At 46.6% G+C, this 71,529-nt stretch overlaps 3 protein-coding genes, 2 long non-coding RNA genes and 1 pseudogene across 6 annotated transcripts; 2 read left to right on the top strand and 4 right to left on the bottom strand.

Annotated features, from left to right (window-relative positions):
* Window positions 1-9,322: 9,322 nt before the first annotated feature.
* LOC123090425 (uncharacterized) lies at window positions 9,323-10,825 on the bottom strand. Its single transcript, XR_006442439.1, has 2 exons — window positions 10,368-10,825; window positions 9,323-9,787 (listed from the first exon to the last, which is right to left on the bottom strand). It is a non-coding gene; the product is annotated as an uncharacterized lncRNA (long non-coding RNA).
* Window positions 10,826-21,270: 10,445 nt separating this feature from the next.
* LOC123189366 (uncharacterized) lies at window positions 21,271-23,108 on the top strand. The gene is made up of 3 exons (XM_044601765.1): window positions 21,271-21,656; window positions 21,854-21,975; window positions 22,589-23,108. Exons 1-3 carry the CDS (start codon window positions 21,371-21,373, stop codon window positions 22,751-22,753), a joined length of 573 nt encoding a protein of 190 aa, XP_044457700.1. The 5' UTR covers window positions 21,271-21,370; the 3' UTR covers window positions 22,754-23,108.
* Window positions 23,109-24,575: 1,467 nt separating this feature from the next.
* LOC123189351 (tetraspanin-6) lies at window positions 24,576-27,021 on the bottom strand. Of its 2 annotated transcripts, none has more exons than XM_044601749.1 (3): window positions 26,161-27,021; window positions 25,359-25,678; window positions 24,576-24,979 (listed from the first exon to the last, which is right to left on the bottom strand). In XM_044601749.1, exons 1-3 carry the CDS (start codon window positions 26,671-26,673, stop codon window positions 24,940-24,942), a joined length of 873 nt encoding a protein of 290 aa, XP_044457684.1. In that variant the 5' UTR covers window positions 26,674-27,021; the 3' UTR covers window positions 24,576-24,939. The 2 variants fall into 2 exon arrangements, with proteins under 2 accessions (XP_044457684.1, XP_044457691.1); XM_044601756.1 differs by having other exon boundaries at window positions 25,403-25,678; window positions 26,161-27,006.
* Window positions 27,022-28,243: 1,222 nt separating this feature from the next.
* Window positions 28,244-33,382, bottom strand: LOC123189342 (protein Rf1, mitochondrial-like; annotated as a pseudogene).
* Window positions 33,383-37,401: 4,019 nt separating this feature from the next.
* Window positions 37,402-41,241, bottom strand: LOC123189331 (protein Rf1, mitochondrial). Its single transcript, XM_044601730.1, has one exon. The coding sequence runs from the start codon at window positions 40,989-40,991 to the stop codon at window positions 38,550-38,552; it is 2,442 nt and encodes an 813-aa protein (XP_044457665.1). The 5' UTR covers window positions 40,992-41,241; the 3' UTR covers window positions 37,402-38,549.
* A 954-nt stretch (window positions 41,242-42,195) lies between these two features.
* Window positions 42,196-43,132, top strand: LOC123090355 (uncharacterized). The gene is made up of 3 exons (XR_006442437.1): window positions 42,196-42,313; window positions 42,734-42,815; window positions 42,897-43,132. It is a non-coding gene; the product is annotated as an uncharacterized lncRNA (long non-coding RNA).
* The last annotated feature ends 28,397 nt before the right edge of the window (window positions 43,133-71,529 follow it).

The raw sequence follows: 71,529 nt of genomic DNA, 5'->3' as shown, positions 1-71,529 counted from the left end.
TGCCCCGTCTCGAGGACTTGCGGCAAGGGCTAGGAATGCCCGGCCACGACTCGTAATTATCTCGCGGGCACCTTCTAGGTCCGCCCGACTCCACATCACTCTCAATTAAGCTCGCGCGGGTACCCCTCAGGGTCGACCCGTCTTTCCAAGTAACAGTGGTAAAGTCCAAGTATCCGTGTGTCCAAACATCAAGGGGAAACCCGAGGAAGCACCCCCGATGAATTCCACTAGATGTAATCATCAAGGTGAACGTAAGAGGAATCACCCCCGAGGTTCACACTTGAGGTGTTGCATGACAGAGTCGTAATGGAAGTGGTTAAGGAGGAAATCACCCTCGATGACCACGACCGAATGACTACACTACAGGGTTAACATCAGAAGTGCTGAAGAGGTTTCACCCTCGGCACTTGATAGTAACCCAGTAGTGTCGAGCAACTAAGGGGAAAGTGATGTGCGGTGTCGGGGCCTGGTCTTCGATCACGTTGATCGAGTCATCGAACATAAAGCGAGGCAACTGGGACAAGGTGGGGGTCACTGATGGATCACTAACCAACCTATACTAAGCAGTTTAGGATAAGCAGGTAAGGTAAGAAAGCAGGTAACAAAACAGGCTATGTATCAGAGTAGGATCATACAGAAAGCAGTAGCAGTTCTAATGCAAGCATGAGAGGGAAAGAAATGGGCGATATCAGAATGCTCGAGGAGGGTTTGCTTGCCTGGTTGCCCAGACAAGAAGGAGGGGTCGTCGGTGACGTAGTCAATCACAACAACATCATCGGCCTCGGGGTTTACCGGAGAGAAGAGGGGGAAGGAACAGTAAATACAGAGCAAACAATGCATCACAAGGCATAACATGACAAAAGGCAGAGCTAGGGTTGTCCTAACGAAGTACTACACGTTGCAGACTGAGGGGATAAACATCCGAGGATGAATTCCCGGCGTTAGACGAATTCCGGACAGATGAAAGAGAGGGGACGGTTCCATGTTCAGCATGCTGGGGGCATGTGACAAGTGAATGGACCGCGCATTCGGATTCGTGGGATTTTTCTGAGCAACTTTCATATAGAAAACATTTTCATCCGAGCTACGGTTTAATTACTATGAATTTCTAAAGTTTAAAGCATATTCTGAAATTATTTATAAAGACAGAAAAGGAAATTATGATGTCATCACGGCATCATTACTGCATCAGCAGTCAACACACTAGCTGACCAGTCAAGGGGCCCACGGGGGACCCACTGGCAGTGACTGGGCGATGCCCAGTCAGCCGTTGACTGGGTCAACCAGGCCAGTCGGGCCACTGGGCAGTGACCTAAGGGGGTGGCCCCGGTCGGCCACGTCGGCACCAGCGCCGGTGGAGCTGCGGCGAGCGCTCCTGCGGCGGAGATGCGCTGGATCTCGCCGGAATCCAGCTCCGGGCGGCCGTTCGGGGTGTGGCCGGTTGTTTTCGAACGGCCACTTCGCCGTGGGCCTGATGGTGGCGACAGAACGAGCGGAGGGGGCCGGCAAGGACGCCGGCGATGACCCATGGCGGCAGCCGCGTTCGGACCAGGCAAAGGCGCGGCTATGAGGTGTTTGCGAGCGCGTTTAGAAGGGGGACGGGCCCTGCAGCACACCGCGAACACGCAAGGGCGGCCGGGAGGGGCAGCAGCGGCTTGGGAGCGTGGGGCGGGTAGCAACGGCGGCAACCAGAGTGCAGCACAGGCGGCAGGGGTTCATCCTTCAGACAAAACGAGGCGGGAGCGGGTCAGGGGGCGAGCTAGGGGTGGCGCTCGGCGCTATGGGAGCTCAGGAGCGCGCCCACCGCACGCGTTGGAGCTGGAGAGCTCGAGCGGCTCGCATAGCGCGGCCATATCTATGGCCGGAGCACGAGGGCGGGTCCGGCTAGCTAGATAGCACGCGAGGGCAGGGGGAGAGAGGGGAGTCTATGGGGAGCTCACCGGGCCCTGCAGGTGTGCAAACGTGGGCTCGGGGGAGGCTCGGCGGAGCGAATCGACGGTGGCGAGCTCGGGCGTCCGAAGGTCGAAGACGACCTCGAAGCCGGCGGGGCAGGGGCTCCGTGCACGGGGAGGTTGCCGCAACCGGCGTAGGCAGGGACGAGGAAGCTCCCGGACACGGGCGGATGGAGGACGGCGGCCGGTGGCCACGGGCACGGCGAGGCCGCGGCGATGGCTTCGCTCGGGCGGCGCGGTGCGGTGAATCTGAGGAGGGGATGGGAGAGGGCAAAGTGAGTGGGAGTGGCAGGGGGGACTCGAGGAGCCGGAGGGGGAGGCGGCCTTATCCCCTCGCCGAGGCGTCGCCGACGAGGTGGCTCGGTGGCGACGGGCGCTCTGCCTCGCCCGGTCGGAGGAACAGGAGGGAGGCGCGCTTCGGGGAGCCGGGCCGGCCAGGATGGGTGAGGTGGGCCGGCCAACTGGGGTGGGCCGAAGCCCAAGGGGAGGCCAGGGGCCCTCTCTCTCCCCTCTGCTTTCCTTTTTCTTTTCCTTTTTTTGCTTTCTGTTTTAGTTATTTTACGCCACCTACACATTTTGCAAAAATGTTGGTTCACCACCAATATTACCAGAAGAATACTTTCCACATGATGAACATTTTAGTTTTCATGTTTGAGCATTTTGAATTTCACACAAACTTTGAATTTGAATTCAACTAGAATTCTTTGAGAGAGGAAACAAAGATGATCAAGCACTTGTTTAGCAAAATGATTAGCTTAACCCCAATGGTTACTGTAGCATCATTACACCGGGGTGTTACATGGCCCCCCTAACGTATTTCTTCCGCCTATATATCTCCATATACCCTAAAAATGTCTGGGAGCACAATAGATCGGGAGTTCCGCCGCCAGAAGCCTCCATAGCCACCGAAAGCCAATCTAGACCCGTTCCGGCACCCTGTCGGAGGGGGGAATCCTTCTCCGGTGGCCATCTTCATCATCCCGGTACTCTCCATGACGAGGAGGGAGTAGTTCTCCCTCGGGGCTGAGGGTATGCACCAGTAGCTATGTGTTTGATCTCTCTCTCTCGTGTTCTTGATTTGGCACGATCTTGATGTATCGCGAGCTTTGCCATTATAGTTGGATCTTATGTTTCTCCTCCCCCTCTACTCTCTTGTAATGAATTGAGTTTCCCATTTGAAGTTATCTTATCGGATTGAGTCTTTAAAGATTTGAGAACACTTGATGTATGTCTTGCCGTGCGTATCTGTGGTGACAATGGGATACCACGTGATTCACTTGATGTATGTTTTGACGATCAACTTGCGGGTTCCGCCCATGAACCTATGCATAGGGGTTGGCACACGTTCTCGTCGTGATTCTCTGGTAGGAACTTTGGGGCACTCTTTGAGGTCCTTTGTGTTGGTTGAATAGATGAATCTGAGATTGTGTGATGCATATCGTATAATCATACCCACGGATACTTGAGGTGACAGTGGAGTATCTAGGTGACATTAGGGTTTTGGTTGATTTGTGTCTTAAGGTGTTATTCTAGTACGAACTCTAGGGCTGTTTGTGACACTTATAGGAATAGCCCAACGGATTGATTGGAAAGAATAACTTTGAGGTGGTTTCGTACCCACCATAATCTCTTCGTTCGTTCTCCGCTATTAGTGACTTTGGAGTGACTCTTTGTTGCATGTTGAGGGATAGTTATGTGATCCAATTATGATATTATTGTTGAGAGGACTTGCACTAGTGAAATTATGAACCCTGGGCCTTGTTTCAACGCATTGCAATACCGTTTACGCTCACTTTTATCTTTAGTTACCTTGCTGTTTTTATATTTTCAGATTACAAAAACATTTATCTACCATCCATATTGCACTTGTATCACCATCTCTCCGCCGAACTAGTGCACCTATACAATTTACCATTGTATCGGGTGTGTTGGGGACACAAGAGACTCTTTGTTATTTGGTTGCAGGGTTGCTTGAGAGAGACGATCTTCATCCTACGCCTCCTACGGATTGATAAACCTTAGGTCATCCACTTGAGGGAAATTTGCTACTGTCCTACAAACCTCTGCACTTGGAGGCCCAACAACATCTACAAGAAGAAGGTTGTGTAGTAGACATCAATGTCACAATTAAACTTGCCAATAGATATACTATTTCACCAATGGGAATTGTTAGAGATGTTGAAGTCTTGTGTGGGAAAACTAAATATCCTGCTGATTTTCTTGTTCTTGGTCCCCACAAGATAGTTTTTGTCCCATTATATTTGGTAGACCTTTCCTGAACACTGTTAATGCTACCATAGATTGCAAAAGGGATGTTGTTACTATCGGTTTTAGATGATATGACTCATGAATTTAACTTTTCTAAATTTACTAGACAACACCGTGAAGAAGAATTACCTAGTAAGGATGAAATTATTGGTCTTGCCTCTATTGCCGTACCTCCTAGTGATCCTTTAGAACAATATTTGTAGACCATGAAAATAATATGTTTATGAATGAAAGAAGGAAAATAGACGAAGTATTGTTTAAACAGGAACCTATTCTGAAAAACAATTTGCCTGTTGAAATCCTAGGGGATCCTCCTCCACCCAAGGGTGATCCCGTGTTTGAGCTTAAACAGTTACCTGATACTCTTAAATATGCTTATCTTGATGAGAAAAAGATATATCTTGTTATTATTAGTGCTAACCTTTCAGAGCATGAGGAAGAGAGATTATTGAAAACTCTGAAGAAGCACCATGCTGCTATTGGGTATACTCTTGATGATTTTAAGGGCATTAGTCCCACTCTATGTCAACATAAAATTAATTTGGAAGAAGATGCTAAACCAGTTCGTGACCATCAACGACGGCTCAATCCTAAAATGAAAGAAGTGGTAAGAAAGGAAATACTAAAGCTCCTTGAGGCAGGTATAATTTATCCCGTTGCTGATAGTCAGTGGGTAAGTCCTGTCCATTGTGTCCCTAAGAAGGGAGGTATTACTGTTGTTCCTAATGATAAAGATGAATTGATTTCTCAAAGAATTATTACAGGTTATAGGATGGTAATTGATTTCCGCAAATTAAATAAGGCAACTAAAAAGGATTATTACCCCTTAGCTTTTATTGACCAAATGCTAGAAACATTATCCAAACATACACATTTTTGCTTTCTAGATGGTTATTCTCGTTTCTCTCAAATACCCGTGTCAGCCAAAGATCAATTGAAGACTACTTTTACTTGCCCTTTTGGTAGTTTTGCTTATAGACGTATGCCTTTTGGTTTATGTAATGCACCTGCTACCTTTCAAAGATGCATGATGGCTATATTCTCTGACTTCTGTGAAAAGATTTGTGAGGTTTTCATGGACGATTTCTCTGTCTATGGATCTTTTTTTGATGATTGCTTGAGCAACCTTGATCGAGTTTTGCAGAGATGTGAAGAAACTAATCTTGTCTTGAATTGGGAAAAGTGCCACTTTATGGTTAATGAAGGTATTGTCTTGGGGCATAAAGTTTCTGAAAGAGGTATTGAAGTTGAGAAAGCCAAGGTTGATGCTATTGAAAAGATGCCATGTCCCAAGGACATCAAAGGTATAAGAAGTTTCCTTGGTCACGCCGATTTTTATAGGAGGTTCATTAAGGACTTCTCGAAAATTTCTCGGCCTCTCACTAATTTATTACAAAAAGATATACCATTTGTTTTTGATGATGATTGTCTAGAAGCATTTGAAATACTTAAGAAAGCATTGATTTCTGCACCTATTGTTCAGCCACCTGATTGGAATTTACCCTTTGAAATTATGTGTGATGCTAGTGATTATGCTGTAGGTGCTGTTCTAGGACAAAGAGTTGATAAGAAATTAAATTTTATTCAATATGCTAGTAAAACCCTAGACAATGCTCAAAAAAATATGCTACTACTGAAAAAGAATTCTTAGTGGTTGTATTTGCTTGTGATAAGTTCAGACCTTATATTGTTGATTCTAAAGTAACTATTCACACTGATCATGCTGCTATTAAATATCTTATGGAAAAGAAAGATGTTAAACCTAGACTTATTAGATGGGTTCTCTTGCTACAAGAATTTGATTTGCATACTATTGATAGAAAGGGAGCTGAGAACCCCGTATCAGACAACTTGTCTAGGTTAGAAAATGTGCTTGATGACCCACTTCCTATTGATGATAGCTTTCCTGATGAGCAATTAAATGTTGTAAATGCTTCTCATACTGCTCCATGGTATGTTGATTATGCTAATTACATTGTTGCTAAGTTTATACCACCTAGTTTCACATACTAGCAAAAGAAAAAGTTCTTCTATGATTTGAGGCATTACTTTTGGGATGACCCACATCTTTATAAAGAAGGAGTAGATGGTGTTATTAGACATTGTGTACCTAAGCATGAACAGGAACATATCCTACGCAAGTGTCACTCCGAAGCTTATGAAGGACACCATGCTGGAGATAGAACTGCACATAAGGTATTGCAATCTGGTTTTTATTGGCCTACTCTCTTTAAGGACGCCCGTAAGTTTTTCCTATCTTGTGATGAATGTCAAAGAATTGGTAATATTAGTAGACATCAAGAAATGCCCATGAACTATTCGCTCGTTATTGAACCATTTGATGTTTGGGGCTTTGACTATATGGGACCCTTTCCTTCCTCTAATGGTTATACACATGTTCTAGTTGCTGTTGATTACGTTACTAAGTGGGTAGAAGCTATTCCAACTAGTAGTGCTGATCATAACACTTCTATTAAAATGCTTAAAGAAGTTATTTTTCCAAGGTTTGGAGTCCCTAGATATTTATTGACTGATGGTGGATCACATTTCATTCATGGTGCTTTCCGTAAAATGCTTGCTAAATATGATGTTAATCATAGAATTGCATCCCCTTATCACCCTCAGTCTAGTGGTCAAGTAGAATTGAGTAATAGAGAACTCAAATTAATTTTGCAAAAGACTGTTAATAGGTCTAAAAAGAATTGGTCCAAGAAACTTGATGATGCATTATGGGCCTATAGAATTGCATATAAAAATCCTATGGGTATGTCTCCGTATAAAATGGTTTATGGAAAAGCATGTCACTTACCTCTCGAACTAGAACACAAGGCATATTGGGCTATTAAAGAGCTTAATTATGGTTTTAAACTTGCCGGCGAGAAGAGGTTATCTGATATTAGCTCACTCGATGAATGGAGAACCCAAGCCTACGAAAATGCCAAGTTGTTTAAAGAAAAAGTTAAAAAATGGCATGATAAAAGGATACAAAAGCGTGAGTTTAATGTAGGTGATTATGTATTTCTATACAACTCTCGTTTAAAATTTTTTGCAGGAAAACTTATCTCTAAATGGGAAGGTCCTTACGTTATCGAGGAGGTCTATCGTTCCGGTGCCATAAAAATCAACAACTTCGAAGGCACAAATCCGAAGGTGGTGAACGGTCAAAGAATCAAACATTCTATCTCATGTAATCTCATAAATGTTGAAACCAATATTATTGAAACTGTAACCCCGAAGGAATACATAAGGGACACTTTTCGGAACGTTTCAGACTCCGAAAAGGAATAGGTATGTGGTACGGTAAGTAAACGACTCCAAAACAATTTTTAAGGCAATATTTCTCCGTTTTGGAATATTCAGAAAAATAGAAAAATAAGAAGCAGTCCGGGAAGGACACGAGGGCTCCACGAGGGTGGAGGGCGCGCCCTACCCCCCTGGGCGCCCCCCTACCTCGTGGGCACCTCGTGTGCTCTCCGGACTCCATTTTCGTACACAACATGTATTTTGGTCTGTAACAATTCATTATATAATCTTCCGGGGGTTTTGACCACCGTATCACGCAATTATCCTCTGCTTATGTTTCGAGCTATTGCTGCTACAGATTAGAGCAAGATGTCTTCACAAGAGTCAGTCGGGGAGAGCCGGGTGTCTCATCCGGCACCGAGATCAACGACAAACAACCACGTTAACCCCTTTGGGCCAGCAACGGAGGACGAGATGGAGGCTGATTTGAAGAGGAGAGATGCCATGGAAGAGGATCAAGAAGTCACTTTCCGCCTCCAAGCTGGATTCACAATGGGAGAACTGCAGAGCTCGGCTATTCCAAACTCGGTTATCCCTTTCAATGTTAGATTTCTTTCTTATGAGAATATGAAAAAGAGTGTCACTGGTTCTCCCGCGGCTATGCAGCACCCTTGGGTGCAGGGAGCTTTGACTATTACAGGAAAACTCCGAAAGGAAATAATGGACCTCAAGCAGCAAGTCAACAAGTTTGAGGAGGAGAATCGTATCTTAAGGGGCATCATCGCCAAGAACATCACATCACCATCCCCGAAAAGAGAGACATAATCACATGGGTATAGGCACTCCCCCTTGGCAACTGCCGAGCTTGGGGGAGTGCACGGGTATCGTATCACCATCATTTTTATCTTTACCGTTTTTCTTAGTTCGATCCTTTTGATAATATCTTGATCTAGTAGAATAAAAGCTTTTATGGCATGATCTAGTTTTGAGTTTTGCTTTATGATCCCTCTATGTAATCGAGTCCGTGAGCTATATATAATAAAGATTAGTGTTGAGTTAAGGGCTTGATTATTTTGCCATGATCCTAAGTGAATAAAAGAAAAGAAAAAGAATAAAAAGAAACAAAGAGATCATGTGAATCTTATGGAGAGTAATGAGCTCACATAGAAAAGGTATGATGAATAAAAATTGTTGAGGGTTGACAAACATAGTTTTGGTCATCGTTGCAATTAATAGGAAGTAATAAAGAAAGATAGGTCTTCACATATAAATATACTATCTTGGACATCTTTTATGATTGTGAGCACTCATAAAAATATGACATGCTAAAGAGTTGACATTGGACAAGGTAGACAACGTAATGGGTTATGTTTTCTTACATCCGAGATAAATTATATTGTCTTGGATACCCCAACATGTTGAGCTTGCCTTTCCCCCTCATACTAGCCAAATTCATTGCACCAAGGAGAAATACTACTTGTGATTCCAAATACCCTTAAACCAGTTTTGCCATAAGAGTCCATCATACCTACCTATGAATTGAGTAAGATCCTCCAAGTAAGTTGTCATCGGTGCAAGCAATAAAAATTGCTCTCTAAATATATATAACTTATTAGTGTAGGAGAAAATAAGCTTTATACGACCGTGTTATATGGAAGAAATAAAAGAAACAGATTACATAATAAAAGTCCATATCACAAATGGCAATATAAAGTGGCGTTATTTCGCACTAAGATTGTAAAAACCGTAAATAAATTAGATAACGATAATTTTAACGGCATTGCCAAAACATTAATTAAAATAATAGAAACAACTACATTTATTATTACAGCAAGTAGCATTTAGTCATGCAAAACAAATTCTTCTCCAAACCTTCATATATTTTATAGACCCTTGTCTCATTTATTTCACATAAAGTAAATGCCAACTAATGGCCAGCCAAGCAAATTACACCTGTCCATGGTACAGCCCACAAAAGACACAAGTGGAGGCATGCATGCAAGACTAACCACGCATGCATGCCAGATGTAATGTGTCTTCAAACCGACATAGCTATTCACCCCACTATAAATAGGAGCCATCCCTTTCACTGGACCATTCTACTACCTCACACACACATACGCTGGAGTACCCCCACCACTTGCCTTTTCACCTTCTGCCACACTGTTGTCCTTCACTGCGGTGAAGATCTTTGGGTTGCATGCGCCACCAGGTACTAATCAAGTACCTTGTTATGTTAGCCCTTTTTGCTTGATTTCTTATCTATCTTCACCTCAGTTTGAATCAGTCCATGAGCATCTATTCACCTTGATCTCTTTACCTTACTGTAAAAAAACAAAATGTTTGCGTAAACATCCAAGTTAATCAAAACTAATTAGATCAATTGCAAAAGCCTGTAAAAGTGTCTGTGAATGACATCCGTGGCTTGTACTAGATATAACATGCCAAGAATCAAATCCTAGGTAGTAGTAACTTGCTAAGACATGTATGTATGTATCCAAAAGATCAACCTTCCTGTGTATACTACCTTGTCCTAATTATTAATCCCTGCCAATCTGTAGCAAACACTGACAGATTGATGTTTATAATCTACTCACAAGTAATTATTTTTGGAGTTTCACTGCCACTGTTTACTTCTATATGGTGTTCAAGGATGAGTAGCACTAGTTAGGAACAGCATTTAGATCTAATTAGTAGCAATACCATGACCACACCATAGATTAAATCTTGATTAATTTCTTGGCCTTGAGATAAACAAAGAGAAAGAAGGCAATATGGCTGAGTGGGGAATAGTAGGGCCTGGGATAAAATGAACAACATATGCACACCCACGTTCTCATATAGCAGGCACTTGTTGTGAAATTTGGAGCACTTCATGGAGAAGGAATCAGGATTAGCACTTACCAGTAGTAGTAGTAGGATGTGGCTAGTCCACACCGTTAGCAGCAGAGCCATGGCGACCGAGCAGCGCCGGTGAAGCCGCACGCGCCCGACGCCCGTGGCTGCACGCCTCGTGCGTGTGGCTGCGCTGGGGGAGGATGTAGGCATGGAGACGTCGTTGCCGCTGCAGCCGGTGGCAAGCCCACCGGACCTGGATCAAGCGGCGCTAGGATTGAGTGGTGGCGGCGATTTTGGCGGCGGCGGATCAAATAAATGGGGGATATGGTAGAGGGAGTCGAGGGGACTTCGTGGGTGTCCGCGGTGTCGCCGGAGATGGCCGGAAGTGGCAGATCGAGCCGGCGGCGGCCTGCTCTGTAGTTAGGGAGAGAGAGATGAGTTGGTTCTGTTCGGCTGAGCATACCAGTGACAGTGAGAGAGAGGAAGAGAGCTGGGGAAGATGACTAGTTGGATAAAAAAATGATATTTCTGCCGGGGTTGGGTTCAACCAGCTAAACACGTTTTTCCTTTTGAGCTTGCTTGCTTGCTCTTTGTGATGTGCACGTGCGTACTACTTCTTGACCTGCTGTATGCATTTTGCTTCTAATTACACACTAGCACGTATCATTACCTCTTTAATTAAAATGGATTGCATCGTATGGAAGTGTTGCTTGATGCTTGGATCTTGATTAGAGAAAATATAAACTTCTTTGTGAAATAATTATCAGGAGTCGATCTCGAACCCATAGGACCCACTACTGGTGGTTCTGAGTTGGTCGAAGCGCTACCCGGCAAGTCGTCATCTCCTTGACCATGTCTTGATAAATGTTTTCCGGGCTATGGGTCATTTCTAAAATTTTGCATACGAATTAAAAATAAAAAAATTTCATAAATGAAATGAGATTTGGATCATGTGGATCCACTAATTTGGCAATTGGACCAGATGAGGTGAAGTATCTGTATTAAGTAGTTGTGACCTGGGCAGGGCTACATTATAAATAAATATTTGGTGGGTAGGGGAGCTTATGTTGAAAGGCAACCCGGGTAGGGTTGGCTTGGATGGCGGGCTCCTCTACATAGGGTATCACATTAGGACACACACAACTGGCGCTTACTTCAAAAGCGGCGCAAATCGTAGTGACCATAGACCTGGAATGGGACGTGCTGAACCGACTACCCATGCCAAGTAGCTGCCTCTGCATGGGTGAGAAGGTGGCTGTAGTTGGGTAGGTACAGTCGCCCTAGGGCGGGACCGCCGGTCAGGGGTCTCGACCCGCGGGCCTTTAGTAAGGCAAGGTGGAAAAGCAGAGGTAGTGTACGGGCTGGTTAAAGGTTCTGGTTCCTTGGTCTAGTCGTGCGCACGGGTAGCGCATGGACGATTTGTACCAAGTGATGCCATGGGCAAAGTAGTACACCTCTGATCAGAGTAAATGTGATATCACTCCCAGCTTCCGGGATTGGAAGTGCGTCGTGTGGGTTTTCCTCTAACACAGAATGTAAGATCCCACGTCGCTCTGTCGCCAGTAGTTTTTATGAATTAAAAAAAATTGGTTTTCAACAAAATGGAGTAAGGAAAAATATTTTTACCTACATAGTATTTTGAGATAATGGCTCGGTGGTGGTAGCCATGGCCGATAAAGTTTTTCCTTATAAAAAAAACTCATGCATCCACTTTTTCCGGTGACTTGCGGAGTACGTATTTTATACGTACTCAGCTGCACTTATGTTGTTTTTCAGAGCAAGTGAGTTATGAGAACTCCGAGGCGATAGAGAATGGTACTTATGATGAGTATGGTCATCTTGACGACTTTGGTTATTCTGAATTGGAGTATGATTATGAGGAAGTCGACAATCAAGGCTATGAAGAGTAGATGCCCTCCATGGTTGGTCTAAAAGGCTCGTACTAGAGGCGGGTGACGATCTATCGTCATGGCCGCTTAGGCTTAGTCAACACTTGAGGTGTCTATGTAATAAAAGCTTGCCTACTTATGGCAGCTGCTTCGTCTTGTACATGATACTGTTCTCCTTAACTGATCCTGGCGCAACTCTGAAGTGACGGCTTCCGTTACGCCTGACTCTGTTAGATGTAACGGGGCGTCACAAAGATTTTGTGCATCCAACCATAAAAGTGCATGACGACCTCTGCTTCCCACTGCGAAGGGCTTATCTTTTACTTTCACTTCCTACCTTGCATAAGAGTCATGGTGATCTTCACCCTTCCTTTTAACACTTTATCCTTTGGCAAGCACTGTATGTTGGAAAGATCCTGGTATATATGGCTAATTGGATGTGAGTTTTCATGAACTATTATTGTTGACATTACCCTAAAGGTAAAATGTTGGGAGGCAAAACTATAAGCCCCTATCTTTCTCTGTGTCCGATTAAAACTCCATACCCATAAGTATTGCGTGAGTGTCAGCAATTGTGAAAGACTATATGATAGTTGAGTATGTGGACTTCCTGAAAAGCTCTTATACATTGACTATTTCCTATATTATGATAAATTGCAATTACTCCAATGACTGAGATTATAGTTTGTTAGTTTTCAATGAAGTTTACTATTCATACTTGAAAATGTGATTGAATTATTACTCTAGCATAAGAAATTATATGACAAGAATTATGTAAGTTGTTGTTTTAAGAATGATCATGATGCCCTCATGTCCGTATTTTATTTTTATCGACACCTCTGTCTCCAAACATGTGGACATATTTTTCGATTTCGGCTTTCGCTTGAGGACAAGCGAGGTCTAAGCTTGGGGGAGTTGATACGTCCATTTTGCATCATGCTTTTATATCGATATTTATTACATTATGGGCTGTTATTACACATTATGTCACAATACTTATGCCTATTCTCTTTTATTTTATAAGGTTTATATGAAGAGGGAGAATGCCGGCAGCTGGAATTTTGGGCTGGAAAAGGAGCAAATATTAGAGACCTATTCTGCACAGCTCCAAAAGTCCTGAAACTCCACGGAAGATGTTTCCAGAATATATAAAAAATACTCAGCGGAAGAGACTCACCAGGGAGGCCACACCCTGCCCACGACGGTGGGGCGCGCCCTACCCCCCTGGGCGCGCCCCCTACCTCATGGGCCCCCTGGTGGCCCTCCGGTGGCCATCTTCTGCTATATGAAGTCTTTCGATGGGACAAAAATAATAAGCCATCTTCTCGGACGAAACTCCGCCGCCACGAGGGGGAACCTTGGCGGAACCAATTTAGGGCTCTGGCGGAGCTGTTCTGCCGGAGGAACTTCCCTCCCGGAGGGGGAAATCATCGCCATCGTCATCACCAACGCTCCTCTCATCGGGAGATGGCAATCTCCATCAACATCTTCATCAGCACCATCCCCTCTCAAAACCCTAGTTCATCTCTTGTATCCAATTCTTATCTCCAAGTCCGGGATTGGTGCTAGTAGGTTGCTAGTAGTGTTAATCACTCCTTGTAGTTGATGCTAGTTGGTTTATTTGGTGGAAGATCATATGTTCAGATCCTATATGCATATTAATACCCCTCTGATTATGAACATGTTTATGCTTTGTGAGTAGTTACGTTTGTTCCTGAGGACATGGGAGAAGTCTTGCTATTAGTAGTCATGTGAATTTGGTATTCGTTCGATATTTTGATGAGATGTATGTTGTCTCTCCTCTAGTGGTGTTATGTGAACGTCGACTACATGAAACTTCACCATTATTTGGGCCTAGAGGAAGGCATTGGAAAGTAATAAGTAGATGATTGGTTGCTAGAGTGACAGAAGCTTAAACCCTAGTTTATGCGTTGTTTCGTAAGGGGCTGATTTGGATCCATATGTTTCATGCTATGGTTAGGTTTACCTTAATACTTTTGTTGTAGTTGCGGATGCTTGCAATAGAGGTTAATCATAAGTGGGATGCTTGTCCAAGTAAGGGCAGTACCCAAGCACAGGTCCACCCACATACCAAATTATCAAAGTACCGAACGCGAATCATATGAGCGTGATGAAAACTAGCTTGACGATATTCCCATGTGTCCTCAGGAGCGCTTTTCTCTATATAAGAGTTTGTCCAGGCTTGTCCTTTGCTACAAAAAGGATTGGGCCACCTTGCTGCACTTTATTTACTTTTGTTACTTGTTGCTCGATACACATTATCCTATCACAAAACTATCTGTTACCACTTATTTCAGTACTTGCAGAGAATACCTTGCTGGAAACCGCTTATCATTTCCTTCTGCTCCTCGTTGCGTTCGACACTCTTACTTATCAAAAGGACTACGATAGATCCCCTATACTTGTGGGTCATCACCCCTGAAGCCTCGGCCTCGGGAGCCGCATGTCGCACCTCATCAACGACTGGCGCCTCAGGAGAGGTGTTGCAAGCTCCCGAGGACGACGCCCCTGGATCACTGCTCGGCACATGCTCCTCAGCACCTGAGCAGCCGGCCCCCGTCGCGGCTCGCTCCCCCGCACCATCACCTGGGGCGAGCTCGTCACCGACGGCGAAGAATGGGACCACGATGACGGGATTCTCGCGTGGTCCCTCCAAGCCAATTGGGCGCAGCCCCCACTCATCAAAGGAAGGCATGGTCGCGACGAAGGTAACATTGTTCTCGTTGCGGTACGACGTGCAACTCTTCCTAGGCATCTCATTCGGCAGAGGGACATCGGATAGCACCGTGAGCACAGTTTGCCGAGCAGCAAGAGTAAGCCCCTCCTCCTGAAACCTCATGTTGTCCTGACTGCTGAGCAAGTCCCACATCGGGCGAGAATGACGCCGAAGCGGGGCAACTCGACGCCTGACAAACTCCCTCACCACCATGTGCACAGTCACACCAAGGTCCTTCAACCACCGCAGCCTGGCCCAGACGGGGGCAAGGCAGGGGCTTGTGAGCCTCTGGTGACCCCAACCGGAGTTTGGAATGGAAGGCCCTACCGGAGCCTGGAGCAGAGGGTTGAGCACGCCGGCATCAACAAACACCCATCATGTGCGGAATTTGCTCGCGGATGAAGGAAGCTCGAAGTCGATCCCCATGACTGCCGTCGCTGCCACGGCCTGAAAGCCCACGCACCCTGAGCTCTGTCGGGCACCAATGAGATGTAGCGAGAAGAAGTGGCGGAGGAGCGCCACGGAGGGGGTAATGCCCACCATGGCCTCACACGCGAAGGCAAATACGGCAAGAAGGGTCACAGATTGAGGGATGAGATGAAGCATATGGATCTGATAGTGCTCGAGCACCACGTTGAAGAAGGCGGAGAAGGGAGGAAGCAGGCCAGCCCAGAGGGCGTCAATGAAGATCGGGATCTTGGTGACTGCCCGAGCCATGCTGGAGCGAGACGCAGGCCATGCCGGCGTCTCTCCCCACTCATTGAAGCTGGAGGCGAGCATAGGACGCACCTTGCCTATGGCCTCGTCGTTGAGCACCCGAGGCCGGCTGAGCGCCGACTCGGAGGATGGAGGCGCAGTTGGCGAGGACATAGGTTTCTTCCCCTTGTCGGCTTGTTTCGGCGCCATGGCGGCAAAGCGGGCGAAACACTGGTTGGACTGGGAAGGCGGAACAGGGCGTCGAGGAAGCAGGGAGATTGGAAGATTGGAAAGCCAGGCGCGGAGGGGGAGGAATAACTATGCAAGAAGCGGGGCCGCATAGCCAGGCGGATTCAAAGGCAGCGTGGGGAAGCGGAGACGCCCACGTCCAATCAACCGCCACGCGTCAACCGAGGCCACAGGCTTCTGGGGCCCGCGGCGCTTCGAGCTTGACCCTTGGCTTCGCCGCGAAGCCAAGCCCGCGCGCACCTTGGGCCCGGGGGCTACTATCGGCGTTCTGGGAACGGGGGTCCCCAGACTTGCCTGCCTGCGGCCCGTGGCGTGGCTGAGCCAGCAGGCCGTACGGCCCATCTTCACCAACAAAGCGCCCCAAGACCCTCGCGAGGGGCCAAGCCTCGCGAGGCGGACAACGCAAGACCTCCTCTGGAGTGGCTTAGCTAGGCAGGCTCATGAGGAGCGGAGATATCAAGGTGAGGCGAACCTCACAAGGCTCTCGTGACGTGAGCCGTGACGATCGACACCAGGCGGGCGCCAGCGCGCACAACGTCCTTGTTTCCTCTTTGGTGCAAAGGGGGCAAGCGCAGCCGCAGAGTACCGATGCATCAGGCAAAGGTTGCCATTTCGGTGCAATAAGACCAAGACCAAGGACTGCAATATGGAGGTCATCGTGGAGCCCAGAACAGCGTCACCACCAGAACTTTGTGCAGGCGAAGACTACTTTTGTCAGGATAGCTTGTACTAGCTGTCCCCCTTCAAATTAGCCCGCCATTGTTGGCTCCCTTCCCGCTCGATATTTGGGAAGAGGACCAGGGCCTCTATAAATAGGACTAGCCACCACAGTAGAGGGGACGAGCGGATCTTAGTTAGAGAGGGGACGAACTCATCTCATCTTGAGAGAGACCACCCCCACACACAAGCTCACCGAGCTCAAGAACGCCTCAACCTCAGGAGTCCATTCTTCCCTTGTATTGTTCATCATCAGCCCGAGAGGCAATCCACCACCACCACACTGGAGTAGGGTATTACACCACAACGGTGGCCCGAACCAGTATAAACCTTGTGTCCATCTGTGTTGTGAGTTCGTCGAGTTCGTCCGCGAGATCCTAGCAAGCTAGAGCGTAGATCGATTGAAGGGAAAGACTTCGCGTGCACCCCAGTGTTCGAACCTTAAGGGTTGCCGGGACCCCATACCCCGACAAGGTTTGACCGATAAAGATCTTCATAGAATATGTAGAAACCAATATGAGCATCCAGGTTCCACTATTGGTTATTGACCAGAGATGAGTCTCGGTCATGTATACATAGTTCTCGAACCCGTAGGGTCCGCACGCTTAACGTTCGATGACGATTGGTATTACGAGTTTATGTGATTTGATGTACCGAAGGTTGTTTGGAGTCCCAGATGTGATCACGAACATGACGAGGAGTCTCAAAATGGCCGAGACATGAAGATTGATATATTGGAAGGCTATGTTTGGACATCGGAAAGGTTCCGGATTAGTTCGGGCATTTTTTGGAGTACCGGGGGGTTACCAGAACCCCCCGGGGGCTTAATGGGCCTACATGGGCTTTAGTGGAAGAGAAGAGGAGGCGGCCAAGAGGTGGGGCATGCCCGCCCCAGGCCCAATCCGAATTGGGAGGGCCCCCCTTTCCTTTCTCTTCCTCTTCCCTTCCTTCCCCCTCCTAGTTGGACTAGGAAAGGGGGGAACCTACTCCTAGTAGGAGTAGGATTCACCCCTTGGGGCGCGCCATAGGAGGCCGGCCGGCCCCTTCCTCCGCTCCTTTATATACGGGGGAGGGGGGCACCCCATAGACACACAAGTTGATAATTGTTTTAGCCATGTGAGGTGCCCTCTCCACAGAAACACACCTCGATCATATTGTCGTAGTGCTTAGGCGAAGCCCTGCGTCGGTAACTTCATCATCACCGTCACCACGCCGTTGTGCTGGCAAAACTCTCCCTCGACCTCAGCTGGATCTAGAGTTCGAGGGACGTCACCGAGCTAAACGTGTGCAGATCGCGGACGTGTCGTGCGTTCGATACTTGATTAGTTGGATCGCGAAGACGTTCGACTACATCAACCGCGTTACTTAAACGCTTCCGTTTTCGGTCTACGAGGATACGTAGACACACTCTCCCCTCTTGTTGCTATGCATCTTCTAGATAGATCTTGCGTGATCATAGGATTTTTTTTGAAATACTACATTTCTCAAATAAAGTTGAGACACTTATTTTGAGACGGAGGGAGGGAGTACTATGCTAGCAGATCACTAAAATATACTTTCGAAAATTATAAGTTTTTACTCCTAAAACACAATCGTTTAGACAAAATTTAGCGAGCAGCATGCCTTCTTAGTAAAAATAAGCGAGCCGTTCGACTCTTACCCGACCGCACCGCAGTCGTTGGAACCCGCACTGCCGGCCATTTGCCACCTAGGTGATCGAGAAAATGAAACCTCCCATCACCCCACACCTCCAGTGACCCTCGCTGACGTCGGAATCCTGCGTTTTGGACTAGACGGAATTTCATCGTGACGGTGCCTATAGTCACATCCTCCTCCTTCACGGCGTTGTTGCTCCTAGCGCGGGCAAGGGCCATGTTCAGGGTCCCAGCTTCCGTCGGCGTCGGTGCCACCGGCCGAGCCACCCTTGTCCTCACCATTGATTTCCCGGGTTGGTCGAGCTCATCCACGATGGCACCTCCAACCGCCTCGCCAAGCGAGCTGGTCAACCTAGTGTGATCAACGAGCGCCAGGATGCAACCCTACCGGAGCTAAAACTGGCGTCAACCGGGAAGAGCGTGTGCACGCTGCAGGCGTCGTCTAGGGTGAGCTCCACCTTGCGGGAGATGGCTCAATATTTTGACACTTTCACATGAGTATTTATTTGGTTGTTCGAAGGGTTTTTATGGTTCTCACCCTTTTTAATGATAATCTATGAAGAACAAATAGACCTTATTTTCCTACTTGATGTGTATGACCAAACACTTTTCCAAGGAAGTCAGCCAATACCCTTGTCATTGAAGCAATTTGGAGCAACTTCCCTTTTAAGTAAACTGTCATTTGGCGCACCAGAGAAGAAGACAACATCTTGTATGAGCATGACGTACAAGCGATTGTACAAGCCATCATCGCTCCCCTTATCTATCCAAATAACTTTTGTGAAAAGGAGAGGACGATCAGAGGCCATTTAGCTGGTTATTCAGAGATTGAGATCGATGATCATTCATACTATTGTGATACTTTGCGATATTATCGATATGATTCCTCCCCGTTTAATGTACGTGCATGTTTATTGGTTATTCCCCTATCACGCGTAAATAATTCCACATAGGCGTGAGAGATGTGGGGAATAAGTGAGATTCATTTGTGCCCATTCTTTATGTCCTTATTTGTGAAACTACTCCTATGATTGATTATTTAGTTGTATATATGTAGTGAGCACAATGTGTGTTGTCCAATTTAAGGGCTCAGACAACATGATCCAAAGACCTACACAAATTTTTTGAGAGGTAAACTAAACTTTGTTACTCAATTGTAAGGTTTATAGAAATCACAAAAGGGCCATGAGGTATGCCCATCCACATGTGGCAACCCGCATCTAAAGAAGACAAAAATTTGGCTAAGTTGTGAGCTTCATAGTTCATGGCTCGACCTTCAAATATAAACTAGCAGCTAGTGAATTCTCTTGCCCGAGTAATGACTTCTCTAATAACCGTGTCATATCTTCCATCGGTTCCATTCGTTATCTCCGAAACAACTAGTTTGCAATCAAATGCATTAAAAACTTGATCCAAAGATAATTCAAGTGCAAGGGCTAGGGCTTCTCGGCAGGCGAGTGCTTCTAGAGTAAAAGGATTTATAATGTCGGAAAAGACCGACACAGGTAACACATATCGTTCAAGCCAGCCTCCCCCCCTCTTTCTACTGGGTCATGGCCATGAGCGCTTGGTATTATATGTCACTTGTGCGCCACTTTGTGGGAGCAACTAATTAAGGGGTGCCACTTCGGGGGAACCCAGCGAACACTTTTGGTGGGCTAGGAGTGCCTTAATTAGTTGCTCCCTCAAAGCGACGTGCAAGTTTCCAGCCGCCGCCATGTGCCGCACGCTGGGTGCACCTTGTAGGAGCATGCCTTTTTCTCTTTTCTGCACACATTTTTTTGGGTTTTGACTCCTAGCCCACCAAAAGTGTCTGTTGGGTTCCCCCGAAGCGATACCCTTAATAGTTGTTTCCTCAAAGTGGACACAAGCTCCCAGCCGCCAGCATGTGTCGTGCGCTGGGCGCACCCTACAGGAGCATGACTTTTTCTCTTTTCTGCACACATTTTGGGGGGTTTTGAATTATGCTTGGTTTTTCTATGTTGTTGTTGGAAAAAAATGGTAAGCTAAAAGGAAAAACATAGTTGTTCTTGCGAGGCACAACTGTGCTTCCTGAGAAGAAAAAACAGAAGTACGCTTCCTAAAAAATGAGAAAAGCATAACCTATGCTTCCACACTGAGCACAATTGTGCTTCTCGAAAAAGGAAAAAACACAACTTGTGCTTCTATGAGATGCACAGATACACTTTCTGAAAAGCGAAAAGTGCGGTTGTGTTTCCAAAAGATTGAAAAAGCACAACTCTGCTTCTAGGTTTTGTTTTTTTTTCAGTTTTGGTTTCCCCCCTTTTTGTCTTTTTATTTTTTGTTTTTATTTCGGTTTCTGACTTTTTTGATTCCTTTTTTTTTGTAAAAAAAACTTCATCGAAACCTATTACCATGGGATCTAGATTTAAAGTCTCGATGCGCGAAATTCAACGGCTCGTGATTTGGACACACAGTTCAAGAGATAATTTTTTTGAAAAAATAAATCTATGAAAAAAGGAAAAGCTTCGAGGTTACGACAATTGGCATGCACGCAGTACGTCACTTGTTCCCAGCAGAGAATGTAAGAGGGACTTTTGCAAGGGGTATCCTTAATCAGTGACTTTGGTGCTTTGCTGTCTGGAGCCTGCATATTGTTTAGTTTAGATGTGCCCGTTGCACTGTTCAGCTCGATTGACCTTCTATTTCGAGTTGTTCTATGGCTAGCCCGATTTCTCCAACCCTCCGAACCAATGATAATCCATCAAGACTGTGAGGGGCACCTTGAGTGAATAGGTTGTCTTTAAAAGATTGGCACGATGAGAGCGATTGCGGTCTCCCTTTTTCTTACCTTTTTAAATCTCCGGCGGGTGGCTTACGATCGACAGAAATACGGCCGATATGATTTTTGGCGTTTTTTTTTTTTGCTGGTCGTTTTGTGCCATGTTGTCTTTCCGTTGAATACTACGTAGACCCCCTCTGATTACGCCTTTTACTTTTAGACAATCTCCTCCTAATTACGTAATTCCCGAAGGGCGCCTTCAACTATGCTACACCAGCTGGGCTCTCTCAGCGCTGGACAGCGCACGCCGCGCAGCTCGCCTTCCCCCTCAGCTAAAACCCTAGCCCGACGCCCCGCAGCAACCTTCTAGAACCTTCTCCACGATGGCGTTCCTCCGAGCCCTCCGGCGAGCCCTCCCGCCGCTCTACTCGCCGGCGGCGCCTCTTTCCCGGCGCGCACCAGGTCCTCCTCCGCTCCCTTCCCGCCCTCTCCGGCTCCTGGATCCGATCGGGTTCCGGCCGTTCTCCGCCGCGGTCGCCACCGCCACCGCCGTCGCGCGGGTGCCGGAAATGGGGGCCAGCCTCTTCAGAGGGCTCACGGAGACCAGGTTCCCCAAGCGGCGCCCGGGGTTCGTGTCCCGGCGCAAGAGGGCCAGCCTGCGACCCAAAGGTACGGGTGATCTCTGCCGTTCCGCGTTCCTTAGTAGTCTAAAGATAGCGACGATCTGCACAATTCGTTTTGGATCATCATCATTTTAATTGTGCGTCGCTGCTGTGCCGATTTATGCGATTCATTCGAACTGCCTGCGCCGCGCTTGCAGTTTCAGTCTGGTTAATACTGCTGATGCTGCTGTTATTGGTTGGCAGGTCCGCACTACTGGGTGAGGTGCACGCCGGGGGAGCCTATCCCTTCGAGCCAGCCGAATAAGGGCAGCGTGCAGGGGAGGAAGGAGAAGAAGCGGATCAAGCAGCGCAAGGACTTCATCATGGTCTGCATTTGTTCAGTTCCCTGCAATGCTTGTTTTAATTGTGTGATGGTTGTATGCAAGGTTATCAAAATCTGTATGTGTCTCTGTAGTGGAAAAAATGAGAGACTGATGAAATCCTGAGAACGTAGGTAGTTTTAACAGACTGATGAAATCCTGAGAACATAGGTAGTTTTAACAGGGGGGGGGGGGTTGAAATCCTGAGAATAGAAGTAATTTTTTCATGCTACTGAGCAGTGCTAAATATCATGTTAGAATTGGAACTAGCTAATCATAGTTTAGACGAGTAGTCGAGTGCGCATTTTAAAAGTATTGTGCTAATACAAACACCTACATTTTTTCTAACCCACTGTTCTTTATTCTTTCTTGCTTTTTTCCTTTTTATGTTCTTCTCATGGGCTTGAAGCTATAAGTTTGAAGTGCGTCAATACTTACTATCATGCAGCTTACTTTCGTGCTTCATATAGATTCAAAAACTTGTCTTGTTATAATGTAGTTCTATACCAAACTTTTGTTATGCTGTTCACTTATGCTCTGTCCATATGTCTAATAATTACCCACACCTGAATTTTATATCTATAATTATTTCTTACATTCATTCATCTTGGTTCGGCAGGCTGAGAAGAGGAAGCGCAAAGCACAGTATTCTGTTGCTGTGAAGAGGAAGGAGGCAGAACGGACAGAAAGAAAGATGGCTGCAGTGGCAAGAGACCGGGCATGGGTGGAAAGGTTGGCAGAGCTAAAGCAGATAGAGGCAGAAAAGAAAGCTGCAATGGCTTGAGGAGCTCCTCTGGAAACGGCAAGGCGTCTAACTCGTTTCTGCTGCTCCGTTTCGTCTCTTTTTTTCTGTGCTACAGTTGCCAACAATGCCACAACCCTTCTCGGTGAAACTTTGGCTGTACCCCTCCTCTCAACAGCCATCCCAAAATGGCAGATTTTGTTTTGATATGATGTTCTCAAATTTGTCTTAAATGTAATGAAATATTGATTCTGTGTTGTATTTAGAATAAACCAAATGATCTTAGTTGTGTGCTGGTAATCAGAAATGACAAATGAGTGCAACCTTCTGTCACATTTATGGCAGAGAAGTTTGTACGGAGTCAGTATTGGAACTACAAGTGATTGTTATTGATCTACTGCTCATGTTCCTTGCCTCCCTTTGCATTCCACCCCATCAGTTCTGATGTCTTGGAGGAGCAGTTTATGTTGTTATGTTGCAGAATAGTGGATAAAAGTCACAGTCACAGTTCTAGAGAAGCATCTATAAATTAGATGCAGGTTGTTCTTTCATTGCTTCCAGTCTGCCATGATCTTTTATCGGACATCTACTCCAGCCCTGCTCTTCCTGATGGCCCATGCCCCCTGTCCTGAGCACTCTGACCCCATTTCTCCAGATTTAGTTGCCTGGCAATTGTGGTTCAAGCATGCAAATTGCAGTGGATGCACAATGATCCCTGTCCGTTGCAGGGTTTAACCTCCTCTGCTGCAGGAATGCTCCTTGCAGAAACAACTGCTGCTATTATACTTCCCATATGACGAGAGTCCATGAATCCTTGGCAGAATTTTTTTTTTTGGGGGGGGGGGGGGGGGGTACTCAGATTACCTGTTCTGGAGCTACATGAGTTGCAAGGTGAGTCCATTTCAAGCTGTCTTTGTTGTTGTAGTTGCTTGTGTTATGTTCTAGAATTTGCATTGAATCAGCATCTTGTTAGACAGTCATAGCTGACACGGGACGCTAGATGCTTTGCTTCCTAGAGACAGATTGTCCCAAACCTCAGAACACCTGCAATCCAGTAATCACTTGGCACCTTTTGAGATTCCGTCTAGTATTATTCTTATCGGGGAAGTTGCTGGGCCGTCTATCGGGCATCAAGTTTTCTGTGAAAAAGGTCGATGAGAATATATTCTATTCTGACCAATGCTAATCATACATGGTCACTGCACATTGCTTGTGATACTGTTATTTAGTTCTTATCAGTTGTTTGTCTTATCGTTACATTATTCTGCCTTGAACTAGAAGCGCCTTCTGAACTATTGCTGAGCTGTAAAGTGTTTCCTTACCAGACAACCACGTCAAAAATACCATGGTCCATGGGTTCTGAAGTTGGAGAGCCTGTCTTAGGTTTAGAGCCTCAGTTTAGGGGTAATCATATCACAAGGTAGACAGGCCAAAACATGACAACTATAGAAGTCAGACCAACAGTACATGTGCTGATATAGTCATATAGCTGACTCTCTGTGGATTTTACTCCATAGACATGACATCACTTCTCTTTCAAACTCACCAACTAGATATGTACTAAAAGAAATGTAATACACTTTGGCTACCATAGTGGAGAAAGGTTAATGGGAATATATGCTGTTGTAACCAATACTGATTGTAGATGATCACTGCACTTTTTGTGATAATAAAATTGTTTGATTTTTCTCATTTGTTTGTCATCTCATTATTATATTTTCCCTTGAGTTAGAACTTAGTTCTTTCTGAAATATCGCTGAGCTGTATCCACTATCTAAAGTGCTTTCAAATCAATTCAAAATAAGACGGTCCATGCCACGAGTGTTAAAGATGGAGAGCCTGTCTTAGATTTAGCTGCAGTCTATGGGTCTACTGATATCATATCAGAAGGTGGGCATGACCAAAACATGGCAAATAGAAGTCACACCAACAGTACATGTGCTGATATGGTCATATATATAGCTGACTGGATTTCCCACCATAGACATGAAGTCTCTTCTCTTCTGAATTCTCTAACTAAATATGCTACAAAATGCAAAGCATTCTTCTACCAATACTGGATAAACTACACATGCTTTCCACTTCACCATCTTGTACTTTCCTCATACTGATTATCTACAGAAGATTAATTATTGGCCACTACCAGAGTGCTATGAAGAACTGACCCAACCCCTCGGCCATTTACCATCAAGAAAATATTATACATGAGTTGAGTTCCAATAGCTAGCCTAGTACGTTTGTTCCCTCCTATCGCGGAACCATCGCCACCTGTAGGAAAAAACATAAAGCGGTGTTAGAAAAGTCACAGCAAATAGATGGCCACAAACTGAAATTGCGTTATATTGCCAGTGTCATCATTACTTTTTTTATGTGTGCAAAGATTTTTTAATGAAGAGGCAGGTAAGCATGATTATGCAGTTGTGAAAACAGAATAGAAGGAACCCCCCCCCCCCCCCCCCTTCTGCTGAATAAGCACTATTCAGAAATAAACTAATCCATTTTTTTGCTTTAATCATGAGACTGTGGAAATGCATTTTGGGGGCTGAAACCAAACATCTGAAGAGAAAACAAATGCCAGTGAAAAGCAGCAATCAAACAGAAATGGTGTGACAATTTTATTTTGTTTTTTATTTTTGGCTGAAAGTACCAGTAGTAGTCCCAGCGTGGATTGATCTTGGACATGCGGTTTACCCCGTATGGGTACTCGGAGACGGAGCGGCGGGCGTTTCTGAAGGCGCAGCACCCGCAGGCGCAGATGCAGATGAGGAAGACGAGCACGATGACGTTTAGCACGGAGATCTTGTGCCAGTCCTGGCGCACCTGCTCCATCACGCCGGCCTTGCACGAGTTACACTGGTAGCACAGGATGTTTGGGGCATTGTTCCACTGGTAGCAGTCCTCGTCCTGCGCTCCGACCGGCATCCCCCCGCTGTATGTGCATGATGTTGGTGGCTTGCAGCACCCAGACTGCATGATAGCGCATAGTTCCATTAGTAATTTTAGCAGCAAAGCTATTAGTTAGAACTACAACTTGTACTAAAGTAGCAGAGGTGCAGGAGCACTGAAGATGCTCTGGGCTAGAGATTTAGTAGACCTAGTTTGTTTAGTTTATCTGAAAATGGGTTCAAACTTTGTCCTGGGGTCACACTCTTTACTGGGTTTTGAATCTTGGTGGTCAATAAATTTGATGTTTTTGTCCAAATAGACAATGAACATAAACCTGTGCTTGAGATATTTAAATTTACATAGATGCAACTGGTGAACTGGATCAATAAATTGTTTAGCTATTTTTTATGTTACCATTTCTTTGACAATCTGTTATGTTTGTGCTGGCTATAGTTCAGATCATCAATTCTGTGGTACTACAACTACAAGTGCTGAAAGCAGTGGTGACAAATAGCAAGAGGAGCAAACATGGAAGAAAATGGACCGGTGGCTGAACTGCAAACCTGTATTGGCGTGAGATCATGCTGGAGGTAATCCATGGGAGTCCAGTTGGCGATCTTGGGGCATGCCTTGGACCCGACGACGCAGGCCAGCGCGGGCTTCCAGTACTTGATGTCCTGCATATGCTTCTGGAGCCACGAGGAGTAGTCCGAGATGTGGTACTCCCTGTACGGCCTGCCCTGCACCTGCGTGCCGCCGCCCCCCGCCGTGACGGCGAACCCGAACATGGTGAGCCCGAGCAGCATGCCGATGAGGAGTATCACGGCGAAGAGGTAGAGCCACAGCGCCCATGCGACGTGGAAGCAGGCGCCCACGAAGCCCGCGAGGGAGATGAGGAGCACGATGAAGCCGATGATGAGCAGCGGCGTCTGCAGCATGGAGGAGCACGTCGTCGTCGAGCCCTTGGCCAGCCAGAGCCCCGCCCCGATGACCGGGATGGAGGCCAGGAGCGTGGCCAGGTTGAGGTAGCCGATCATCATGTTGCTGAAACGCTGAGGGTAGTACATGCCGTTCATCTTGCTCCTGCTCAGGTTCTTCCTGCTCCTTCTCCTGCTCCTGCTCTGTTCTTATGTGCACTGCTGCTGTTGGCCTTTGGTTTGGTTTATATGATATGGATAGCTAGCTACGGTGTTCTTGGCTCTTGTTGTTGCCCTTAATTTGATTTGGCTTGTCTCACTCACTCTCACTCTCTCTTCTACTGATTGGGATGGTGGTAGTGTGTCCTGGAGCGGCCTGGTGCAAAGCAAGCCTTGCCTTTCTTGTTGCCTTGGAGGAACTACTTTTGCATCCTGGTGACTGTGCGTGTATGTGTGTGTCCCTGCAATGCGGCGTACTTGTGGGTATTCTAATGCTGGCTTTGGCTTTGGCTTTGCCTTTGTGGAGGCCGTTCTTTAATAATGCCGTGGTGGTTTTCGCCTTTATTTGTTTAATTTGTTTCGGTTCAAGCTTTCGCTTTTTTCGCGCTACGTGTTTGATTTCAACCCGTCGCCGTGTTTTCCGCCTTAGCAGTCTATTTCTTTCTTTCTTGCAAAAAATACCATTTTACAGTAAAATGGTAGGAAGCACTGCCATTTTCATTTTTTTCACATTCATCAAAGCTCAGCCAGTCCACAGGATAAGAATTGAAGAGCATCATGCCTTATAATACCAATAAACAAGGATATAGTCCTATATATTTGAGAGAAGCATATATCTGTCTGTTTTCTTATTTGCTGGAATAAGAATAAAACCTCCCACAGATTTCCATGTTTGGCATCGATTCTCCATTGCCCAAAAGCATCGGAATTATGGCCGCTGCCCGGATGCTTAATCATGAAGCAAAAACACATAAACACAGGAGATAGGTCCGGGCATCCGGATTCCGGCTTTCTGGACGACCATGGCCCTTCCTTTCTTCTTCTCCTCCTTACATCAGAGTGCACGAAGCAGGCCTGCTTTGCTTTATAGCCATAATATACGACACAACCATTATCACTTTGCATGCAGGTAGAAAAGATGGAAGGAGGGTCCTAGCCAGTCGTCTTGTTGCCCGGATCAGTGGCAAATGGAAAGTGCATAATGCATCCACTTTTCATCCTTTGCTCACCACCTTTCTTTCTCTTTGATGATTTGTGTATTCTCTTTGGGCAGGATAAGCTCATCAGGATGCCGGCGGCCAATCAGCTTAAAGCAGCGGATGCGATGATTTGCTCTAATGACAAATGTGGCGCCGCTAACCACATATACTTTTGAACTTTGAAGAATTTCCCTTTTTCTTTTTCACTGCCCCGAGACCCGAGTGATGGCGGATCGGCTTCTCTGGGATGTGAAAGCACGTTTGCGGTGACAGAAAACGCGCACCGGAGTACTTACACTGCGCCGGAGTCCTACGTTCTGCATTCTTTTTCTTCATCTCCTTCCTCGGCTTGTTCTATACGTAAATAAATTCCGCACTTACTCCCTCCGTTTCAAATTACTCGTCGCAGAAATGGATGTATCTAAAACTAAAATACATCTAGATACATCCATACCTACGACAAGTAATTCAGAACGGAGGGAGTACGTTGTGTGATAAACTGACACGGAGTTCATTAATTTTTGACGAAACAACAGGGTAGTGATGTATTTCATTCATCAAGAAGACCTGGCGCTGGATACCAGTATAAACAGCAAGCTAAAACTTTGTTCAAAACAAGAAAGACAACACGGTGCTGGGTACCGGTATAAACGGCCAGCTAGATAGATAGATGTATCAAGGGGGGCTTGAATATCCGGTCGAGTTGGCTCATCCCGGCCACAGAGGCTGCACAGGGGGCGTGTTGGACATCGCCAAATTATCTTTGGCCAAGCAGTTTCACCCAACCACGCCAACATATCTGTTCTGTTCGAGGACCGGCCTTCACCGACCGAATCGAGCTCTTGTCGTCGGTACGCAGCGTTCCTTCAAACTGACAGGTGAGGCTCGAACCTCATCCAATTTGTCCTTCTCCAGAGCTTCGCCGAGTGTCAGTCGGGGCGCCTTGTGCAGTGCTTGGTCAGGCCAGGCCACCGGTCAAAATGAGCTGAGCAGACGAGGAATTATGCTCAACTTTAAATAGGCAGAAGTGAGGCCGGGGGCAGCAAAGTGAAGATGGCACTGTTGAGAGTCAGCTTGCCGCTGGCCGAGAGTAGACGTCGGCTCCCCCTTGGCAGACCCCATCGTCTCGCTGAATCCTTGAGCCCCAAGCACGGGCTCCATTTTAGAGCGACCGAAAGGACTTGATCGTCCAGATGGCATCGCCGATTCTCATGCATATCCCTTGGCAAATTTGCTCTTCTTCCGGTTCGTCCAAGTTCCAAGCACCATTGGCCGGATAGTCACCTGTGGAGCAAAGCGTAAAACACATGATGCAGAGATATTTGCTACAGTACATTTGAGGGGTCGGCAAAGAGGCTCGTGTACCCTCAAAATTTGCATGTAGATATGATCTTTCATTGTTATAATTGATCAATGCTGCAATAAACCAAACAATGCTAGTTATTGTTCCCACAAAAAGTTTTTTATACTAGTTATTGGGAAAGAAAGGTAAAAAATAAGGATGGCAACTGCAAAGGATTCTCTCCGCAGGGTTGTCAAACACGGATATATGCTGCCAAATGGAGACACTGGATTAAGCCACCGCAATTTATCAGCATATAAAAAGGATGGGGCCAAGGGCGCTAAAACTCAAATGAAACAAAAAAAACAGGAGAAATAGATGCCAAGAACACCAGCCTTGCTCTCAGACGAACAGATGATACTCTCAGAAAAACGCACTATACTTGTTTGATTGTCTTCTAAAATGCGCCCAATGGTACGTGAATGCAGCCTGGGCTCGGAAATAGTCAGTCAACTTGTAAAATGCAATGAATGGATGATGGAAATCGAATTTGAGCTCAGGAGCAAATATGGAATTTCATGAAGCTGCTACCTTGTATTTTGAGTATCTTATTCTTACGATTTAAGATGTGCTCCCATGGTTTCTCTCTGAATGTTCTGGTCATAAAGAGATGGTCAGGCACAATTAAACAAATTAAGTCAGTAAACATAAAAATCTTGCAGTAGATAAGTAGGACCAAACTTGGCAATTATTCCTAAACAAAAATTGAGAATGCATGATACAATTTTGTAAGACCTTAAAGATATAATTGGGTGCAACCCATGTCGGTTGGCACACCGTATCGATACGACAAATTCCCCCCAAAACTAGTCATTTAATGCTATCCATTGCCTCCATCAAAGCATCCATGATGTTGTAAAAAAGGGTGCAAACCTTAGCTTCAGCAACCAGCCCTGATTCATCAACTGATGTTTTCTTGAGGAATCAACTTGACAGATGAAGAAATAAAAGATTTAAAGGTTTCGTGCTGCACAGTTTGGGAAAACGAAGTCAGGTCAGGATTGTCACAACATAAATGTACGTGATGGCATTGGATTCAGAAAATCAGGTACTGACCCTGAAAGATTGTGGTGAGATACATCCCTGGAAATGCGAAGTAACATGAAGCACTTACAAACAGATGTTTAAGTATGATAGAACAAATTCCAATGCGTTGCACCCATGAACTTTTGGATTGAGATATTTAGTAATTCAAGCTTAAAAAACAGAAGGAACTGAACCCAAGATTAGGCATTCATTCCATGTTCGAATAAGTCACACACATATTGTTTAACAATAAATAAAAAATCAACTGATAAAATGATAATTTTAATTTTTTATAAGATAGCTTTGAGGTCCTGAGGTAATTTGTTACTGTAGACTGTAGTTTAGAAAGAGACAGCATTGAGCTGTCAATGGTCATACATGTCCAAAAATGCAAACACTGTTAATTCACCTCTATTAACTCAGGGATGAAATCCGCCGTGATGTGCATATGCTCCCAAATATTAGTAATCTTTTCACCATTAGCAAATGCGTCATGGACCAGACCGCCATTGTGGAGGTGGCCTGCAGATCAGGGACAATGACCATAGGATGCACACCCAACAGCTAAGCACCGACAAGAACACCACGGTGGCACCGTCACCCAGCTCAATATTGGCAGGCACACAGAAGAGACTTGTCTACATCGTTGAGAGGGAGATGTGAACCATGACAAGGCTTATCTGCCAAGTCCAGCGCATCAACTGATTCCATCGAAAAATTGGTACTTTGCAGGGAGCAATTGTAGTTGTTCCCGATATTTCCCATTCCCTGAAAAGAGAGACAACAACAACGAACTAGTTGAAGCTTCAAGTGAGATGCTCTTCCCATCAACTTTAGACATATATTTTCCGGCCTTGACTATCTCCCCCTTTTCCAATAAAGTTCTGATGACATCATTTACAAGACGAGAGCTAGGAGCACAACCACTCTTCTCCATTGATGAGAACATACTGTCAGCTTCCTCCACTGCTCCTTCTTTTAGAAGATTTTGTACCATCACTCCGTAAGTGGAAGCATTAGGCACCAACCCGCTGACTGGTAATGCAGCAAACAAATCATTAGCTTCTTCTCTTCTTTCAACCTTGTACAATGCATTAATGATGGTATTGAGTGTTGTGATATTGAACTTCACATTCATTGCACGTAATTTCTGGAATAGGACGACCGCTTCATCTGCGCAATTATTTCTACAAAGTCCTCCAAGAATTATATTATATGTAGAAATGCTCGCCATTATTCCACTTTCGATCATCTCATCGAAGATTTTCTTCGCATCAGCAGTTCTCCCAGCACGAAATAATCCATTCAGTGTGGTTTCATATGTAACAGTTGTAGGTTTAACTTTCTTATGCAACATTTGTCTGAACAGAATCAACCCATCATCGATCCTTCCACGTTTACAATATCTACTGACAAGTGTGCTATACGTAATGACATTAGGCTCAATGCCAGCTGATACCATGGCATCAAGTACTCCACATGCTTTGTCCATCTCGCCGACTAAGCAATATCCGTCAATCAGCGTACTAAACATACTGATATCAGGTTTCTCACCTATGTCTATAACCAAGTCAAAGATATGGTGTGCATCTATAACCCTTCCTTCATTGCATAGACTGTCCATTATTGAACTAAAGAGTGCAGTGTTTGGACGAGCAATACTTTTATTCATCATTTCAGAAATCAACTCCTTCGCTTTCACCAAATCACCATGTGTACATAAGAACTGAACTAGGGAGTGATAAACAACTGTGTCCGGCTGTACTCCCGTACCAACAACCATCTGACTGAACTTATCCATGGCATCAGTCAGCTTACCCATTCTTCAATGTGCAGATATTAGAGTTGAATAGGTGACTACATCCGGACTCAGTCCTTGTCCCCGCATTTCAGTAAGTATGAGCATAGCTTCATCTATCAGCCCTCGTTTAGCATATGCACCAATTAATATGTTGAAAACTTTGCAGTTGGCTACAATGCCGCCGCCTTTCATTGAATTGAAGAGACTCATCATATCAGCAAAGCTTCCTTCATTGGCATACCCATGAAGAAGAATAGTGTAGGAGACAATATTAGGCTTGCTGCCCTTTCCAGCCATGGAAAAGAAAACTTCTGCAGCTTCTTTGGTTCTTCCATGCTTGCAGAGGGAGTCCATGAACGAGTTCCAAGTGACAGTATCTGGTATAAGACCACGGCTTGTCATTTCTCTGAACATTTTACGCACCTGTTTCCACCGGCCCAAAGTGGAATATCCATGGATCATGCTAGTATATGTCACCTCATCCGGTCGAACACCATCATCAACCATCTGCCGAAGGAACAACTCTGCCTTGTACATTGCTCCAGCTTTGCACAATGCATCGATAATCGAGCTATACGTCACCACATCAGGCACAACCCCTTGCCGCATCATTTCATCGAATAGATTGCATGCCTTGTCTACTTTGCCTTCCTTCAAGAAGCCGTGGATGACCGTGCTATATGCCACCATGTCGGGGGAGCAGGCACCTCCTTCCTTCGACGCCATCTGGAGCAGTAGGTCGAGCGCCTGCAAGCTCCTGCCGTCTTCACACAAGCTCTTCAGAACTGTGTTGTATGAGAAGGCATCAGGTACACAGCCGAGGTCGGACATCCTATGAAGCAGCATATTGACAGCCTCGTCGGTATGTTTTGCGCAGCAGAGGCACTTGATGACGGTGTTGGCGGCGATCTGGTTTGCCTTCAGGCCCGCCCTGAGGATGCGCCCAAAGTAGGCGAGCCCTAGGTCCGGACGACCCATACGGCAGCAGCAGTTCATGAGGATGCCGTAGGTGAAGATGGTTGGCGGCGCAACCCGCATGCCGGCTTCTTCTCGGCAGACACGGTTGAAGAGGGTGAGGGCGAGGAGGGGCCGTCTCTGCAGGCCTCAGAGGGCGTGGCACGGCCGAGGGCGGCAAGGAATCCATCAAGGGAGCGCTCGGGAACCGGAGTGGCCTGCCGAAACAATTCGTCGAACAGGTGGTGTGCGTCTTGCGGGCTGAGCGTTCCGGCGCGGACGCGCTCCGTGGCCGCGGCAAAGGCGGCGTGGGGAGACCAGGTTGGTGAGGGCGGCGAGGTGCAGTTGGAGAAGGAGGAGAGGCGGCGGCGGAGGCAGACGCGGGACATGGGCATAGTGGAGCAATGGCGGAGGTGGATGCTGGACATCAGCGTGATGAAGAGGAGGAGCTGCGGAGGCGCAAGCCGGACGTCGGCTAGGTAGAGAAGGAGGAGGAGGAGGGTGAGCGGCGGCGGCGGATGCGGATGCGGGACACTCCGGCCGGGAGGCGCGCAAGTATATGTACATCTTTTTTTTTTTAGCATCAGTACAAACACAAGCGCTCATATACACGCACATACACTCATCTCTATGAACGCACACACGCACACCCTACCCCTATGAGCACCTCCGAGAGACTGAGCTGGCATATCATCTTGAGATTTACGAAGTCACCGTAGGCGCCTCGTCGTCGACGGGAACGTCTCCTCCCACTGAAAGCGCATCGCCGGAAATCCTGAAATAAATCCAGGAATAATGCGAGCACCAGGATTTAAACCCTGGTGGGTTGGGGATACCACTGTCCACCTAACCAACTCAACCACAGGTTGATTCGTTATGTACATCTTTTTTGTTTGGTCGATTTTACTGCTTATTAATGATATCATACAGTATGAAAGTTTTTGGAAGCGTAGCATACAGTATGAAAGTTTTTGGGAGCGTATCATCTCGCTTGGATACACAAACCGACGTCAAAGAGGATGCAAACGGGAGCAGAAGGGGGAGGTTGTCGGCATCGGTACAACAGGATCTCAGGTTACAAAAACATGGTATCCAAGCCCTCAGCGTCCACTCTAGCCCAAACCGGCGCTTAATCCTTGATCTTGTTGATGAGGTTTTCAGTCGATGAGCGTAGCCATCGAAGACTGCAGCGTTGCGGTGCTTCCAAATGAGCCACATAGTTAGGCTGATGATATACTAGATGCCTTTGCACATGCCGGTAGGAGACGATGAAGCAATTTCAGACCACCATTCGAAGAAACTCGCTGTGCCGTTCGAAGGTGGTAAAGGGAGATGACACCAAGATAGAACTTTGTGCCAAGTGATCCACGAGAACATACACCCGTAAATTAGATAGCCAATGGTCTCGAACTCCTGAGAGCACATGACACAAGCAGGGGCATGCGAGAGGCCATGACGCGCGCGGCGGTCAGCAGTCCACTAATGGTCGAGGGACGCGAGCCATAGGAAGAATTTGTTTTGTTGAGGGGTGACCAACTCTTCCATACCAGACACCAAGCCGGCAACGCGGTCGAACCATGTAGCAGGATCGTGCGGAGTACTGGTCGTTCGGTTACCACTTCCAAACGATTTTGTTAGGAGCATAAGTGAGCATGCCATGGCAAATGCGCTGCGAAAGGTCCACGTACTCGATCGTAGCCTCTGGACCGAGAGTGTCATGGATATCGTTGATCCAACTTCGATTCGCAAGCCCATCGCAACCGATAGTGCGGCGATGCGGGATGAGGTTGATTAGGTGAGGAGCGAAACCGGAGATGGACTGGCCGCCCAACCAGTGATCGCACCAGAAGCGACAAGTTTTGTCGTCGCTAATGGTCCATATCGTGGACATGCAGAAGAATTTGCTAGTCTCATCGTCGGAGGGAGGTTGAAGGTGACGCCAGGGGTGGTTAGGGTCAGTGGCGGCCTCGATCCATAACCTGTGGGTGTGCAGAGAGAGATGCCCGTGCGATGCAGAATGCGCACGATAAGGCCGCCAAACTCCAACGGGTGGCACACATGCGGCCAGCTTACTAGGTAGCTGCTGGATTTTGTGTCCTTCTAGTTGTGCCACAGGAAGTCGAGCTACAGTGAATTGCACACCCCATTGTTCTTATGGTTCTCCTTGAATCTAATCCCGAACCACGGTGCGGCAGAGCAGCGACAATAGAGTCATTGGCATATCGGATGATCGGAGCAAAGGGAGTCCATCATCAAGGGGCGTCACAGGCAATCAACTGTTGTCGTCACGAGGGGTTAAATGTAGGAGCACGTCGACGACCAAAATGAATTGGCAGAGCGACATCGGGCACCTTTCCTGCTAATCAATTTAGGAAAAATGGAATCCTTGCAATTACTAACTAGAGCTTTAATGTCTTCTCCTCTTGCCGATAATGGGTCCCACATGAGAGTATCAAAACCGACACTCTCGCATAGGTCAAGAAACAGCATGCTGTGTGTTATCATGAGCTCTTTTGCCTCTAAAAATCTATCAGTTTTCAACATTTTGTGGAGTTGGAGCATTGGTGCTGTGGATGGAGAAAAAGGAGCATGAGACGAGTGGAGGAGTGGGAAGAAGCGGCAGTCGGTGGTGGCTTCCTTATGGAGGAGTAGGCCGATGGAGAAGAAGAAAGGAGGCTGACGTGGCTCGTTATCGGAGCTTGACACGGTGCGGCACACCTATGGCTAGTGGCGGAGCTTGAGCCAAAAACATGGAGGGGCATGGACTTAGGAGGGGGGAGGGGGGGGGGGGGCAAGAGTAATTGTTTATGACTGTTTTTAGTAGAAAGTAGGGCTTAATACAAATGGATATAGGTTTGTTTTCATGTGAGCTGGGGGGCCATTGCCCAGGTTGACCCCATGAAGCTCCGCCACTGCTTATGGCTGTGGCTACTACTAGCGAAGCACGACACGGTGTTACCGTGATTTGGGACTTCGATCCTTCTTATCTATTAAAACACTTGTTAATGTATTTATTTTTAAAAATTGAATGTCAAAAAATCTTCAGATTTTTCTTTAAAATTATTTGCAGTTATTTTGTTTCTGCACAACTGTGAGAGTTATTGTTCCGCATGTACTCCTTCCGTTACGAATTATTCGTCGCAGAAATGGATGTATCTAGATGTATTTTAGTTCTAGATACATCCATTTCTGTGACGACTAATTTGGAACGGAGGGAGTAGCATGTAGGATAGCAAGCACACTAGGCAGCAAACCATATAGCGCTACGTGCGTATTGTACTCACATTTTTCCCTCGGTTTGTTTTCAGTCGACATTTAATTTTATTTTGGTTGGTCTTTCATTAAATACCCATAGAGCACTATGTATTTTGCGTTGGCGATTTCTTTCTGCTCGCTTTTCAATAAATTTTTTATTTTCTATTAGAATACTTTCTATTATTTTATATTTTTAGTTACGAATAATGTTCATATTTTTTTTAAACATTCGTGGGTTTAATCTATCTTCATAAATTTTTAAAAAATTCATGAATGAAGAAAACAATTCATTAATTCTAAAAAAATGTAAAAAAATTGATCATGAGTTTTAAAATTGTTCATGAAGTTTTGTAAATACCGCCTCCGATCCATATTAATTTACGCTGCTTTAGAACAACTATGTACTAAAGTTGTACTAAAGCGGCATCAGTTAATTTAGATCGGAGGGATTAGTACATTTAAAGAAAAATCATGGATGTAAAAATGTTTGTAAATTTAGAAGTGTTCGCGGACATGAAAAATCTATAATTTTTTGAAAAATGTTCACAATTTTGAAGAAAACTTTTATGTATTTGAATACTGTTTACAAAGTAAAAATATGTCCCTGAATATAAAGAGTATTCATAAACTTGAAAAATATTGACGGAAGAAAGAAAACAGATATGAAAATAAACTGGAAAATGAAAAAAAAAGTAAAACCCGATAGAGATAAAAAAGCAAAAAAAATCTCCCCAAAGTTAATTTTACAACAGGTATGGAAACGAAGATAAAAATAAATAAAGAAAGAAGTAAAACCGACATAGAAAAGAAAAGAAAAAGAAGGGAACGGAACTCCCAGAACCAGAAGGACCGTCCTATATGGAAGAGTAAGTCAACTAAGTACAATTCACAGTACAACAGTTAAATTCAATAAATAGAATAGGTAAATCCTCCAGTCCAACTTGCAAATAACTTGCACTTACGAAATTCTATCCCCGTCACAGGACAGAACAATTCGATAACCTTTTTTCGAGATAAAAAGATATTGCGCACATAAACAGTCTTCCTTTTGAGATACCTAGAAAGGAAACATGTAAGTAATGCTGCTCTCTGTGTCCAGCTCAAAGTATGCACACATAGGAATACCAGGAACTGTAAACTTAAGAGGAAAGTAGGCCTCGCTACAAAAATAAGATCGCTTTCCCCAAGTGTCAAGTTACACACGTACATATGCACACACAAAAATGATCAGCAAGGGCCATTCAGACATGGCATTGAACTGTTATTTACGGATCTGTGTTATCAACTAGGAATTTATATGGCCATCAACTCATGGAGCACACTGGCGGGAACAGAGTGGCCAACTGAATCTGATAGCATGGCTTCTTTCTATTCAGATCTTGCAGAATGGGTTCCTGGCGGTGGCTGTTTCCTTAACAACTCAAGCTCACTATTTTCTGTTCAGATCACCATGAGTAATTACTAAACTTGCTATCGAGGTACCATTTTTTTTAGGAAATTGAAGCAAGAGGGCTGTACACAGGCTCCTCTCACGTCGAAGAAAGAAGAAAGAGGTCCCTTTGGTGTTTTAGCACATGGGAGCGCACGCTCCTGGTTTTTAAAATGTGTTTTAAACATATTTTGAAATATCAAAAAATTCTAAACAAAAATTTGGCGCGTACATCTCGATATTCTACATGCTTACAAAGTCATTTTGCGAAAAACCGACAACTTATGTGTCGCATGTGAAAAAGACAAAATCCGGTGTTAAAAAATGCTTTTCACAAGACATCCTTCTGTCTTTTTTACACAAGCCACAAAAAATGTCGGTTTTCTCCGAAACTTGAGGTGCACACATATATGTCTAGATGTATGCACCAAATTTTTGTTTGGAATTTTTTCACGCTTTTAAATATTTTTCTCGCGTGCAGGAGCGTGCGCTCCCGGGAGGCCGGGAGCACCAACGGATTTCTGGGTTTTAATAGCTCAAGTTTTCGTTCAGGTAGTAAAATTATTAAACTCTCCATCACTGTAAGTTGTTGGTGCTGAAGGTTCAGTTAACACCAAATAGCTTGATAACATAGAATAGTCCATCGATATGCTCAGGTTCATTATAATTACCCTCAGCCCAACATGCAGTAGATATGCTCAGGTTCAGAGAACTCAAAACAGCCTAATACAGTAGCAAAGAACTCAATGAACTCAGTATTAACATCCACCGTGATATGCCCCTGACTATTAGTTATCTTTTCACCATTATCAAACGCATCACGTACCATACAGCCCTTGCGTAGAGAAGACTTGCAGATTAGGAACATTGCACATTGGATGCACGCCTAGCAGCTAAGCACCGGCCAAGAACACCATGGTGGCACCATCACCCAGCTCAATCTTGGTGAGCGCATGGAAGAGACTCTTGTCCACATCGTTGAGAGAGAACTCCGAACCATGACAAGGCTTATCTGCCAAGTCCAGTGCATCAACTGATTCCACCGAAAAACTGGTACTTTGCAGGGAGCAATTGTATTTGTTCCCGATATTTCCCATTCCCTGAAAAGAGAGACAACAACAACGAACTAGTTGAAGCATCAAGTGATAGGCTCTTCCCATAAACTTTAGACATATATTTTCCGGCCTTGACTATCTCCCCCTTTTCCAATAAAGTTCTAATGACATCATTCACAAGACGAGAGCTAGGAGCACAACCACTCTTCTCCATTGATGAGAACATATTGTCAGCTTCCTCCACTGCTCCTTCTTTTAGAAGGTTTTGTATCATTACTCCGTAAGTGGAAGCATTAGGCACCAACCCGCTGGCTGGTAATGCAGCAAACAAATCATTAGCTTCTTCTCTTCTGTCACCCTTGTAGAATGCATTAATCATGGTATTGAGTGTTGTGATATTGAACTTCACATTCATTGCACGTGATTTCTGGAATAGGACGATCGCTTCATCCGCGCAATTATTTCTACAAAGTCCTCTAAGAAATATGTCGTATGTATGCATGCTCACAGGTGTCCCACTTCCGATAATTTCATGGAGCATTTTCTTTGCAGCAACTGTTCTCCCAGCACGAAATAACCCCTCCAATATGATGTTATATGTAACAATTGTTGGTTTAACTTTCTTATGCAACATTTCTTCTCTGAACAGAATCAACCCATCATCGATCCTTCCACTTTTACAATATCCACTGACAAGTGTACTATACGTAATGGCATCAGGCTCAATGCCAGCTGATGTCATGACATCAAGTACCATGAATGCTTTGCCCATCTCACCAACTAAGCAATATCCGTCAATTAGCGTATTAAACATGATGGCATCAGGTTTCTCACCTATGTCTTTAACCAAGTCAAAGATATGGTGTGCATCCATAACCCTTCCTTCTTTGCATAGACTGTCTACTATTGAATTGAAGAATGCAATGTTTGGACAAATAATACCTTTATTCATCATTTCAGAAATCAATTCCTTCGCTTTGACCAAATCGCCATGTGTACAGAAACCCTGAATTAGGGAGTGATAAACAACTGTGTCCGGTTGTACTCCCGTACCAACCATCTGACTAAACTTATCCATAGCATCAGCTAGCCTACCTGTTCTGCAAAGTGCAGCTATCAGAGTTGAGTAGGTGACTACACTCGGATTGACTCCTTGTCCTAGCATTTCAGTAAATATGAGCATAGCTTCGTCGATCATTCCTCGTTTAGCATATGCATCAATTAATATGTTGAAAACTTGGCAATCGGCCACAATACCGCCGCCTTCCATTGAATTAAAGAGACTCATCATATCAGAAAAGCTTCCTTCATTGCCATACCCATGGAGAAGAATAGTGTAGGAGACGATATCAGGCTTGTGGCCCCTTGCAGCCATGGAAAAGAAAATTTCTGCAGCTTCTTTGCTTCTTCCATGCTTGCAAAGTGAGTCCATGAATGAGTTCCGAGTGACAATATCTGGTATAAGACCCCTGCTTGTCATTTCTCTGAACATTTTAGTTGCCTCTTTCCATCGGCCCAAAGTGGAATATCCATGGATGATGCTAGTATATGTCACCTTATCAGGTGGAACACCGTTATCAACCATCTGCCGAAGGAACGACTCTGCATTGTCCATTGCTCGGGCCTTGCACAATGCATTGATAACCGAGTTATATGTCACCACATTAGGCACAAACCCTTGCTTCGTCATTTCATGGAATAGATTGCAGGCCTTGTCTATTTCACCTTCCTTAAAGAAGCCGTGGATGACTGTGTTATATGACAGAACGTTGGGGGAGCAGACACCTCCTTTTGCCATCATCTGGAGCAGGCCGAGCGCTCGCTGGCTCCTGCTGTCATCACATAAGCTCTTTAGAACTATGTTGTATGAGAAGGAATTAGGCACACAGCCGAGGACGGACATCCTATGAAGCAGCACGTTCACAGCTTCATCTGCCCGTTTTGCACAGCAGAGGCACTTGAGGAGGGTGCTGGCGACGACCTCATTTGTTTTGAGGCCGGTCCTTAGGAGGCGGCCGAAGAAGGCGAGCCCTAGGTCTGGACGACGCACGCGGCAGCAGCAGTTCATCAGGATGCCGTAGGTGTAGATTGTGGGCGGCGCCACCCGCCGGCCGGCTTCTTCTCGGCAGAGACGGTTGAAGAGAGTGAGGGCAAGGGAGGGGCCGTCTCTGCAGGCTTCAGAGGATGCAGCACGGCCGAGGGCGGCAAGGAATCCTTCAAGGGAGCGCTCGGGAACCGGAGTGGCCTGCCGAAACAATTCGTCGAACAGGTGGTGTGCGTCTTGAGGGCTGAGCGTTCCGGCGCGGGCGCGCTCCGTGGCCGCGGCAAAGGCGGCCTGGGGTGACCAGGAAGGTGAGGGTGGCGTGTTGGAGGTGGAGGTGGAGGAGAGGCGGCGGCGGAGGCAGACGCCGGACATGGGCGTGGCAGAGGAGTGGCGCCCCGGGCGTGATGGAAGAGGAAGAATGGCGAAGGCGGAAGCCGTGCGTCGGCTACGTAGAGGAGGAGGAGGAGATGGAGGATGAGCGGCGGCGGCGGAGGAGGAGATGGAGATGAGGAGGATGAGCGGCGGCGGCAGCGGCGGAGGCGTGAGCCGTGCTCTGTGAAATGGGCACGCAAGAAGTAGGGGAAGCAGTTTGGCACTCCTTCCGTCTCCAAATATAAGACGATTTTTGACACTCAAGAAACATCTTATATTTGGAGATGAAGGGAGTATATAAGGTTGGTCGTAATGGGAGGCGGCCGAGGAGCACACAGAGCCGCATCTTTCTGTAATCCAGGCCATCACGCTGCTATCTGCGGATACATTCATGTTTTACAGTAATCATTTCGCATATGTGAATACACTGCCGAACCGTACATGCGCACAGTGCATACCTATGCATCACATAGTACTGGCTCCTGTACGGTCTGTCGTCTCGTGGTTGTAATACCCCTCCTCATAGTGATTGCGCCTTCGTGCGTCCGTGGTTTTCTTCCGCAAGGGTTTCCACGTAAAAATTTGTGTGCTTTCGTGTCTTGTTTATTCTCGTTATTATCTAACAAGTGGTATACAGAGCTAAGGTTTTAGATACAAGATTTTTGAGACGAGAGATTAGGGTTACATCATGTGCGCAGCCGCACGCGTCTCTGACGATTCATCGATCCGTTAGATCAATTTCCACGACTAAGACCGACAGGATTTTCCTTGTGCGCGCGCCCGTAACCGAGATTGACACGAAGTCGATTTGGCCGGTCGTCGCTAGCACCCGAGACTGCTGATCTACGTACAGACTTCAAGTACCGAGTCATCCGAGGCCGAAATCACTATTCTGACCTTGTCAGTGTTTATAGTCACAAACTAAACTCGACGAGAAAGTATTTCGTGATTTGACCTTTTTAGAAACGTCAGGGTCCGTGGCGTTTCCACCCAACATAGAAACGCCGAGCAAGCTAGCGTTCCAAGCCAACACGCAAACACCGAGGCAGCTAGCGTTTCTGCCCTGGCCCACAGTCAGTCTGAACCCGCTGTTTTCGCTGACGTGGCACGCTTGAAACGCCAAGGTTCTTGGCGTTTCTGACCAGGATTAAGTAACGCGCGCGGGCCGCGGGGGCCTAACCCAGCCCACTCCCCCGGTCGAGCAGTTCTGGTTCCACGACGAACTGGCGGCGGCCCCCTCCCTCTTCTTCACCAAATCTCCCCCAGATCTGCTATTTTAATCATCAAAACGAGTAGATCGGAGCATCCCCGAGTTGCTTGAGGTATTCTCTTCCCAATCCTTCATTTATTTTCAGTCAAGATTGGCTATTGTAGATGCATTTTTTCAAACATGGTGGAACCCTAAGATGAGTTATTAGTGATTTGTTTGACGAATATTTTGGTTACATTATGTTTAGAAAGAAGACATATACTCCTAGTGTTTAAGTATTCTTAGTTAACTTGTTTATTATTGGATTTAGAGAGAGGCCATTTTTTTGGATTAGGTTGAGCGTATTATTTGTTAATAATTAGTTGTGATAGATTTTTTAGGATAAAATAGGTTGGAAAGAATTGGTGTCGGTAATGTCGTTCGTGATTTGTATCTTTGAGATAATTTGTAATAGTTCTCACACGATTTTGTATATGATGCGGTCATAATTTTAAGCATATATCATAACAAATCCATTGACCTTATTTTGTAGGATGTTTGAGCCGGATAAATATCCCGGCCTTGATGATTATTACGAGGAGAAGCATCGTGCTGTGCTAGTGGAAAGAGGGGAGGTAATTATGTATCTACATTGTTGATTCTCATATTGTGAGTAGTTTAGAAAAGTATATAAATTGTGCGTTTGTTATTTGTAGGTTCCTCCAGTACTTCGTTTGAGAGGCCACAACCCACGTGAGTCCTTGAGGTATGACTGTCGCTATGAGCCTTATTTTAGAAGAATGGATCTTCTCCAGTTTGTGCTCAACTTTAAAGGCACACCACCATGGCTGAACTCGACGGCCATTACCGCCCTTACGGACCGTTGGAGACCGGAGACGCACTCTTTTCACCTTGCTCTTGGTGAGATGACCGTTACTTTGGAGGATATTGCGATGATCTCCGGTCTTCCGATCGAGGGTAGGGCTCTTACCGGGAAGGTGAAGTCTGAGGGGTGGCGACAAAGGGTCGCAGGTTTGGTTGGTGTTGAACCTCCCCCGTGGATTCATGAAACAAAGAAGGGTCCTAGGCCATCTGGTGTTTTGTTCTCGTGGCTACAAGAACATTTTTACGAGTGCCCAGAGAATGCCAGTCCGGCTGTTGTGGAGAGGTACGCCAGGGCTTACTTATGGAATCTTTTGATCCAAGTGGTGTTTCCTGACGGCACGGGAGACACAGCCTCGTGGATGTTCTTGGACCCTCTTCGTAACTGGGATGTCAAGTGGAGTTGGGGGTCGGCGGCACTAGCCTTCTTGTACCGTCAGGTAATGATAATTTGATGCATTCTCATTATATGAAAGAAATTTTTTCCTGTGATTGTTTAATGTGTGTACAAATGTGCAGTTGGACGGAGCATGTATGAGGAGTAAGCCGAAATCTTGTCTTGGTGGTTTTGTTTGGGCCCTACAGATTTGGATGTGGGAGCGTATCCCTGTGGGCCGTAACTTCACCATTGCTCCGGAAGAACCTTGGGAGTGGCCTTTTGACGGGGATGAGGAGCGATATCCCACTATCGCATACATGTGGGCTAATGTCCAAGTGTCGAGTATCGCCGCCATGGGGCGGTATAAGGCATACATAAGCGAGCTTGACATGCTTACTTACAACCAGGTAATAGCTAGTGACATGTTGTGATGTAGGTTAATTGGAGGCCGTACATGGTACTTAGACAGTTCCCTTTGAGCAATATGTGCCTCCGTGACCAACATCTTTGGCGTGTGCGTTGCCCCATGATATGCTTTTTTGCGGTGGAGTGGCATCTTCCACATCATGTTTCGAAGCAATTTGGAGTACAACAACGCACCCCGCCAGAGTATGTTGAGACAAGTGTGGTGCTACATAGGTGAGAGTTTCTTGTACCATATGTTGATCAATGTGTAACCACGGAAAAATGAAAATGATGCCGATACTTCTCATGCTTTGTAGGACGAGCCGGCAACACAACAAGAATGTCATTAATTGGGAGGATCACCATCTTATGTGGGTGGACATGTGGAATGCTCAGAGGAATGCCCGAGTTGAAGATGATCACACACCTGACAACGACGAGGGGGCATATTTAAGGCATTTGGAGTGGCTTCGCAAAGAGTACAGAGTTATCCTTAAGGGTGCTTGGACTCGTGTCGATTGCTTGAAAGTAATGCCAAGTGAGGTTGCTGATGGTGCATTCAACAACTCTATTAGGGAGACCATTGGAGCGCACCTAGATTATGGCCCTTTGCATGACCGAGTGGTATGTCTTTTTGTCTCTTTTTTGAACATGTGACATTTCTTCATGAGTGGTGTGTCACTTAAGTTTTATTCAGGGCACGGAGCTATGGAGATGTATCAATGATAGTAATGTGGTGCTTGGCCGCGCACCTGGTAGAGAAACAGACGTTCTCGTTAGGAGTACTCTACAGGTTAGAGGCCCTCTTAATATGAACATGTGTCATGTGAACTATTTTTGCATATTTACATGTCAATGTCTTTGTCTCTGCAGAAGGTTGTCAATCGTTGCCGAACACTAGCCGCTTTACTTTCTTGCCATGGCGGTTCATCCATGGATGTGCGTGCACGTGCTCAGTATAGAATGGATGTGCTGTCTTCCGCTCGTCCATCTTCGAGCCAAGCACGTGCTTCTTCCGCTCATCCATCTTCCAGCCGAGCAGGTGCTTCTTCGAGCCGAGCACGGATTGATGAAGAGGAGGAGACAGACTACGATGCGGATCCGGACTATGTGGAGCTTGCGGCTTCGCAGATGGAAGATGCTCTACCGCCAACTCAACCTTCTCAGCCTTCTGAAGAAGCACGCCGAGTTAGCTCAAGAACCATCCGATGTCCTGGATGGCAGAACACTCCAGAGGGCTACGTCAACAGGGGAAGATGGCTGCAAAAAGAGGCAAGAAGTGAAGTGATGACTAATGCGAACTTGTTAGTTATATATGTGGTGAACTAGAAATGTAGTGAGCGTTTCAGATGGAGCAAACTTGTTAGTTCTATATGTGATGAACTTGTTATGTTTTATGTCTGATGGACTTCTTAGTTCTATGTTAGCAAGACTTGGTAATTATTATGTAAGTTGGATCATGTTAAGTTCGTTGCCGAAAATATGTCTCATTGCTATACTGTTGTTGTACTTGGCATTATATTGTGAAAACTGTTGTTATACCTTTGCTATTTGTGATGGAATGGACATGGGCAGCAGGGTTTGCTGTGTTCTGCATAACAGGAAAGAAACGCCAAGGACAATGGCGTTTATCTGTGGCTTAGAAACACCATGGACAATGGCGTTTCAGGTGTGAGAGGCAACGTTTCGTGAACATGTCCCAACCAGCCTCTGTCTTAAAGAAACGCTAAGCCACTGAGAGCGTTTCGTTGTAGGGTGGAAACACCATGGACATTGGCGTTTCTGGGGTGAGCGGCAACGTTTAGTGAACATGTCCCAGCCAGCCTCTGTCTTCCAGAAATGCCAAGCCACGCAGAGCGTTTCGTTGTATGGTGGAAACGCCAGGGTCGTTGGCGTTTCGGGTGTATAGAGAAACGCCCATTTGTTTGGCATTGCTGTCATAACAGGGTGTCAAAACAAACTCCAAAGCCTTTTGTGGTACACACAGTTCACCACATAACGTAAAGGAGTAAGCATAGAGGAGTCCAAAGCAATTGTGACATCACATAAAGGAGTATACATAGAGGAGTCCAAAGCAATTGTGACATCACATAGTTCACCACATAAAGGATTACACATAGAGGAGTCCAAAGCAATTTAGAGTACACATAGTTCACCACATAAAGGAGTCTAGGCAACAAGAAGGTTCAAGATGAAATGCACACGAAGGTCCAAAGCATGGCACGGTTCACATCATTGCTCTATTGTGTAGAGCAAGGCCCCTTTCCCTTCTTCTTCTTCCTCTCTTCTTCTTCTTCCTCCTCCATTTTCCTTATGAGGTGAGCCTCCTTGACCACCCTCTCCATGAATATATGATTCTCCCTCTCTTTTTTTTCATCTGCAATTGCCCAAAGCTTCAAGGTTTTTTCTACAAAATCCTTTTGACGCTTTTTCTGTGCCTCCTCACATTTCCTCACCAACGCTTGCTCCCTAGCATACATCGCATTTCTCGCTCTCTCTAATTCCTTCCTCTTCTTCTCAAGTTCCTCTTCATTCTTCTTCTTTAGCTTGGCTGCATCCTCCTCTCTAAGCTTCTTCGCAGCCTTCTCCCACCATCCCTCCATCTCACCTTTGCCATCCTCAAGCCCCTTCATTGTTGCCTTGTTGGGTTGAGAAGCCGCCATACCTATGAAAAATTGCAAGACATTAGTTAGTAAGGACAAGAACAACATGAAAGTAATATTGGGAGACATGAAAATAATTATGAAATGTAGCCACGTACGGAAATGGTCCATCTAGGTATCCAAACATTCCTCTAGCATTACCACAGCCTCTACCCATGAAACCTCCTCTACCACCACCCGAACCTCTACCCCTACCACGAGCACCATCACCGGTAATTCGTCCTCGACCACGACCACCCTGGATCCTCGGCCACCACCGGAACCTCGGCCACCACCGGAACCTCGGCCACCACTAAGGCCACCATCGGAACCTCGGCCACCACCAAGTCCATCACCGGAACCTCGGCCACCACCGGAACCTCGGCCACCACCAAGGCCATCACCGGAACCTCGTCCACCACTTGAAGAAGCATTGTGCCCTTTTGAAGTTTTGTTTGTTTTGCAAGTCCTTTTGTTGTGTGTCGTTTCATTGCAACCACCGCATTGGTTCCTATCACGTGGCTCCATGAAATGTCCACTACCAAATTCTTTGGTGCTCATGAGGTCATCCATATCATTCCTGTATCGCTTTGTTCTCCTTCTACCCTTGGGTTGTACCATCATCTCCGGATCGGGCCTAATGTTAGGACCGTGATACTCTGGCCACTGCGATGCGTCCAGAAAAGGGTGGAATCTAGACGCCCATGTTAACTTATGAGTTTGCAAATTGAATTCATGCAACCTCACAACTACTCCATCGGAGATATCCACATTCCTGATGCGGGCCGCCGACATCATGTGCGAGCATGGCCAGTGGTACTTACTAGGCCGCTCACAAGTGCAATGTCTTGTCCTAAGAGCCACCTTAAATGAGCGACCACCATATGATTGTCCATCTCTAGTTGTCCCACCTGGCTCATCCACTTGGTATTTCATTTCTACATTATCGAAACAAGTGACTCGCTGGATGGCTGACTTGTCTCTCTGAAACTCCAGCCACTCGGCAACCTTCTTCGGATAAATTTCACTGGGAGGCTTCTCACTATCAGCAATCAACTTGTCGATTTCGTCGGAGTGCTTCAAAAAATACTCATTTAGCTTGTAAAAGGTATATTCCGCTATTGCCGTCACCGGCAACTGATGGGAACCCTTCAAGACAAAGTTGAAGCACTCAACTAGATTGCTTGTCATGTCACCATATCTCATGCCTCCTTCGTCACATGCCCGTGATCACTTGTGTCTCTCATCAATATTCCTTTCTAAGAAATCTTTCCCACCTTCGTTTGCCTTCTCATAGATTTTTTTCAAGCGTGTCGTGAATGACTTAACGGAGAAGGCTACACATGCGGAGTTAAGATCCTTGCAAAGATCCTTGTTCTTACAAGCCCTGTAAAAGTTTGCAACGAAGTGCCTCATACACCACCGGTGGTGAAGCCTCGCATGACCTGGAATATGAATATCCACGGCCTTCAATATGCCTTGGTGCCGATCGGATATGATGCATACCGCCCTATTCGGAGGAATGACCGTGCTCCTAACAAGTCTCATGAACCATTCCCAGTTGTCTTGGTTCTCCACGGAGACCAAAGCAAATGCCACAGGCAACACCTGGTCGTTAGCATCATGTGCCATTGCTATCATGAGTGTGCCCTTGTGTTTCCCTGTCAAGAATGTCTCATCTATAGACAAAACCGGTCGACAATGCTCAAAAGCTGCAATGCATGGGCCAAACGTCCAAAAGGCACGACGGAACACTCCTTCAATATCTTGGACATAGTGGTACATTCCTGGGTTTCTGTACGACATCGCTCCCAGCAACCTGGGTAGCATGGTGTAAGCCTGTTCCCATCCACCATACAACATTCTGAGAGCGACTTGCTTGGCCTTCCATGTCTTTCCGTACTTGACCTTATATCCGAATTTATCTTCAATCCAACTCATCAACAACTTCACTTTAATGGTTGGATCCTCGTCCATATGTTTCTGGTATTTATAACCAATGAATTCCGATGTTAGTTGACGATGTGTCTTCCGTGCTTCTACGGCCGGCGGTGTGCATTGGTGAGTGGCTTTGCAACTAGTTATCTTCCACCAACCATCTTTCATGAGTCTTCCATTGACTTTCCATTTGCATCTTTCTACCTCACATTTCACGGTGTATCGCTTGTTGCAGTCCGAGTGAACAACTATGAAAGGCCTGTGGTGTTTGACAACATACTCACACAACCACATCCTGAATTCTAGCATGTGCTCGAACATCAAACCTTTCCTCACGTATGGTGTCGAAATCGCGTCGGGTGTACTACTTGGGAACTGTCTAGCCTGAATTGTCTTGCTCATGCCACCGTCGACTATAGCCTTATCTGCAAGGCTAACATCACAAAACAAGGGAACTTTGTGATCCCTACCAGTGATTTTTGTGTACCACTCTGCTTCTTTCGCAGTCAAGCCATCCTCGTCCAACTCATTCACCGAGCCTTCATCATCCGAGTCATCCACACAAGCACGCTGATAGATAATGTCAGGATCCATGTCCTGATGCCTTACTTCAGCCTCTACATCACCAACAATGTTGTGGTGCCTCTCATACTCTTCGTCGGAGTCATCGCCATCATCTTTCATTGGTGCACTACCTCTGAACTCATATTGGGGATACTCATTGGCTTCCGCTTCAACTTTATACTCAACAATAGGCGGCACACTACTCACTGGGTTCACATCATCTACTAAGGTTTGGTTCAAATCAACATGAAAGAGAGGAGACTTGACCACCTTACTTGCAAAGACTTCGAGTGACTTGACTTCTGAGGATGCAACAACCTCCTTATATGCAGCCCAATGCAAATTGGACTTGATAGGCATTGTCTTCATTCGACACTTGTGTGCCGACCCAACATCATATCTTCCTACTAATTCAACTTGATCACTTGAATCCACCCACTTTAATCGTATCCGTGTTTCTTCCACAACCTCTTCATAACTAGGGGTCTCAAGAAATATCAACACTTCCTCATACTTGTCAACAATATCCACATTCATGAATGCCTCTTTGTCAACATAATGAATATTCACAATCTTGTCCATCTAAAAAAATGGTAACATAAGTATAAGAAATGTACAATGCTAAATATACCACATTGCTAACAGAACACCTAACCCTAACCCTAAATCTTAACATTGGCCATAACCCTAACCCTAAATCTTAACATTAGCCATAACCCACAATAAGGTATGCTCAACAACATCAAAATGCAACACTATTGGAACAACAATACTCAAAACATCACATTATAGATCCATGCTCAAAACTAGGGTTAGGAACAACAAGAACAAATCAATCCAAATGGACAAATCCAACCAATACAAATTTGTGAGATGAAGGAGGTTACCTCAATGAACGGAAATGACACCGGATCCACGGACCAACCCAATCGATTTGCAAGGATTTGTGAGGGGCTAAGTGAGGGAAACAAAGGGGGAAAAGGGCAAGAGCTCGGGATAGGCCAATGGGGGAGAAGAGAGTGAGTGGTGAGTGCTGGGTGAAAGCCCCACGGCCACCTAAAATATCTGCACCAGAAATGCCACTGATTATGGCGTTTCCAGAAACACTAGCTGGGTCGGCATTTCCAGCCTGCCACGTCAGCAGCCAACGCATCCTTGGCCTGGCAGTGGGCCAGGGCAGAAACGCTAGCTTGCTCGGCGTTTCTATGTTGGGTGGAAAGGCTGCGGACCCTGGCGTTTCTAAAAGGGTCAATTCGTGAAATACTTTCATGCCGGGTTCATTTTGTGACAATAAACGCTGACAAGGTCAGAACAGTGATTTCGGCCATCATCCGACGAGTTGACGTTGCTGCAGATTCGATCAACTTCATGCGCTCCATGTCATCAACCGAAGCAAAAGCTAGTAGTACTACTGCTCGCCGGCCAGAAGCAAAGAAGTAGTTTAATTCACATCTGATCCACTACGTGATTTGACTACTAGTACGTCAAGCTACAGATCAAGTTTTTGGTCTTCGATTACCCCAGCTACCAGGTGCTATTGTTCCTAGTTCTTTGCTCCGCGTACTTTAAATTTTGTCAAGAATTTTTTCTATTGGCTTGTACTACTTTGTGTACACAGATTTATCTACTCATGGCATCCATGAAGTACGATTTTTCGCTGCTGGATCGTGACACAAGGTTTACCCTATGGCAAGTCAAGATGCGGGCGTTGTTAGCACATGCCGACTATGATGTAGCACTGGATAGTTTTGGGAAGAACCGAATTGAGGACTGGACTGCTGAGGAGAAAAGAATTGATTGTAAGGCTTTGTCACAAATTCAACTCCATTTGCATAATAATATTTTGCAGGGAGTTTTGAGCGAGAAAACTGCCGCCGCTCTATGGTTAAAGCTGGAAGGGATTAGCATGACTAAAGATCTCACCAGCAAGATGCATCTGAAACAAAAATTATTCCTGCACAGGTTACCCGAGGGAGGTAATGTTTTGAATCATATTTCAGAATTTAAAGAGATCATATCTGATCTAGCTGCAATGGAGGTTAAGTATGAAGAGGAAGATACTGCTCTAATGTTACTTTGTTCACTGCCAAGTTCTTATACCAATTTTCGAGACACCATATTATACAGTCATGATACTCTCACACTTAATGAAGTTTATGAAGCTTTGAACTCTAAGGAGAAGATGAAATTAATGGTGCCTCATGATGGTTCGAGTTCATCCCAAGCCGAGGGATTATCTGTTCGTGGCAGGACAAAGGAGAAGAACTCCAATAATGGAAACAGAGGCAAAAGTAAAAACGGCTAGAGGGGCCGGTCGCAATCCAGAGACAAGAAGTATTGTAGGTATTGCAAGAGAGACGGGCATGACATCTCTGAGTGTTTCAAGTTGCAGAATAAAGAAAAGAGGAAAGGTAACAAACAAGGTGAAAATTCTGCTAATGTTTCTCATGATGATAGTTTCGATGATGCTCTTGTTGTTATTGCTGGATATGCTGAGACCAATGATGAGTGGGTACTTGACACTGCATGCACTTTTCATATGTGTCCACATAGAGATTGGTTTAATACTTTTGATTCCACTACTTCTGCTAGTTCCGTTTTGGGTTTTGATAATTCACCATGCAAGATTGAAGGCATAAGTTCTATTCGAATCAAGATGTTTGATGGCATAATCAGAACTTTGACAGATGTTCGGTATATTCCGAATATGAAGAGAAATCTTATTTCTATGAGTGCCCTTGATGCAAAGGGTACAAATATTCAGGTGGAGATAGTGTTTTGAAGGTCACCAAAGGTTCCCTTGTTGTGATGAAAGGTGACTTAAGTTCGACCAATGGTCTTTATTACCTTCGAGGTTCTACCGTTTCAGGTAACGCTACTCCAGTTATTTCAAAGAATTCTGATTGTGATGCTGCTAACCTTTGGCATATGCGTCTTGGACATATGAGTGAACTTTGTTTGGCAGAGTTAAATAAGAGAGGTCTTCTTGATGGATATGAACCTGGTAAAATGAAATTTTGTGAGCATTGTATCTTCGGCAAACACAAGAGGGTGAAGTTCAACAGTTCGACTCATACAACCGAAGGTATTCTTGATTATGTGCATTCTGATTTATGGGGACCATCTCGCAGAAAGTCACTAGGTGGTGCTAGTTACATGCTGACTATAATTGATGATTATTCGAGAAAAGTTTGGCCTTATTTCTTGAAGCATAAATATGAAGCATTCTCAGCATTTAAGGAGTGGAAGATTATGATTGAAAGACAAATTGAAAAGAAGGTAAAGATACTTCACACTGATAATGGTATGGAATTCTGTTTTAAGCAATTTAAGAATTATTGCAAGTCTGAAGGCATTGTCAGACACTACACCGTTCCTTATACTCCTCAACAAAACGGTGTTGCTGAGCGTATGAACAGTACCATTATTTCTAGAGCCCGTTGCATGTTGTCCAATGTAGGTTTGCATATGCCTTTTTGGGCTGAGGCCGCTTCCACTGTTTGTTATCTCATTAATCATTCACCATCTATTGCTCTTAATAAGAAAACTCCAATTGAGGTATGGTCTGGTTCACCTGCTGATTATTCACAGTTGAGAGTTTTTGGTTGCACTGCTTATGCTCATGTTGATAATGGAAAATTGGAGCCTAGGGTTGTTAAGTGCATCTTTCTTGGTTATAAGTCTGGTGTTAAAGGTTTTAAATTATGGAATCCTGAAACCCAGAAGGTTGTTATTAGCAGAAATGTTATCTTTAATGAATCTGCTATGTTACATGATGTTTCATCTACTAATGTTCCCATTGAGAGTGAACAACAACCTATTGTTCAAGAGCCTACTGTTCAGGTGGAGCATGTTATTGATTCAGGTGATACATCTGGTAATGATATTGTTGATGCACATGATGAACCCGTCGTTAATGATGATCATGTCACTCCCACTCCAAATCAGCCTATTGTTCTGCCCAGTTGGAATCTCGCACGTGACAGAGTTAGATGGGGTATTAATAAACCTGATAGGTTAATTGAAGAGTGCAATATTATTTCTTTTGCTTTATCTATTGCAGAAGAAATTGAAGGTAATGTTGAGCCTTCTTCATGTTCCGAGGCTATTATTTCTGGTGATAGTAATAAGTGGATGACTGCTATGCATGATGAGATAGAATCACTTGAAAAGAATGGCACTTGGGATTTAGTAAGATTACCTAGAGAGAAGAAGCCTATTCGTTGCAAGTGGGTTTTCAAGAGGAAACAGGTGTTTCTCCTAATGATGAGACAAGATATAAAGCAAGGTTAGTTGCTAAAGGTTACAGTCAGATTCCAGGTATTGACTATAACGAAGTCTTTTCTCCTGTTGTGAAGCATAGCTCTATTCACACTTTACTCAGTATTGTTGCCATGCATGATCTTGAGCTTGAACAATTGGATGTTAAAACTGCATTCTTACATGGAGAATTAGAAGAGAATATTTATATGGAACAACCTGAAGGTTTTGTTATTCCTGGAAAAGAAAAGCTTGTCTGTAAGTTAAAGAAATCTCTATGGATTGAAGCAACCCCCTAGACAGTGGTACAAGAGATTTGACACCTTTATGCTCTCTCAAGATTTCAAAAGGTCTAATTATGATAGTTGTGTTTATTTGAAAACTGTCAATGGTTCAACTATTTATTTGCTCCTTTATGTTGATGATATGCTTATTGTTGCAAAGAGTATGTTAGAGATTAATGAACTAAAGAAGCAATTGAGTAATGAATTTGAGATGAAGGATTTGGGTGCAGCAAAGAAAATACTTGGCATGGAAATATCCAGAGATAGACCGTCTGGAAAAGTATATCTAAGTCAGAAGGGATATATTGATAAAGTTCTTCGTCATTTTAATATGCATAATGCCAAGCCGGTGAGTACTCCATTAGCTGCACACTTCAAATTATCATCAACTTTATGTCCTAAGTCAGATGCAGATATTGAGCACATGTCTAGAGTTCCCTATTTGAGTGCAGTTGGTTCACTTATGTATGCCATGGTTTGTTCTCGTCCTGATTTATCATATGCATTGAGTGTTGTCAGTAGATACATGGCTAATCCTGGAAAAGAGCATTGGAGAGCAGTTCAGTGGATTTTCAGATACCTGCGATGTACTTCTAATGCTTATACAGTTCGGAAAAACTGGAGATGGACTTGTTGGTTTTGTTGATTCTGATTTTGCTGGTGATTTGGATAAGAGAAGATCACTCACATGTTATGTTTTTACCATTGGTGGTTGTGCTGTGAGTTGGAGAGCAACTTTGCAGTCTATTGTGGCTTGTTCCACTACTGATGCCGAGTATATGGCTATTTTGAGGCATGCAAAGAAGCTATCTGGTTGAGAGGTTTGTATTCTGAGCTTTGTGGAGATTCATCTTGCCCTACCGTATTTAGTGACAGTCAAAGTGCTATATATCTTACAAAGAATCCAATGTATCATGAGAGGACAAAACACATTGATGTCAGATTTCATTATATTCGAGATGTTGTTGCTGAAGGCGATTTGAAGGTATGCAAGATAAGTACTCATGATAATCCAGCTGATATGATGACAAAGCCTGTTCCGACCAATAAGTTTGAGCTTTGCTCAGGCTTAGTTGGTATTTCTCACTAGTCCTATGGACTTTGATGCACAAGGTGTTTATGCTGATTTGGATGGAGTTATTCACTTTCTTCGACTACTGGAGGAAATTTGGATCAAGGTGGAGATTGTTAAATTGTGATCCAAATTATACCGTGTTGGACTAGACGTAGTACAACCGGTGTGGGCCTTTGCGTTGATGTCGACGCGTACGAGTACAACTCGTTTACTTGTCCTCCAAGGACTCTCATGTATTGCCCTCTTATATACCCCATGTAGCCGCACCTCAGACGGTCTGTCGTCTCGTGCTTGTAATACTCCTCCTCATGGTGATTGTGCCTTCGCGCATCCGTGGTTTTCTCCCGCAAGGGTTTCCATGTAAAAATCCATGTACTCTCGTGTCTCGTTTATTCTCGTTATTATATAACAGTATATAACAGTAAAGAATGGACATGTCAGTACATAAACAGCCGTTGCGGCCATATGGCACCAAGGTATACCGGCGAGCTGCGGGCACACCACGGACGACGCCCGCCAGTGCCTCGTGCTTGTGACGGAAAGAGGACTCGCGGACAAGATGCTGGCCATGGTAGCCTACTTGTGCAGGTGCATAGAGAAGGAAGCAGAAGAGAGAGAGAGAGAGAGAGATGCAGCTGGAGAACTCTCGACGCGAAGAACTCCGGCGAGTATACATCGGTGAGACTAGACCTGGTGATTCTTCTCTCTCTCTCTTGGTCCGTTCTTTGGGAACAACTGAGCTCCTAGCGAAGAAGAACATCGGCCTCGTTATGAAAACTAATAGGGGACAGAGAGATGGATGTACAACCTCTCTTGCGAGCGGTTCCCGGGAACTCGTGGTTGTTGCTGCGAGCTAACACGGAGCTACCGGATCCTACTGAGCTACTGGAGCCTGGTGCAGGAACACATGACATGGTGTTGGTAGCCAGGGGTGCGTCTTGCGGCGTCGCTAGCTATGGTTGCATAGGCATGCGGCAAACTCGAAGCCTCAGACAACTACTTTGATTTGCTTGTGATGGATGGCATAGTCTTCTTCCTGGATTTTCTCCCACACACTGGCTGCCGAAACACATGGCTTGTTGTTGATGTGCAGGGCGGACGTGGTGTCGCTGACCATGGCAGTAACTCGGAGCGGAATTGCTCCACACACGACAGCATGTGGCCGATCTATACATGATAAAAATTCCAGCGAATAGAGTGTGGGTTCTGGACGCGATTCCATGCCTGGGATTCATCGTCGTGCGCTGGTCATCTAAATCAGTCGTCCGCCTAGCAGTGCTCTGGAGACAACCAGGATGAATGTAGTCTTCGTAGTTCCTATTAGCTTTGTTCCATGCTTGGAACATGGCGAACAAGGAGCTGGAAACTGAGGAAGAAGGTGCAGAAGTTGATTGATGAGGAAGACGTCCTGGCCTCCTGGGGAAGAAGGGTTGGTGGGGAAAAGAGAAAAGAGAAGCGTGTGCATTCATTGCATTCTTGGGTGGCTGGGTGCTGGTTGTTGTGGTTGAACGGATGTGAGTTGTGATATCTAATGTGAACAGGGTCCAACATACAAGAGAACGTGTCAGATACGAGCAAATAAATGTAGCAAATACACTGGGGCTAATATAGGAGGTGATGATCCCAAGACAATTAAATGGGTGGGATTTCAGTGGGCTGCATCGCCGAGTGCTCCTACGCACTTACGGGTCGTAATGGTAGTATCATAGCTAGTATCATGCATGTCAACTAGACTATTTTGTTGAGGTGGCTGTTGGGGATCGTAGCAGAAATTCAAAATTTTCTACGCATCACCAAGATCAATCTATGGAGTAATCTAGCAACGAGGGGAAGGAGAGTGCATCTACATACCCTTGTAGATCGCTAAGCGGAAGCGTTCAAGTGAACGGGGTTGATGAAGTCGTACTCGTATGATCCAAATCACCGATGATCCTAGTGCCGAATGGACGGCACCTCTGTGTTCAACACACGTACAGCCCGGTGATGTCTCCTACACCTTGATCCAGCAAGGGGAGAAGGAGAGGTTGGGGAAGACTCCATCCAGCAGCAGCACGACGGCGTGGTGGTGGTGGAGGAGCGCGGGACTCCAGCAGGGCTTCGCCAAGCACTACGAGAGACGAGGAGGGAGAGAGGTAGGGCTGCGCCAACAGGGAGAGCAAATCACACCCGTTGGGCAGCCCCATACATCAAGTATATATAGGGGGAGGGGAGGGGCTGCGCCCCCACCTAGGTTTCCATCCCTAGGGGTGGCGGCCAGCCCTAGATCCCATCTAGGGGGCGGCCAAAGGGGGAGAGAGGGGGGCGCACCACTAGGTGGGCCTTAGGCCCATCTGAGCCTAGGGTTTCCCCCTTTTCCCTTCTCTCTTTGCCTTGGGCCCTGGTGGGGGGGCGCACCAGCCCACCTGGGGCTGGTCCCCTCTCACACTTGGCCCACGCAGCCTTCTGGGGCAGGTAGCCCCACCTGGTGGACCCCCGGGACCCTCCCGGTGGTCCCGGTACGTTACCGATAGCACCCGAAACTTTTCCGGTGACCAAAATAGGACTTCCCATATATAAATCTTTACCTCCGGACCATTCCGGAACTCCTCGTGATGTCCGGGATCTCATCCGGGACTCCGAACAACATTCGGTAACCGTGTACATACTTTCCCTATAACCCTAGCATCATCGAACCTTAAGTGTGTAGACCCTACGGGTTCGGGAACCATCCATACATGACCGAGACACCTCTCCGGCCAATAACCAACAACAGGATCTGGATACCCATGTTGGCTCCCACATGTTCCACGATGATTTCATCGGATGAACCATGATGTCGAGGATTCAATCAATCCCGTATTCAATTCCCTTTGTCCATCGGTACGATACTTGCCCGAGATTCAATCGTCGGTATCCAGATACCTTGTTCAATCTCGTTACTGGCAAGTCTCTTTACTCGTTCCGTAACACATCATCCCGTGATCAACTCCTTGGCCACATTGTGCACATTATGATGATGTCCTACCGAGTGGGCCCAGAGATACCTCTCTGTTTACACGAAGTGACAAATCCCAGTCTCGATTCGTGCCAACCCAACAGACACTTTCGGAGATACCTGTAGTGTACCTTTATAGCCACCCAGTTACGTCGTGACGTTTGGCACACCCAAAGCACTCCTACGGTATCCGGGAGTTGCACAATCTCATGGTCTAAGGAAATGATACTTGACATTAGAAAAGCTTTAGCATACGAACTACACGATCTTTGTGCTAGGCTTAGGATTGGGTCTTGTCCATCACATCATTCTCCTAATGATGTGATCCCGTTATCAATGACATCCAATGTCCATGGTCAAGAAACCATAACCATCTATTGATCAACGAGCTAGTCAACTTTACTAGGGACATGGTGTTGTCTATGTATCCACACATGTATCTGAGTTTCCTATCAATACAATTTTAGCATGGATAATAAACGATTAACATGAACAAGGAAATATAATAATAACGAATTTATTATTGCCTCTAGGGCATATTTCCAACAGTCTCCCACTTGCACTAGAGTCAATAATGTAGTTCACATCGCCATGTGATTAACACTCACAGGTCACATCGCCATGTGACCAACATCCAAAGAGTTTACTAGACTCAATAATCTAGTTCACATCACTATGTGATTAATACTCAATGAGTTCTGGGTCTGATCATGTTATGCTTGTGAGAGAGGTTGTAGTCAACGGGTCTTGCCATATTCAGATCCCTATGTATTTCGCAAAACTTTATATCATAGATGCTGCTACCACGTTCCACTTGGAGCTATTCCAAATTGTTGCTCCTGTTGGAAATATGCCCTAGAGGCAATAATAAATTGGTTATTATTATATTTCCTTGTTCATGATAATCGTTTATTATCCATGCTAGAATTGTATTGATAGGAAACTCAGATACATGTGTGGATGCATAGACAACACCATGTCCCTAGTAAGCCTCTAGTTGACTAGCTCGTTGATCAATAGATGGTTACGGTTTCCTGGCCATGGACATTGGATGTCATTGATAACGGGATCACATCATTAGGAGAATGATGTGATGGACAAAGACCCAATCCTAAGCCTAGCACAAGATCATGTAGTTCGTATGCTAAAGCTTTTCTAATGTCAAGTATCATTTCCTTAGACCATGAGATTGTGCAACTCCCGGATACCGTAGGAGTGCTTTGGGTGTGCCAAACGTCACAACGTAACTGGGTGGCTATAAAGGTACACTACAAGTATCTCCGAAAGTGTCTGTTGGGTTGGCACGAATCGAGACTGGGATTTGTCACTCCATGTAAACGGAGAGGTATCTCTGGGCCCACTCGGTAGGACATCATCATAATGTGCACAATGTGATCAAGGAGTTGATCACGGGATGATGTGTTACGGAACGAGTAAAGAGACTTGCCGGTAACGAGATTGAACAAGGTATCGGGATATCGACGATCGAATCTCGGGCAAGTATCGTACCGCTAGACAAAGGGAATTGTATACGGGATTGATTAAGTCCTTGACATCGTGGTTCATCCGATGAGATCATCGTGGAACATGTGGGAGCCAACATGGGTATCCAGATCCCGCTGTTTGTTATTGACCGGAGAACGTCTCGGTCATGTCTGCATGGTTCCCGAACCCGTAGGGTCTACACACTTAAGGTTCGGTGACGCTAGGGTTATAGAGATATTAGTATGCGGTAACCCGAAAGTTGTTCGGAGTCCCGGATGAGATCTCGGACGTCACGAGGAGTTCCGGAATGGTCCGGAGGTAAAGAATTATATATAGGAAGTGCTATTTCGGCCATCGGAACAAGTTTCGGGGTCACTGGTATTGTACCGGGACCACCGGAAGGGTCCCGGGGGTCCACCGGGTGGGGCCACCTGCCCCGGGGGGCCACATGGGCTGTAGGGGGTGCGCCTTAGCCTATATGGGCCAAGGGCACCAGCCCCAAGAGGCCCATGCGCCAAGAGAAGAGGGAAAGGAAGAGTTCTAAAGGGGGAAGGCACCTCCGAGGTGCCTTGGGGAGGAGGGACTCCTCCCCTGGCCGCACCCTTCCTTGGAGGAAGGGCCAAGGCTGCACCTCCCCCTCTCCCTTGGCCCTATATATAGTGGGGTGAAGGGAGGGCAGCCCAACCTAAGCCCTGGCGCCTCCCTCTCCCTCCCATGACACATCTCCCTCCTCCCGCAGCGCTTGGCGAAGCCCTGTTGGAATCCCGCTACTTCCACCACCACGCCGTCGTGCTGCTGGATCTCCATCAGCCTCTCCTCCCCCCTTGCTGGATCAAGGAGGAGATGTCGCTGCTCCGTACGTGTGTTGAACGCGGAGGTGCCGTCCGTTCGGCGCTAGGATCATCGGTGATTTGGATCACGACGAGTACGACTCCATCAACCCCGTTCTCTTGAACGCTTCCGCGCGCGATCTACAAGGGTATGTAGATCCACTCCTCCCTCGTTTCTAGATGACTCCATAGATAGATCTTGGTGACACGTAGAAAATTTTTGAATTTATGCTACGTTCCCCATCGGTGGCATCATGAGCTAGGTCTATGCGTAGTTTCTATGCACGAGTAGAACACAAAATAGTTGTGGGCGTTGATTTTGTTCAATATGCTTACCGTTACTAGTCCAATCTTGATTCGGTGGCATTGTGGGATGAAGCGGCCCGGACCGACCTTACACGTACTCTTACGTAAGACTGGTTCCACCGACTGACATGCACTAGTTGCATAAAGGTGGCTAGCGGGTGTCTGTCTCTCCCACTTTAGTCGGATCGGATTCGATGAAAAGGGTCCTTATGAAGGGTAAATAGCAATTGGCATATCACGTTCTGGTTTTTGCGTAGGTAAGAAACGTTCTTGCTAGAAACCCATAGCAGCCACGTAAAACATGCAAACAACAGTTAGAGGACGTCTAACTTGTTTTTGCAGGGTATGCTATGTGATGTGATATGGCCAAAAGGATGTGATGAATGATATATGTGATGTATGAGATGATCATGTTCTTGTAATAGGAATCACGACTTGCATGTCGATGAGTATGACAACCAGCAGGAGCCATAGGAGTTGTCTTAATTTATTTATGACCTGCGTGTCAACATAAACGTCATGTAATTACTTTACTTTATTGCTAACCGTTAGTTGTAGTAGTAGAAGTAATAGTTGGCGAGGCAACTTCATGGAGACACGATGATGGAGATCATGATGATGGAGATCATGGTGTCATGCCGGTGACGATGATGATCATGGAGCCCCGAAGATGAAGATCAAAAGGAGCAATATGATATTGGCCATATCATGTCACTATTTGATTGCATGTGATGTTTATCATGTTTATACATTTTATTTGCTTAGAACGACGGTAGTAAATAAGATGATCCCTCACTAAAATTTCAAGAAGGTGTTCCCCCTAACTGTGCACCGTTGCGACAGTTTGTTGTTTCGAAGCACCACGTGATGATCGGGTGTGATAGATTCTAACGTTCACATACAACGGGTGTAAGACAGATTTACACACGCGAAACACTTAGGTTGACTTGACGAGCCTAGCATGTACAGACATGGCCTCGGAACACAAGAGACCGAAAGGTCGAGCATGAGTCGTATGGTAGATACGATCAACATGAAGATGTTCACCGATGTTGACTAGTCCGTCTCACGTGATGATCGGACACGGCCTAGTTGACTCGGATCATGTAATCACTTAGATGACTAGAGGGATGTCTATCTGAGTGGGAGTTCATAAGATGAACTTAATTATCCTGAACATAGTCAAAAGGTCTTCGCAAATTATGTCGTAGCTCGCGCTTCAGTTCTACTGTTTAGATATGTTCCTAGAGAAAATTTAGTTGAAAGTTGATAGTAGCAATTATGCGGACTAGGTCCGTAAACTGAGGATTGTCCTCATTGCTTCATAGAAGGCTTATGTCCTTAATGCACTGTCGGAGTAATTGGACAGTGATACCCCGAAGACGGCGAGACGATATTTCAAGACATCGGGGCTAGCAAAGCCCCTCAGTCTGAAAGCCGGCTGCCGACTGCGCCAACCAGTCGGCTGCCGACTGCAGCCCGACCCGACACCGACAAGACAGATGTACCGCGGACAAAACAATCGTACCGCGACGACATCATATACAGTGTCACTTGTCCCCTGACACTATTTATAAAATGACCTAGGGAACAAGCATGACATGCACCATGCCTTACCCATGCCTACCCACATAGCTTACATAGTAAGCTAGCCCACACTATAAAAGGGGCACTCATCCATCCATCCAGGATGGTGGACACTCACGGGCACAAGGCCTAGCATATACGCAAGCTAGCAAGCAAGCTAGCTAGCAACGATCCATCCATTCATACACACATGGAGACAAACACACTCACGGCCACAAGCCATAGTCATGCATGGCCGGCCACTAGCATGCCTCATACAGGCATATACGAGGCTAGATGCCTATGGCACTGACCTCAGATACAGCTCTAGGAGCAACTCTGTACCAGATATACCAGATATACTCAGACATGCAGCAGTAGGAGTATTATCTCTTCGAAGAGCTCTGAAGCTGGGTAAACTACCGCGTGCTACTCGCATACCCGCTCCCGGTCCTATCAGCAGCAGTCTTACCCACACACTAAGCCCTTGTGGTATCTGTCGACTCGCAAGCCCCCTGTGAGAAATACCACGACAGTTGACGCCCACCGTGGGGCGGTACATGCTACTGCGGTGCTGCTGGTTTCGCTGTCCGGGCGGGACCATTTTCGTCATCTCCGCCGCGTCGCGCCGTCTCTCCGGTAGCGCTCGGGGGCTCGACTTCAACCCGCCCCCGGAGCGGCCGGGCGGGACGGCGCGCCCTCGCCGTCATCCTCTTCGTCTTCACCACCGCGGCGTCACGCCGTCTCTCCGATAGCGGTCGGGGGCTCGACATCGACATGCCCCCGGAATGGCCTTGAGGGGCGCCGCGTCCTCGCCGTCGGCCTCTTCGTCTTCACCACCGCGGCGTCGCGCCGTCTCTTCGATTGCGGTCGGGGGCTCGACATTGACATGCCCCCGGAATGGCCGTGAGGGGCGGCGTGACCTCGCCGTCGGCCTCGCCTTCTTCACCACCATCGTTGCGACGCCGGCTGCACGTCCGCGCGCACGCCGCGCGCGGGGCCTCGTTTCGGTCGACCGTGGCCGTCCACGCGCCGCTCGCGCCTGCTTTCCTTCGTGTTGCGCCTTGCTCCGGCCTCCATATATCATCTACAAGCTAGCTAGATGCATCAGTCAACCATGGTCACGCGTTGCCTATACAGTTGACGCCCAAGACATACTCCACCAAAAATCTCTACGCTGCGTCATGGCCGCGCCTCCCTGTGCATGCTGCCATCCCTCGGCTTGCCTTGGCCACGCCCGTGCGCTCCGTGCCCGCTGCTAGAATGCTGCTGCTCCCTCCATTGCTGCAGCCGATGCCTCCTACTGCTCTTACTGTTGCTTGCTCGAGCATCGCTGCTGTCGGAGTTTCGTCTGCGCGCACCCCTGCTGGTTCGGATTCGCCTGTGCGCGGCTCCGCGTCCTCGCCCGCAGGCCCCGGCCTCCCCTGCCGCGCTGGCCCCCTGCGCCTGCCGGCTTGCCGCCCGCCCGGCCAGCTCCGGGTCGGTGCGCCCCCGGCCCCCTGCTCCGCACTCGCCCGCCAGCCCGCCACTCTGGCCGGGTCCTCCACAGTCGGCTGTATCGCCCTGCGTCGGCTGCTTCGCGCCTCCTCCCGCGTCCGCCTCGCCTCTGCCGTGTCCGGCTCCTACCCAAGCCGGCTCCTGCGCGCGCCTGCCGGCTGGCGCCCGCGACCCGGCCTCCGCGCCATCTCCGTCCCGCGGCCTCGCCCCTCCACGGCTCCGACGAGCTGGCCGACTTCCCCGAGCGCGCTCGCCCCGCTCCACCATCCGTGCGGCCCGGACGCCGCCTCCCCGCGCGATCCGGCCGCCACCTCCCTCGGCCCCGCCCGCAGCCCGGACGGCCGGCTCCTCCCGCCGCCCGGCGTCCGACCTCCCGGGACCTCCGCGCCGGCTCCGCCTTCTCGCCTAGCTGGCCTCGAGCGTCCGGCTCCTTCCCTCTGGGTCTTTCGTGCCGGCTCGCCGGCTCCGCCCTGGCCGGTTCCCCCAACCCAGCCGCCTCTGCTGCCGGCCTCCACGCCCGGCCCCGGCCGCTTGCCGTCTCCTCCCCGAGCCGGACGGCTGGCTCCGCCGCTTGCCGGCTCCATCGCCTGCCGGCTTCGCCCTCCACCCGGCCGGCCTGGCCGGCTCCCCCGCTCCCTAGCTGCGCGCCTCCCGCATCGCCGTCCGCCTGCTGGCCCCTGGCCGCCTCCGTCTCGCGCGCACACCGAGCCCCTCCGTCACGCCCAGCTCCGGCTGCGTCGCGCCTGCCCGGCCTCCCCAGCGGCCGGCTTTGCCTCCATCTGGCCCCGAGCACCGTGTCGGCTTCGGCTCGGCCTACCCCGCGCTGTCCAGCCCCAAGGGCCGCGCCGGCTTCGCCTCCGCCCGCGCGCCCGCGGCCGCCGGCTCCCTCCCGCGCCGCCCGACTCTGTCTGCGCGACCGGCTTCACCAGCGCCTGGCGGTCGGGTCGCCGCGCCCCTCCGCTCCGCCCTGACCACAACCCGGCTCCGGGTGCTCGGCTCGCCGCCTCACCTCCGGGCGCCCGGGTGCGCCTCAGCCGGCTCCCGTTGTTCGCTGCCGCAGCCTGTCGGTGTCGCTCGGGCAGCCGGGAGAGAGAAAAATAAAAAGGACCGGGTGCTGAAAAAAAGAGAGAGAGAAAAAAGAGGTCGGCCGGGGGAGAAAGAAAAGTCAAGAGATGCTGTCGGCTGAAAAAGAAAAAGCGCGTATGGATTCACCTGGTACATGCATGCATGCTTGGCCAGGTGCGCATGCATGTCCGGTTATAGCAAAGGCCGGGTACATATGCATGCACTTCCGCCTGTGTGGCCGACTTCAAAAAAAAAGAGGAGTGACCGGGTGAGATGGCCGGATGCCCACGGCCGATTGGCAAGAAAGAAAAAATGTGTGTGTGCGTCCGACCGCTGGCTGCTTGTCCGGCTGCAAAGAGCCCGACTGCTGTGTCGGGGTCCGCCCACCTGGCCGGAAGAAGAAGAAGACAAGGTAATTGCCGGAAGATCCGGCCCGACTGCTCAGCAGTCAGCCCGAATCTCGGGGGCTACACCCAGCGGGTGCGCTGACGCGCCCCCGCGAGAAAAAAGACAAAGTAGTTGCCGGAAGATTCGGCCCGACTGCTCAGCAGTCGGCCCGAGTCTCGGGGGCTACACCCAGCGGGTGCGTTGACGCGCCCCCGCGAGAGAGAAGACAAAGTAGTCGCCGGGAGATCCAGCCCGACTGCTCAGCAGTCGGCCCGAATCTCGGCGGCTACACCCAGCGGGTGCGCTAACGCGCCCCCGCGAGAGAGAAGACAAAGTAGTTGCCGGGAGATCCGGCCCGACTGCTCAGCAGTCGGCCCGAATCTCGGGGGCTACACCCAGCGGGTGCGCTGACGCGCCCCCGTGAAGATTGCAGACAAGAGAAGAGTTTTGTCCGGCTGTCAGCAGCCGGCAGAAGAAAAAGGGCGTTGCAAGACACCTCGCCGCCTGGCCGGTCAAGCCTGACCGGCCGGGCAAAGGCTTCACCCAGCGGGTGCGCCGACGCGCTCCGCGAGCGCCGAGTCGCGCCGGCTGTCTCCGACGACCGCGACTACACGAAAATCAATGTGAGCTCCTCACCCGCATATTTTTTGCACCACGCAAGCATGGATAGCCACGAGCGATGCTCGGGGACTGTCTCCGCATTTTATTACAGTAGCGTCACTGTTCGCCCCGGCGCCAGCCAGAGTTGGCCCGGGGGCTGGCCGCTTGGCCTGAGACGTTAGTTCCCGCAGACGGCTTAGTACCATGCGCGGTACCAAAGGCCCACTCTTAGTCTGTCTGACTAGGAAGAGTGTATGCTGGAGGCCACCCATGCGAAAAACGCCCGGGAAGAAAAACGTTCGGGCGACCCGGCCGTTTTCCTTTACAAGTATCTACTCGGTTGAATCTGCTCCTAGACTCTGAGTACTGTACACTCCACTTCGCGGCCCACTCTTAGCCACAGACCACAGAGAGGCTGTTCGGCAAGCAAGAGCACAAGCCAAAAAACAGAAGGAACACAAAAAATATTAAGGGGCTCGGACGAAACCGAGTCAGCACCCTCCGCATAAAAACTTGCAATACTAAAAGCAAGCATATGATATATTTGTGTGGACTAACTTTGTCCTTTTTTATGATCATTTCCATGAACATTTGCCAAAAAACCTCCGCCCAACTTTGCCAAGTTGCCCGGAGGCTTGGGGGCTACTGTCGGAGTAATTGGACAGTGATACCCCGAAGACGGCGAGACGATATTTCAAGACATCGGGGTTAGCAAAGCCCCTCAGTCTGAAAGCCGGCTGCCGACTGCGCCAACCAGCCGGCTGCCGACTGCGCCAACCAGCCGGCTGCCGACTGCAGCCCGACCCGACACCGACAAGACACCGACAAGACGGATGTACCGCGGACAAGACAATCGTACCGCGACGACATCATGTACAGTGTCACTTGTCCCCTGGCACTATTTATGAAGTGACCCAGGGGACAAGCATGACATGCACCATGCCTTACCCATGCCTACCCACATAGCTTACATAGTAAGCTAGCCCACACTATAAAAGGGGCACTCATCCATCCATCCAGGATGGTGGACACTCACGGGCACAAGGCCTAGCATATACGCAAGCTAGCAAGCAAGCTAGCTAGCAACGATCCATCCATTCATACACACATGGAGACAAACACACTCACGGCCACAAGCCATAGCCATGCATGGCCGGCCACTAGCATGCCTCATACAGGCATATACGAGGCCAGATGCCTATGGCACTGACCTCAGATACAGCTCTAGGAGCAACTCTGTACCAGATATATCATATACACTCAGACATGCAGCAGTAGGAGTATTATCTCTCCGGAGAGCTCTGAAGCTGGGTAAACTACCGCGTGCTACTCGCATACCCGCTCCCGGTCCTATCAGCAGCAGTCTTACCCACACACTAAGCCCTTGTGGCATCTGTCGACTCGCAAGCCCCCTGTGAGAAATACCACAACATGCACCGCTCAGTGTGCTGAACCTCGAACGTTGTCTGTGGATGTTGCGAACATCTGACATACACATTTTGATAACTACGTGATAGTTCAGTTAAACGTTTAGAATTGAGGCACCAAAGACGTTTTTGAAACATCGCAGAACATATGAGATGTTCCAAGGGCTGAAATTGGGATTTCAGGCTCGTGCCCACGTCAAAAGGTATAAGACCTCCGACGATTTTCTTAGCCTGCAAACTAAGGGAGAAAAGCTCAATTGTTGAACTTGTGCTCAGATTGTCTGAGTACAACAATCGCTTGAATCGAGTGGGAGTTGATCTTCCAGATGAAATAGTGATGGTTCTCCGAAGTCATTACCACCAAGCTGCTAGAGCTTCGTGATGAACTATAATATATCAGGGACATATATGATGATCCTTGAGATATTCGCGATGTTTGACACCACAAAAGTAGAAATCAAGGAGCATCAATTGTTGATGGTTGGTGAAACCACTAGTTTCAAGAAGGGCAAGGGCACGAAGGGATACTTCATGAAACGGCAATTCAGCTGCTGCTCTAGTGAAGAAACCCAAGGTTGAACCCAAACCCGAGACTAAGTGCTTCTGTAATAAGGGGAACAGCCACTGGAGCAGAATTACCCTAGATACTTGGTAGATGAGAAGGCTGGCAAGGTCGATAGAAGTATATTGGATATACATTGTGTTGATGTGTACTTTACTAGTACTCCTAGTAGCACCAGGGTATTAGATACCGATTCGGTTGCTAAGTGTTAGTAACTCGAAACAAAAGGCTACAGAATAAACGAAGACTAGCTAAAGGTGAGCTGACGATATGTGTTGGAAGTGTTTCCAGGGTTGATATGATCAAGCATCGCATGCTCCCTCTACCATCGAGATTGGTATTAAAACCTAAATAATTGTTATTTGGTGTTTGCGTTGAGCATAGACATGATTGGATTATGTCTATCGCAATACGGTTATTCATTTAAAGAGAATAATGGTTACTCTGTTTATTTGAATAATACCTTCAAATGGTCTTACACCTGAAATGAATGGTTTATTGAATCTCGATCGTAGTGATACACATGTTCATGCCAAAAGATAGTAATGATAGTACCACCTACTTGTGGCACTGCCACGTAAGTCATATCGGTATAAAACGCATGAAGAAGCTCCATGTTGATGGATCTTTGGGCTCACTTGTTTTGAAAGGTTTGAGACATGCGAACCATGTCTATTGGTGTATATGCATGAAGAAACTCCATGCAAATGGACCATTTGGACTCACTTGATTTTGAATCACTTGAGACATGCAAATCATACCACATGGGCAAGATGACTGAAAGCCTCATTTTCAGTAAAATGAAACTAGAAAGCAACTTGTTGGAAGTAATACATTTTGATGTGTGCAATCCAATGAGTGCTGAGGCATGTAGTGGATATCGTTATGTTCTTACTTCACAGATGATTTGAGTAGATGTTGAGTATATTTACTTGATGAATCACGAGTCTGAATTATTGAAAGGTTCAAGTAATTTCAGGGTGAAGTTGAAAGATCGTCGTGACAAGAGGATAAAATATCTATGATATGATCATAGAGATGAATATCTGAATTACGAGTTTGGCACAAAATTAAGACATTGTGGAAATTGTTTCACAACTAATACAGCCTGGAACACCATAGTGTGATGGTGTGTCCGAACATCATAACTGCACCCTATTGGATATGATGCATACCATGATGTCTCTTATCGAATTACCACGATAGTTTATGGGTTAGGCATTAAAGACAACCACATTCACTTTAAATAGGGCACCACGTAATTCCAATGAGATGACACCATATGAACTATGGTTTAGAGAAACCTAAGCTGTCATTTCTTAAAAGTTTGGGGCTGCGACGCTTATGTGAAAAAGTTTCAGGCTGATAAGCTCGAACCCAAAGCGGATAAATGCATCTTCATAGGACACCCAAAACATTTGGGTATACCTCCTGTCTCAGATCCGAAAGCAATAAGGGATTGTTTCTAGAATCGGGTCCTTTCTCGAGGAAAAGTTTCTCTCGAAAGAATTGAGTGGGAGGATGGTGGAGACTTGATGAGGTTATTGAACCGTCTCTTCAACTAGTGTGTGGCAGGGCACAGGAGTTGTTCCTGTGGCACCTACACCAATTGAAGTGGAAGCTTATGATAGTGATCATGAAACTTCAGATCAAGTCACTACCAAACCTCGTGGGATGACAAGGATGCGTACTACTTCAGAGTGGTACGTAATCCTGTCTTGGAAGTCATGTTGCTAGACAACAATGAACCTATGAGCTATGGAGAAGCGATGCTGGGCCTGGATTCCAAAATGGCTCGAGGCCATATAATCCGAGAGAGGATCCATATATGAAAACAAAGTGTAGACTTTGGGAGAACTACTTGATGGTCGTAAGGCTGTTAGGTACATATGGATTTTAAAAGGAAGACGGACAATGATGATAGGTATCACCATTAAGAAAGCTTGACTTGTCGTTAAGATGTTTTCCGACAAGTTCAAGGAGTTGACTGCGATGAGACTTTCTCACTCGTAGCAATGCTAAGAGTCTGTTGGAATTATATTAGCAATTACTGCATTATTTATGAAATCTTGCAGATAGGATGTCAAAAACCATTGTTTACTCGACGATTTTTGAGGAAAGGTTGTATGTGATACAACCGGAAGGTTTTGATAATCCTGAAAGATGCTAATAAGTATGCAAAGCTCCAGCAATCCTTCTAAGGACTGGAGTAAGCATCTCGGAGTTGGAATGTATGCTTTGATAAGATGATCAAAGTTTTGGGTGTATACAAAGTTTATGAGAAACTTGTATTTCCAAAGAAGTGAGTGGGAGCACTATAGAATTTCTGATAAATATATGTTGACATATTGTTGATCAGAAATGACGTAGAATTTCTGGAAAGCATATAGGGTTATTTGGAAAGTATTTTTCAATGGAAAGCCTGGATTAAGCTACTTGAACATTGAGCATCAAGATCTATAAGGATAGATCAAAATTCTTAATGGTACTTTCAAATGAGCACATACCTTGACATGATCTTGAAGGTGTTCAAGATGGACCAGTCAAAGAAGGAGTTCTTGCCTGAGTTGTAAGGTATGAAGTTAAGACTTAAAGCTCGACCACGGCAGAAGAAAGAGGAAGGACGAAGGTCGTCCCCTATGCTTTTGTCATAGGCTCTATACGGTATGCCATGCTGAGTACCGCACCTGATGTGTGCCTTGCCACATATCTGGCAAGAGGGTACAAAGGTAATCTAGGAGTAGATCACCAGATAGCGGTCTAAATTATCCTTAGAGGAATAAGGATATGTTTCTCGGTTATGGAGGTGATAAAGAGTTCGACGTAAAGAGTTACGTCGATGCAAGCTTAACACCTATCCAGATAGCTCTGAGTAGAGATACCGGATACGTATAATGGAGCAACAATTTAGAATAGCTCCAAGTAGAACAGTTATTTGGAATAGCTCCAAATGTAGCGTAGTAGTTGCATCTACAAGATGACATAGAAATTTGCGAAGTACATACAGATCTGAAAGATTCAGACCCGTTGACTATAACATCTCTCACAAGCATAACATGTTCAAACCCAGAACTCATCGAGTGTTAATCACATGGTAATGTGAACTAGATTATTGACTCTAGTAAACTCTTTGGGTGTTAGTCACATGGGGATGTGACCTTGAGTGTTAGTCACATAGCGATGTGAACTGGATTATTGACTCTAGTGCAAGTGGGAGACTGTTGGAAATATGCCCTAGAGGCAATAATAAATTGGTTATTATTATATTTCCTTGTTCATGATAATCGTTTATTATCCATGCTAGAATTGTATTGATAGGAAACTCAGATACATGTGTGGATACATAGACAACACCATGTCCCTAGTAAGCCTCTAGTTGACTAGCTCGTTGATCAATAGATGGTTACGGTTTCCTGACCATGGACATTGGATGTCATTGATAACGGGATCACATCATTAGGAAAATGATGTGATGGACAAAGACCGAATCCTAAGCCTAGCACAAGATCATGTAGTTCGTATGCTAAAGCTTTTCTAATGTCAAGTATCATTTCCTTAGACCATGAGATTGTGCAACTCCCGGATACCGTAGGAGTGCTTTGGGTGTGCCAAACGTCACAACGTAACTGGGTGGCTATAAAGGTACACTACAGGTATCTCCGAAAGTGTCTGTTGGGTTGGCACGAATCGAGACTGGGATTTATCACTCCATGTAAACGGAGAGGTATCTCTGGGCCCACTCGGTAGGACATCATCATAATGTGCACAATGTGATCAAGGAGTTGATCACGGGATGATGTGTTACGGAACGAGTAAAGAGACTTGCCGGTAACGAGATTGAACAAGGTATCGGGATATCGATGATCGAATCTCGGGCAAGTATCATACCGCTAGACAAAGGGAATTGTATACGGGATTGATTAAGTCCTTGACATCGTGGTTCATCCGATGAGATCATCGTGGAACATGTGGGAGCCAACATGGGTATCCAGATCCCGCTATTTGTTATTGACCGGAGAACGTCTCGGTCATGTATGTATGGTTCCCGAAAGGGTCTACACACTTAAGGTTCGGTGACGCTAGGGTTATAGAGATATTAGTATGCGGTAACCCGAAAGTTGTTCGGAGTCCCGGATGAGATCCTGAACGTCACGAGGAGTTCCGGAATGGTCCGGAGGTAAAGAATTATATATAGGAAGTGCTATTTCGGCCATCGGGACA

The sequence above is a fragment of the Triticum aestivum genome, chromosome 1A, assembly GCF_018294505.1.
Source record: "Triticum aestivum cultivar Chinese Spring chromosome 1A, IWGSC CS RefSeq v2.1, whole genome shotgun sequence".
NCBI lineage: Eukaryota > Viridiplantae > Streptophyta > Magnoliopsida > Poales > Poaceae > Triticum > Triticum aestivum.
The sequence above is the reverse complement of the archived record's forward strand: the minus strand, read 5'-3'. Positions and strand labels throughout refer to the sequence as shown.

Excerpts from the sequence above, each read along its gene's own strand:
- LOC123189366 (XM_044601765.1), top strand. The coding sequence starts at position 21,371 with ATGGCGTTCCTCCGAGCCCTCCGGCGAGCCCTCCCGCCGCTCTACTCG. Across the intron at positions 21,657-21,853 it reads GGCCAGCCTGCGACCCAAAG|GTCCGCACTACTGGGTGAGG; the intron begins GTACGGGTGATC and ends ATTGGTTGGCAG. Across the intron at positions 21,976-22,588 it reads AGCGCAAGGACTTCATCATG|GCTGAGAAGAGGAAGCGCAA; the intron begins GTCTGCATTTGT and ends TTGGTTCGGCAG.
- LOC123189351 (XM_044601749.1), bottom strand. The coding sequence starts at position 26,673 with ATGAACGGCATGTACTACCCTCAGCGTTTCAGCAACATGATGATCGGC. Across the intron at positions 25,679-26,160 it reads ATGATCTCACGCCAATACAG|TCTGGGTGCTGCAAGCCACC; the intron begins GTTTGCAGTTCA and ends GCTATCATGCAG. Across the intron at positions 24,980-25,358 it reads CCACGCTGGGACTACTACTG|GTGGCGATGGTTCCGCGATA; the intron begins GTACTTTCAGCC and ends TTTTTCCTACAG.
- LOC123189331 (XM_044601730.1), bottom strand. The coding sequence starts at position 40,991 with ATGTCCGGCGTCTGCCTCCGCCGCCGCCTCTCCTCCACCTCCACCTCC.